A 71642-nucleotide genomic window follows, 5' to 3' on the forward strand; every position below is an offset into this window, starting at 1 on the left:
TATCCTGATTAATTATATTAAATATAATAAAAGATCTTACGGGATAATAATTATTATATTGAATATAATCAGTCACAATATGATGTCTAATTACTTATGTGATCCTTATTTTAATTTTATATATAATTTTAATTAATTAAGGATGTTGTGACTAATTCCTAATTAATTAAGATTATATCGATCACTAGACATTTTCAACATATAAAACTGACTCATAAGCATAAATTAATATAACCAAATATGCATACATAATATATATAAGCATTTTACCCACTCCAAATATTGAAATGTTATATGCTCATGATTTTCAACATAAAATATATCAAGAAGTTTCAAAAAGAAACTAAAATCAAATCATATTCATGGTATAAAAATGAAAACTCTTTCGTATCAAGGCAGAGGTCAATTGGCTTTGATATCAACTGTTAGAAATTTTGATACCAAAATGTGTTTATAAACCATTATAATAGAAACATAAGAAAATACTATTGCGAAAATGAAGTTGCGTACCTCCAACCATTTTTGTCAAGAATTTCAGCAATGATTTCTTCTTAAATTTTGGTACTTCTCGGCTCAAAACTCTCGCTTTATGGTGTAAGAAATTCTTTAGACTCGAAAGAGATGTTAAGCCCAAGGACCAAAACTCTCGTTTATATAGATATTCTTCCATCAAGAATATTTATTATCATAAATTCTTAGCATTCAAGAATTAATTCAAATTTATAATATTTGAATCATAATAAAAAAAATTTAATGATATTAAATAAAATATTTAATAATAATGATTCATTTAGAATGAAAAATCGAAATATTTAAACCATAATATATGAAAAAAAATTGATTATAATAAATGATAAACTTAATGAGAACGATTATATTATTATTAAATAAAATATTTAATAATAACGATTATACTTAAGACATTGTCACACGTGCAGTGGCTTCGATGAGACACCAATAACTGAATGCATCAGCGAGAGACGAATACTGGAATCTAAAAAGTTTCGAACGACCAGACTTGCCTGACATGCGAACGATATCGGATCGAGTACGGTGGAAGCGGAGGTAGCCGAATCACCCAGAGCCACATTTGGCTTCCGGAAGTCGCAAGAGGGAACACAGATCGAGGTTTCTCGGTCTCCTATGCGGTATGTTGGATGTCGGTTTCAATGGCGGCAGCTTGCGGAAGGAGCGGAAGGCGGCTGCGGCAGCGGGGATCATTGAGATTTGCAGATCATGACTATGGGCATCTTCGGAGGCGAGAAGACGAGAGAGGGGAGAGAGGGTTTCGGCGTGCGCCAATGCAGTTCGTCTTGTAACGGCCGCGTGCGGGCCGGTGTATGAAAAATAGCATATACCCTGCCATTATAAATTATATATATATATATATATATATATATATATATATATATTATTATCCTCATATTATATAATTATATATAAAAAATATATTAGAACAATCGAAATACAAAATAGAAACCTGAATCAAAACTGGGGATGGTAAGTAAAAGCAAACCAAATCTCAAAGAGATGGTGTCCAAGATGAAACTTGATGGTCGAACTAAAGACCGGTGATCCCAACCAAATAGCTAAAGGGCATAAGAGCCATGCCCCGTGTGACGCTGTGGCTGTGGCTGTGGCCGTTTGGACCATGAAATAATATCTCTTGGTATAAACATTGTGATCATTTGGGTCGTTCGATGCTTGACACGTCCCGGATGATTGGAGGAAGAGCTCCGATGTTTTTGAGTATTTTTCTTAATATGTGGTAGCTATATTTTGAGGTTTTCGGGTCATAAATATCTCCTTCAAACATGGCTTGTGAAGCAGTAATTTTTGAGGTTTCAAAGTGTTGAAGCGTTTCAAATTTTGAGTGGTCCTTCCTTCTAAGTCAGTACAATGTGTGAGTCATTCATAAAAATTTGATTGATGTAAGATAAGATAACTCATAAATTTTTAAATAAATAAATTACAGAAACTTGAGTGATAAAATATAATAAAACTCAAAAATCTTTAAATAGATAAAAAAAAAAGTATACAAATATTATTGATTTAAATTTACATCCACTCCTTTTAGTGCTATCTTAAATAATTTTAGTGCTAGTTTGAAGTATTTCCATTAGCCCAAAACAAATATTTAATAATTGCACAAGATAAATAATCTCAAATAATCTCATTTTTATTATTTATTTATTAATCTAAATTTAATAATCTTAAATAATTTTATTTTCTTCGTCTTAGGTCTTAGGATGTAACTCCCAACAAGCCTTACCTCTATAATGGCATGATCAATATATTTTAGATATGAACTTCCTTTCATTGAATTTATTTTTAATATCTAAATAGTCTATCATTGAGATCTAATCTTCAAAATTAAGAGTGATGAGTAGATATAAATTTTACATAATTAGTCACACCATGGACCAGCGGATTTAGAGAGAGCAATCCCAAATTGGCCATGTCAAAAATTTCAGAGTTTATCATGTTCAACACTCATTTCAGATACAATCCCAAATGTCTCTTGTAGAGATGATCAGGCTCATCTGTCTTTGTATTTTCTCACAATTTTAGTGAGATAAGTCACACAAGAGCAATGGAAGAAACAAAAACAAATCCTCTTCCCTGTCTCATCCGAAACAAATGAAGCTAAAGCTACCTCTCTTTTTCTTTGTTTTACCATCTTACCTGAATATAAATGCTAATATAAATATATAGTTTGAAGAAAACTGAGAATACAGTCACCCGATTAAGCTAATGGAACATGTTATTAAGGACCTACATGAGTATATGAATCTGTAACTCAACCAAGGACTTTCCTCAAATACACTGTGACCAGATAAGAGCAATATTATGACCAAAAGATCCATAGGATAAATGTAAGAGTCATAAAAACCTACAGAGGATTTATATGAGAAATCTCTTATCTTTATAATGAATACATCTGCCAATATACCAAGATAAAGCTGTCAACCAAATGAACCTGATATAATAGTCTCTTGTGCAATTGGTAAGATCCTTCATGCAACCAGAATCTTGCATAGAGCAGCACATTATTCATACCATCATTTATTTGGTGCCGAATTCACAAGCATGTGAAATTTAGGCAATCCCCAAAACCTTTTTGATATCCTTCTGCAAAGGGATCCAAAATAAAATGTCAGATGGCATTATCTGCATTGTCAAGAACATTGAACATGATTTCACAACAACATTCCGGATGAGGTGTGGCAGCTTTGGGTTCATCTACCTCAATGCTAAGCGGGGATGTGGTTGGGGCATAGCGATCAATCACGTGCCCATCCTTGTCCACCAAGAACTTGGTGAAGTTCCACTTGATGCCATCCCCAAAAAGGCCACCTTTGCTGGACTTGAACTTGTACAAGGGTGCAGCGTTTGAACCATTCACATCAACCTAAAGCGGACAACTAACTTTAATATCCAGGCTGAAAAACCCAAACAGCGATGTTTACCATCTCGGGCATACAACTAAAAAATCCATGCTATATGTTCAAGCAGTCAAGCTACCTAACCATTATTTCTTAAATGCAATAAGAAAAAAGAAAACAACCATAGAAGAAAAAACTAGCTCAAGAATGGTCTAGCTAAGAAGCACCTCTCTCTAAAAAATTCTAAAAGGGATGAGCCTAGTAACTAAGAAATTGAAATCCATGCTACAACTAACCTTATCAAATATCGGGTATTCAGCTTTGAATCGAGTGCAAGCAAACTCAACAATCTCTTCATTGTTTCCTGGTTCTTGTCCCGCAAATTGATTGCATGGAAATGCCAGAATCTCAAAATCTGCATCATGAAAGCAAGGTAAAGAAATAAATTCAGGCAGAATGAAACTTGATTGTGTGAGAGCATGATCGTTGATACTCTTACTTCTAACAGTAGATACCATACCATGGATATGTTAATATTTGCCAACCCTAAATAGTTAGGACATTACAACGATGTTCTTGTTGAATGAATATGTTAATATTTGAAAGTTCCAAGCATATAACCAAATAATCTAGGCCCCTCAAATTTTCTTTCAGATGCTTTTCTCTCCTGTACAATTATGCGTGCAGTTACCTTGGTTCTGAATGCAAAATTTAACTAAAGCATCTTAGTATCAAGCAATGTCTATTTTTTGATGCAAAAGGTAACTTTAAGTGCCTCCCTTTTGATTTACGTGATGTAAGATTTAATAACTACTAAACGAGAAAAGCCTCATAGAACAAAACTTGAATGAGAAACAAAAGGTTGCCCAACCAAATCAACAAGACATCTCGATCTCATAGCTACAAAATGATGTAGATGTATTGTAGAGACCTTTCGTGGTCTCAAGGTTTACAAATTTTAAATGACATTCAGAAAGCTAAGTTTATAAAGAACTTCATAAGACGCAGAATTTTATGAAAGGCTAGGATCAGCTTGATTCTCAGTTAGTAGCATATAATAACCTTAATTTTCAGTCTCAATGCCTGTTCTATCATGTGTTAGCAGCAAATTGTTCAAGAACATGGATTATGGTACAACTAATCAGCCTAAAACAATTTCACACACTAAAATCCATGATCCATTAATAGACACTGATTAATGAAAGAAACGTTTCTTCATCATCAAACTAACAGTTTGTGTAACAACAAGAAAGGAAAACTAGTTCTCTATAAATATCAGTTCATTTGTTCTTCTCTTATGTTTGATATTTGACTCTTCCTTTTTTTTTATGAGATGAAACTTTATGGCAAAAGTAATACTTTGTGCAAGATCAATTAGTTTGTGATGGCGTTTCAGTTGATACCATAACAGTGTCCAAGTTGATGCATAATATATAACAAATATCCTACCTGATGAGGGCAATAATGACGACATGACGCGCTACGACGTCAGCCTTGACTGGACGACACTCTGCCCGAAGAAGGCAATAATGCCGACACGATGGGCGCTGACGTCACCCGCTCTCAGACGAAGACTTCATCGTTGTTTGACCAACGCGCTCGACCAAGGCAGAGGAGAACGACCACCGAGGCAAGCCCATACCCTGCGGCAGTTCGGTTCTCCACGTAGCATCAATGGCAATGTCAGACGCCATCAGAGGTACGATCCTGCCTCCCGTAGGCAAGCACATCAGGTAACACTAAATCGCCCTATAAATACCCCCGAGTTCTAAACGAAGGGGGAGGAGACTTCTTCACTAAAAAAACTCCTTCCACATCATCTAACTTGATCGTCGGAGGGGTCGGGCCGAGCTTCCGACCCGACCTGTGTGCAGGTACAAGGGCGAGGTTGCATCTTCCCAGTGCCGCGGAACAGCTTTACTCCCACGCAACGTCCCACCCGGACCATCGTAACCGGCCACCCCGGCTATCCCGAGGAGCGCCGCGCAAGATCCCCGCGCATTCGGACCCGAACCAAGCCGCATCGGCCCCGAAGCCACGGCATAAAGTTGTTTACACTAACATTTTTGGCGCTAGAAGGAGGGCCCCGAATGTCGAGCGATCAACAGATCCACTCTGGCGAACCCGCAACCATGGGGTCGTGTCCGGTCAGCACCCCGGAAGAACATCCCCTGCGTGATGAACCCCGAGACGAATGCCCCGCCACGACATCGGAGCGCTACTGGCGGCTGTTCAACGACCCGTGTTTGTCGCCACCCGACGCCCCCGTCGGCCCGTCGCCTGTATCGCCCGAAGCCTTCCACGACCTCGCTCATCAAGTCCGAGCACTGGCGGGCGTGGTGCAGACGATCATCCCGCTCGTCTCCCAGCCGACGCCCCCACATGTAACCCAGCCTCTCCAACAGCGGGAGCCCCCTACCCGGACTCATGCACCACCTCCCGAGCTCCCTACTTCGCCTCGAAACCGAACCGCCCGGCCCGGGAACCGAGAGGCGGAAGACACGTCGAGTCGCCCAGAGCCTGAGGCGCTATCCGCGGACTTGACGAACGCCCTGCGAGCCCAGCTGCGCCTCATTAGTCAACGCCTCGACGAAGTACAGCAAGAGGTTCGTAGGTCAAAAGGAGAGCTCGAAGCGGACGGATACCAAGGGTCCCCGTTCGCACCCGAAATACAAGATCAAGTGATTCCACCACACTTCCGGCTCCCTTCGCTGGACGCCTATGACGGCGCCACTAACCCCGCGGACCACGTAGCCGCGTTTCGCGCCCAAATGGCGCTATATGGGACTTCTGACGCCTTGATGTGCAGGGCGTTCCCAACGACCTTGAGGGGGTCGGCCCGCGCATGGTACAACGGCCTGAAGACCGGGACCATCACTTCCTTCGATCAGCTCGCTAGAGACTTTGAGCTCAACTTCCTGGCCTACTCCCGACCGAAGTCGTCCGTGGCGTTACTCCTCGGACTCAACCAAAGGGAGGACGAGCCCCTCTCCCATTTTGTGAACCGTTTTACGACGCAGATCCGAGGGCTCTCAGACGCTCACCCCTCTCTATTGATGCAGGCATTCATGATAGGCCTGCGGCCTTCCAGGTTCTTCTGGTCTCTAGTGGAGCGACCCCCCACGACGGTACCCGAGATGCTCCAGCGGGCGAGCCAGTTCGTCGCCGCAGAGACATGGATGGCCGGAAAGCGCGAAGAACACAAAAGGATCAAGCCGGAGCCGCCCCGGCAGTAGCAATCCACTGCGTCTCGGCGTAGGTTGGACAGATCCGACCTGCCGGCACCGAGGCCCCCTCTCCCCGCCTTGAACTCGTCCCGAACGGAAATATTTCTCCACATAAGGGAGAAGGGACTGCTTAAAGAGCCCTACCCGATGAGGAATCCGCGAGAGCTAACGGACCAATCGAAGTACTGCCGCTTTCACCGGCAGCATGGGCATGACACCGAACAGTGTCGGGAGTCGAAAAGGCAGATCGAGGAGCTCATTCGTAGAGGGCATCTCGGCTAGTACCTTCAGCCGGACAAGGAACTTTCGCCGCGCCCGGAGGGTCCCATCGAACGACACATCGACGTGATAGCTGGCGGCCCCGCATCTGGCGGGGATTCCATGACCAGAAGGAAAGCATACGCCCGAGCTGCCTCGGCCGAAGCTCCCAGGCACGGGCCCGAGCCGTCATCTCAACTTACTACCAAACTGTGAAGTTCCCGACCCATGCCGGGACCGGAGAGGTTACGGGAAGCCCCCGAGAATCCAAGCGCTGCTACCTGACCGCCGTCTCGTTACACAAGAGAGCAAGGGTCGAACCACCATTGGCGGACCCCCGGGATGTCACGGACAAACTTCTAAACAAGATGTTTGATGTAATGCTCATGTATGTCCGTGTCTTTTGGCATGTTCATGCCTTGTACAACATATAGAGGGGCGACCGAAGGCTTAATAGTCTCATTTTAGTTGGGTTGGTGGCCTCTTTAGGCTTATAAATAAAGGTTGTGTCATATGGACACGTGCGAGAGATTTTCGGTCTGTAATGGATCATTTTACCCTTTGTTGTGCCACTGTTCAGAGCTTGTAAAGTCTGTTTGTAATTTGCATTGTCTATGAAGTGTTTTTCAGAGATGTTTGCTTGTGGATCCCGATTGAGGCGTTCTCTTTAGCCCGTTCTCTCTTTTGTTGGTCCTAAGGGACAATGGGAGACTTCGGGGAGGCTGACCTTTGCGGACGGACACGCAAGGGTGCCACACGACTTAGGCAAAACCAGCTAAGTCCGTGACAGATGGTATCCGAGCGGGACAAACATTCATAGAAACACTTAGCATGCAAACGTGGGGGACCTAGCGGGGCTGCGTTGAGGGTAGTCAGCACACGCGCGACCGTTTGGGGGAAAACGGGCATGAAGATGTAGGGAAAAGGAGTCGCTCAGACGAGCGGGCATCCGAGATTGGCATTCAAAAGAATGGCCAACCCTTCGCGCAAGAGGCACCACGAGAACAGGCAAGGTGGAATGAGTTGCTCAACGACCAAAAGAGTTATGCAAAGCTCACAGAGGTGAGGGGAATTGCTAACTCGAAGAATTTAGTACTCATGCATGGGCTTGTATGCGGACAATGGAATGTTCGTGGCTATCCCAAGGCGCCGAAACTCGGCGCCATAGAGCATTGAAACTTTCTCTTCGGCATGTGAAGGATACGTCCGTAGGAGGCTGAAGTGTGCAACGAGTTCAGCATGTTGCTAGGCCTTGAGTGGTGCAGCGGGGGCTATATTGACGTGGAGTCGCAATCTAGCAAGTGCGTTTGCAGGAGGCAGAACAATGCACAGTTTGTTCAGCAGATCGGAGTAGTCCAAGGGGATGGTGGTCTCCGAAACGAAGAGAGATGTTGCTCCAATGGGACAACTATCCAGGAGGGATAAGTCCCGGCTCTCCAGAGGGAGAATCATGTGCGACGGACCGCACATGTTGAGGAGGAGTACCTCAACAAACAACAACTCCACGAAGCTTGATGGACTGAGCAAGCGGCGAGGAGTCGTCGCATGATCTCGCTTGAGAGAATGCATCGGTGGATGCATTGCGAGATCAAGTGGGGAAGCGACCCAAAGCAACTTAAATGAAGGCACACTTGGAGTCGATATGGAGATCAGACTCAAGGGAGGGCTAACCCGTGGAATGGTGGGCGCGAGGGCCACCATCAACTCAATGCAAAAACGAGGAGCGGAGCAACTTGAGGGTAACTTGGCGAAGTACTCAAGCCGCTCGAAGGGAGCCAGTATAGAAGTTGGAACATGGAGCAGAGGCACAGTGCTTTCCTTAGACAGAGGTCAAGGACATAAACTCTTGCAGAGGCAAGAGTAAGATCATGTTGTTCCATGGGTCCTTCATTCTGACGGAGCGGACTCATCTTGCATGGTGCCAAAGACGAAGGGAGCTTCGGGGCACGTGCACCTTATCTCGAAGGAGCATTTGATGGAGGAACTAAGGTGACTCAATTTGCGGAGGCGAAGTTGAGTTCAGAAGGCCTTAGCACGGGGCAAGAGGACGCAGAGACGGGTACTCTTGAAGAATATGCCATAGTGTTGTCATTCAAGTTGCTATGAAGGAAGCGTTGCGCAGCGGAGATTGTGCTGGTAGGGGCAGAGGCCCAGGATCCAAACAATGGTGCACAAATTACAGTGAAGTCGGTGGACTTCGGGAGCTACTAGGCGACGGACTGTCCTAGAGCGGTGCTTCATCTAGGTGTGACCCAAGAGTGGGTGGATGAAGGTCGATTGCCAAAGGAGCGAACAAAATCGAAGGTGGAAGAGACCCTGCGATGTGTTGGCAGAGGCCACACATGGAGGGTTCACAATTCGAGTTTATTCCACAAGGATCAGAATGCAATGGAGATGTCACCAGGAGGCGACATGGTGTAGCGGATCGTGGTGGAACAGTTCGTGGCAATGCGATACACACGACCTAGTCCTAGGAGGGACTAGATCATATGGAGGTATGATTGGGAGCTACTGGGAGCTCCACTTCGGTGAACAACACGACGGCAAGAAGGGCTATAGATTCAAGGAGTGAAGGCCATGGTACCGCAGAGGCGGGTCTTCCGTGCGTGCATCGAATTTTGCTTCCGTGGTCATCAGCATATGGGGGCTGTGTTCCACCAAGGGAAAAGTTCGAATGCAAGTACCAGTGAGTTCTATGGGAGGAACTTGATCATGCAGAGGTATGATCGAAGCAACTAGAGAGTTGGACTGCTCCAGAGCTCATATTCGCTTAAGGAAGCCCGGCAAGTCAGAGGACAAGGCCGAGTAAGCGAACGTTGCTACCAAGGAAGCTAAGGAGAACAGAATCGGTGCAAACCCTACAACGTGATGGCAGAGGCCATGCATGGGAGTTGCAGTCTGTCTTTCCATCGACCAAACGGACTGCTTGGAGAACACAGAGGTGTTGAAGCAGAGGGTCGAAAGGGGCGAGGAAGCGACGACGAGTCCAGAGGGACTTAGCTACCCAAAATCAAGCAATCAGTTAGAATGGAGGTGGACTCGGAGGAGTGCCACAGAGGCATATCTACTTATTGTGAAGAGAAGGGATACAGATGCAAGGCAACGGATAGTAGTGCCATGGGCATGGCAGCGCCATGGTACCGCAGAGGCGGGACTTCCGTGAAAGTCATTGATCCCTTGCTCTCATGGAGGGAGAGCGCTTGGTCGTGAAAGGGGCCGAGGAGGTGGAGCATGCAGAGACAATCTCCAAGTACCGAGACAAGGTTGAAGGGCAGAGGTTGAAGAACTTCGTAAGACCGGTGTCAATGTGCTTCTCATCAAGATAGCCGAAAGTGAAGGACTTCGGGTCATGCATGCATAACCAAGGAACGAAGCAGGCAGTACGCGGTGTTGTACCTTTGCTACTCAGTGGAGTAGGCGGCAGGGTTGATGGAGAAGACGGTACAATCCCAGAGACGACCAAACCTATGGGAGAATTACTCCAAGTCGGGGTGAAAACTTCCTGCATTCCAGAAGTTCAATGGCATTGAGAAGGTGAATGACAGTAACTAACTCAACGCAAGGAGTGCAAACACTTCAAGTGCTTCAGAAGTGTGAGCAAAGAGCAGGCGAAGGCTAGTAACCAGCTCGATGCATGAAGTACAACCTCGAGGAGGCGGGCGAAGTCAAGTAACCTTTGCCTTCTCAACTCTTAAGAGAATGGGCGAAACCGAGTACCCCAATTCTCTTATCTATCCAGCAAAGGAGCTCTGTATATGTTCAAAGACCCTTCAAAGATAATGGAAGACAATAGTTGTCAAATCCTCACCAACGGTGATCAGTGTTACTGAGAGTAGATTGTCCGCTTCATTTCCCAACGAAATGCCAATCGAAAGCGGAAGTGATGCGAACCTACTTGGATGTGACAACTAAGTGAAAGAAGAGTCAATGAGCAAATTTTGTGGAGGAAGGACCCAAAACTTTAGAAGTTTGCGAGACGATGCTCGTTAAAGCTCCAATAAGCATCCACCCAGTTCAAGCAGCATGTGGAATTTGAGAGACTGACGCAGTAAGGATGGTCTTTTCCTTCATCTGGGGGATCCGCAGGAATCAACAAGGATCAACACAACTCAACCAACCCCACACCAGAGTCAGAGTCATTGGTGAGTTGAAGCAGCATGGCGGATCAAAGGTTCGACTACTCAAAAACAGCAGCGGAGAGCAGCTGAGAGCCAAAGGCGCATTGTAGCTGGAGTAAAAGATTGAAGACTCAGCAAAGGCGAGGAGTTGCAGTGTCGACAAAGGCTTCAACGAGGACGTCGAAGGAATAAGTGGGGGAGAATGTCACGGACAAACTTCTAAACAAGATGTTTGATGTAATGCTCATGTATGTCCGTGTCTTTTGGCATGTTCATGCCTTGTACAACATGTAGAGGGGCAGCCGAAGGCTTAATAGTCCCATTTTAGTTAGGTTGGTGGCCTCTTTAGGCTTGTAAATAAAGGTTGTGTCATGTGAACACGTGCGAGAGATTTTCGGTCTGTAATGGACCATTTTACCCTTTGTTGTGGCACTATTCAGAGCTTGTAAAGTCTGTTTGTAATTTGCATTGTCTACGAAGTGTTTTTCAGATATGTTTGCTTGTGGATCCCGATTGAGGCGTTCTCTCTAGCCCGTTCTCTCTAGCCCGTTCTCTCTTTTGTTGGTCCTAAGGGACAATGGGAGATTTCGGGGAGGCTGACCTTTGCGGACGGACACGCAAGGGTGCCGCACGACTTAGGCAAAACCAGCTAAGTCCGTGACAAGGAGGCGAAGAAGCCAGCCCCCCATCCTGAGCCGAGGGGGTCCACCATCGACTTGCCACTGCTAGAGGGTCGACCAGACCAGACGATCAAGGTCGGATCGGAGCTACCCGAGCAAGAACGAAGGCAGCTCGTCGGCTTCCTACAAGGAAATGCCGACGTCTTTGCCTGGTCGCCATCTGACATGACTAGCGTCGACCCGGAGGTCGCGCAGCACCACCTCAATATCTCACCCGACGCTCGCCCAATAAAGCAAAAACCCAGACAGCAGGCTCCTGATCGGCAGCTCGCCATACGAGAAGAAGTGGGCCGACTTTTAGCGGCAGACTTCATAGAAGAAGTCAGATACCCACGATGGCTATCCAATGTAGTCCTCGTCAAGAAACCTAATGGAAGCTGGAGGATGTGCGTTGATTACACCAATCTCAACAATGCATGCCCAAAGGATTGCTACCCCCTCCCGAAGGTCGACCAGTTGGTCGACACTACGGCCGGACACGCCTGCCTCTCATTTATGGACGCCTTCTCGAGATACAACCAGATCAGAATGGCACCCGAAGACCAAGAGCATACGGCTTTTCTCACCGATCAAGGGGTTTACTTTTATAAGGTCATGCCCTTCGGATTGAAGAACGCCGGGGCTACATACCAGAGGACAGTGAACAAGATGTTCGCCCACCAGATCGGGCAGAACATGGAAGTTTACGTCGACGACATGATTGTGAAAAGCCAAGAGGCAGGAGCCCACCTAGCCGATCTGGCCGAGGCATTCGCCACGCTACGCAAGTACGGCATGCGGCTCAACCTCGTGAAGTGCGCCTTCGGTGTCACCTCGGGAAAGTTCCTCAGGTTCATCGTACACGAAAAAGGAATCGACGCCAACCCGGAGAAAGTCCAGGCGATCATCAATATGCAGTCACCTCGGATGATCAAAGACCTACAACGCCTTAACGGGAGGCTCGTCGCCATGTCCCGTTTCCTTGCCCGATCGGGTGATCGCTGCCTCCCCTTCTTCAGAGCACTGAAGAACCCGAAAAATTTCCAGTGGACGACGGAATGCGAGGAAGCCTTCAAACAAATGAAGCAACACTTAGCCAACCTCCCCCGACTTGCCTCAGTCTCTCCTGGGGAGAAGCTAGGCCTCTATCTGGCTGCCTCCCAGCATGCAGTCAGCTCCGTTCTGGTCAGAGAAAACTCCGGCGAACAGCTTCCGGTCTACTATGTCAGCCACGTCCTGAATAGGCCCGAGGAACGATACCCACCGATTGAGAAACTGGCGCTCGCGCTCGTACTGTCAGCCCGGAAGCTACGCCCCTACTTCCAGGCTCACTCGGTGGAGGTCATCACCGACCAACCACTTCGGCAGATCTTGTTTAAATTTGATGTAGGAGGACGTCTTCTCAAATGGGCGGTGGAGCTCGACGAGCATGACATACAATACGTGCCCAGGACCACTATCAAGGCCCAGTCCGTGGTCGACTTCATCGCAGAATTAACTCAGATCGGGGACAAGGGTCTCGAACAACCTCCCGAAGCCTGGGTCTTGCACGTCGACGGATCGGCCAACTCAAAAGGCGCCGGCGCGGGGCTGGTGCTACAAGCTCCCGACGGGCGGTCGTTCGAGCGTTCCCTCCGATCGGGTTCCAGGCCACTAACAATGAGGCGGAATACGAGGCGCTCCTAGCAGGACTCAGGTTGGCCCTCGAGATGCAGGTGGTCGCCATCCGCGTCCTCACCGACTCGCAGTTGGTAGCCGAGCAACTCAGCGGGGGATACGGCGCTCGGGACCCGATCATGGCGAAGTACCTGGCACAGGTAAAGAGCCTGACCGCTAAGTTCCCTCATTTTACATTATCTAATGTCCTGAGGGGAGAAAACGAGCGAGCCGACACGCTAGCTAAGCTAGCGTCAAAGCCAGCCCTTGAAGCCGAGCCCGAGGTCGAGGAGCTCCCTACCCGTGCCATCGAAATCGCAACGGCAGCCTCGGGCGACGCGCCTACCACCTGGGTACAAGAACTGCTACGCTTCAAACGGGACGGGACTCTTCCGCCCGACGAAGCTACGGCTCGACGCCTGCGTCGCACGCATGCATGGTATACCGAGGTGAGTGGACGACTCTACAAGCGGTCCTTCACATACCCCCTCCTACGGTGCTTGGAGCCCGACGAAGCTCAGACGGTTCTGGCTGAGGTCCATGAGGGAGTTTGCGGGGAACACATCGGCGGGCGAACCCTGGCACACAAAATACTTCGCCAAGGTTACTACTGGCCGACCATGTGCCGGGACGCAAAGGCCCACGTACAACGGTGTAGTTCGTGCCAAGAACACACCCGCACGCCTAGGCAGCCCGCGGTCCCGCTCACCCCCATCGACTGCGCATGGCCATTCGCGCAATGGGGTCTGGACCTGCTCGGACCTTTCCCCCCAGCCTCGGGACAACGAAAGTACATCTTCGTGGGTGTGGATTATTTCACAAAGTGGGTCGAGGTCGAACCACTGGCGACGATCACGGAGCGGCAAATAGAAAAGTTCGTATGGAGGAACCTGGTGACTCGGTTTGGCTTGCCCAAAACCATCATCACAGACAACGGGCCCCAGTTCGCAGGTAGAAGGTTCCGGGAGTTCTACGCGAACCACGGAATCCAGCTAAGGTTCAGCTCGGTGGCTTACCCTCAGACGAACGGGTTAGCAGAGGTAACCAATCGGTCCATTCTGGACGGGCTCAAAAGGAGAGTATTCGCAGCCCAATCGACTTGGACGGACGAACTCCCGAGCATTTTATGGTCGCTACGCACCACCCCAAGACCGGGACTGGAGAGTCCCCTTACAGCCTCACGTTTGGAACCGAAGCTGTCCTACCGCCCGAGGTAGCCATTGCCACCCTTCGGACAAGAAGTTATTACGAGAAAGTCTCGAACGAAGGACTTCGAGCCAGCCTTGACGTGCTCGAGGAGCGACGCGCCGACGCACACTTGAAGGCCCTCTCTTATAAAAGAGCCGTCGCAAGGGTCTACAACAGGAAGGTACGACCCCGACCAATTAAGTTAAGCGACCTAGTCCTACGCAAGACCGAGGTCAGCGACCCGACCCGAGCGAGGGGAAAGCTGGCCCCCAAATGGGAGGGACCTTATCGGGTCGTCGAGATAATCCGACCAGGTACATACCGGCTCGTGACAATGGACGGTTCTCCTCTACCGAGAACGTGGAACGTTCAGAACCTTAAGAAATTCTTCGTTTGAGAAAGGAGTTTCTTTGAAGGAGTTTCTTTCTTTGGCCTAATGGAAGAAAAAGTTTTTTCGTCCAAGGAAAAAGAAATTTTTCCTCTGGGAAAGGGGAAGTTTCCCGTCCAAGGGAAGGAGAAGCTTTTCGCTTGCGCAAAAAAAAAAAAAAAAAAAAAAAAAAAAAAAAAAAAAAAAAAAAAAAAAAAAAAAAAAAGCGCTAGCTGAGCAATACACAAGAGGGGAAAAAGTTTTCTTTTATTTCAAAAGGAAACCAACTTACAGGATTCGACCCCGACTTACAAAATCGACTAACACCTTAGAAAAGCAAAAATACAGGACCTTTCTTTATTAAGGGGGACGTCCAGGCGGTCGTCAAAGGGGACGTCCAAGCGGTCGTTAAAAGGGACGTCCTCGGGCATGTCTACCTCCAGATCCTCGGGGTGGGGAGTGAAGGGATCCTCCTCCACCTCGAGGCCGGGGTGACGAGCGCGGAAGCGGGACGTGGCGATTCGGTATCCGTATTCAAAGGACACCCGCCCCGTCCGCATCAGCCCGAGTTCGAACCCCTCGGACTTCTTGTACGCCTCAATGAGCTCCCTGTCCTTGACGGGTCGGAGACACGCCTCTTCCGCCAGCGTTTCCGAGGCCGCTCTCGTCTCCGCCTTCGCCTCATCCAGCTTTTTGCTAAGGGCGCTCGCTTTCGTCTTCAGCAGACGGAGCTCGGTCCGCTCCACCCTTAAGATCTGCTGGAGCTCCTCGCTCGATTTCTTGGAGGCCTCGAGCTCCGACCTAAGGCGAGCCGCCTCCGCCTCCAGGTCCGCCGCGAGCTTCTCGGCAGCCGCCACTGCCTCCGAACTGGCCCCGGCTCGGGCCTCCTCGACCTAACGGCGGAGCTCGGCATTACGACTGACGAGGCCCCCGATGACCCGGCCAGCGTCACGCACCCTATCCATCAGGGTCGTTGCATAGTGAAGGCCCTATAAGAAAAAGACGGGTCAGGAAGAACAGCATCGAGAAGCAAGCCCAAACGGGAAGAAGGAGAAGCGCTTACCCAGGTCAGGGACTGAGCGGACTTGTTGAGCAGAGCCTCCGAGGGCAGGGTGTACAAATCCCGAGCCATGTCGGGATGAAGCGCACCTCGAAGGAAGGTCGCAGAGGAATCTCCTCCGGGACAGGCCTCCCCAGCGGGCGACCAAGGGGTCATTGGCCTCCCCAATCGGGATCTCGGCCACCAGCCGCGCTAGGAATAGTTCCTTGTCCCCGACAAGCAGCCGGCATAAGTCACGTACGGAGAAAGGGCGCGGACCCTTCCCCGCCGTCCGCCGACTAGGCCCGGCCTCGACCCGACAGGGGCCCGCTTCAGCCCCCTTTGAGGGTGCTGCCTTTGCCTTCTTCCGAGGGCGCCCGACCTCGACCTCCAACGGAGCGTCCTTCGAGCCGGGCTACAGGTCGGCTGGCAGTGCTGGGGGAGGAGCTTGCAGCGCATTACCCCCCAGAAGCGATCGGAGGTTCACCATTTCTACAAGTAATAGGAAAGATATTAGTACCAGGAGTAAGCCGCGCAAACACCCGAACCAAACGTTACTAACGTACCTAGAGGCATCGGGCTGAGACCCGCCTCGACTAGCCACTGCTCGGTCATGTTCCGGAGGGCCTGGGAGCTGGAGAGAATCTCCCTGAGCCTCCCCAGGTCTTGGCACTCTGCTTCACTCAAGCCTGGGGTGGTGTTGTCGACCGCCCTCGCGGACCACCGAACCCCAAAACCCCAGTCCTTTGCGCAGCTAACGTAAAAAAATCTCCCCTTCCATCCTTTATTATTGGAAGGAGCCCCCCGACTCGAAAGCCCGTCCGGGCAGATAGGAAGTAACCCCCCGAACCTTTGGAGAGGCGATAGCAGGAGAGAAATAGGTTTAGGGTAGGGGTGATGTTGGCATGGTAGCATTCCCCCAGGAATACCACTAGGTAACGCCAGGAGTTCGGAGCCACCTGAGACGGCGAAATTCGCCAGAAAGAGATACAAGATACGATGAGGGGGTGGAGGGGAAAGCGCAGACCCGCCTCCAGGGCGTTTAAGGTCAGCGCGAAACCCTTCGGGACCGAGTCGTACGCCCGCTGTCCTGGTTCAGGGGCACTAAGGATGTGGTCCTCCGGGATGCTATAACGCTCCCGGAGTCCCCCCAACAGTGACCCACTCACGGTGGAGTCATTGTCGTACGGCCACATCAAGGCCTCCAAGGCCCGCGCCACTTCCCCGTCAGAGGATTCCACAGGAGACGTCGGAGGACGTCCCCCCTCAGCTACACAGGAAGGGGAAGAAGGAGAGGGAGAAGAGGACGACATTTCAACTGACCTTAACAGGGAGGAGCTACGAGGAAAGGGAGGACAACCTAGGAAGCGGGGAAGAAAACTGGAAAGGGGACGGCAAGGCCTGAAGGAGGCTCAGCGGCGAAATATAAAAGCGAAGCTGGGCGTTCGCTATTTAAAGAGGATATCCCGCCAGAACCAGCGCCCCTTCACCTCCCGAGAATGGGCGGCAGCCCACCCACGCACGCGCGTAACCGTCACGTCAGAAACGCCAAAAGACGGCCCGCCTTAATGAGGGCCTGACGTGGCAGCCCCGTTGAAGCGGCAACGCCCTGGTGCCTCGATCTCAATGCTCGAAAGCGTGCGGCAAAAGTAACCAGTCCCCTCAGAAAGGGAATCAAATACGGCAGCTTTTCGACTCCCGCTACTACTAAGTAGGCACGGAGGGAAAGAAACACAAGTGGCTTTTCGGGCCACCAGACCGTGCCGCGCTACTCGGCCGCATGACCCTCGCGACCACGCCTGCGCGGTCTGTCCGCCTGCGTCGTGCTACTCGGCCGCATGACCCTCGCGACCACGCCTGCGCGGCCAGCCCGCCTGCGTCGTGCTCCTTGGCCCTATGTTCCCCGAGACACGCCTGCGCGGTCAGCCCGCCTGCATCGTGCTCCTCGGCCCTATGCTCCCCGAGACACACCTGCGCGGTCAGCCCGCCTGCATCGTGCTCCTCGGCTCCCTGCTCCCCGAGACACACCTGCACGGTCAACCCGCTTTCGTCGTGCTCCTCGGCCCCCTACTCCCCGAGACACGCCTGCGCGGTCAGCCCGCCTGCGTCGTGCTCCTCGGCCCCCTGCTCCCCGAGACACACCTGCGCGGTCAGCCCGCCTGCGTCGTGCTCCTCGGCTCCTTGTCCCCCGAGACCACCTCCCTCGCCGCGGCTTGCCCGCCCAAGACGAGCTCGACCTCATGTCGCCTGAGACTACTGCAGCACCAAATGACAAAGCCATGCCTCGGACTCCCCCCTATCGCAGTGACCGACGCATAGCTTCTTCCGGGAGGGGAATATGATGAGGGCAATAATGGCGACATGACGCGCTACGACGTCAGCCTTGACTGGACGACACTCTGCCCGAAGAAGGCAATAATGCCGACACGATGGGCGCTGACGTCACCCGCTCTCAGACGAAGACTTCATCGTTGTTTGACCAACGCGCTCGACCGAGGCAAAGGAGAACGACCACCGAGGCACGCCCATACCCTGCGGCAGTTCGGTTCTCCACGCAGCATCAATGGTAATGTCAGACGCCATCAGAGGTACGATCCTGCCTCCCGCAGGCAGGCACATCAGGTAACACTAAATCGCCCTATAAATACCCCCGAGTTCTAAACGAAGGGGGAGGAGACTTCACTAAAAAAACTCCTTCCACATCATCTAACTTGATCGTCAGAGGGGTCGGGCCGAGCTTCCGACCCGACCTGTGTGCAGGTACAAGGGCGAGGTTGCATCTTCCCAGTGCCGCGGAACAGCTTTACTCCCACGCAACGTCCCGCCCGGACCATTGTAACCGGCCACCCCGGCTGTCCCGAGGAGCGCCGCGCAAGATCCCCGCGCATTCGAACCCGAACCAAGCCGCATCGGCCCCGAAACCACAGCATAAAGTTGTTTACACTAACACTACCCTTACAGCAACCTAATGAAAGCCAATGGTAAACCAAAAGTATATAGTAGATAACAGCTAATTGTCTTGATGGGGAAAATTTTGCCAGCCAAGGTAAGTAGCACATACCATTGTTCTTGTACTTCTCATACAGCTGACTCAGCTCAGTGTAGTTCGAATTAGTCAACCCACTACCACAAATATAAGTAACAGATTTATTTTAGATAATAAACAGAGGCAGCAAAAGTATGAAAACATTTTAACCCTCAATTACAAGAAACTAATCTGACCTTCTAAGATATATTTCAACTAATCTGTTACTTAAAGACAAAAAGCAATCTAAATAGAACTACAATACCATTGTGATGCAACGTTGACAATCAGCAATGCTTTCCCCTTGTAAGTGCCAAGATCCACATCATTTCCCCTGGCATCCTGCAATGGAAGTGATACAACACATTGTCTACCTCAGATTACATAACCACAAAAACCAAGAGACAAAAACTTCTTTCCACAAATAACAAGAGTTCCTAGAAGTTACAACTCGAAACATTAACATATCAGTAGATTCAACACCATGACACTCGTCCTATCTAGGCGCTAATGAGTAAAAACAGAATGAATTCCACAACTTGACACAAAGCAAAAGGATTCATTCAAGATTGATGCAAGAAAATACACTTCCTCTGGTTCACAAAATTATTCACAAAATTATTCACAATAAGAATAAAGATTCTCATAAGGTTTCCAAATTACGCGACCATCAAAAACTATCACAAGTTGCTTACCATAAAAAAAGATCACAAGTGTTTCAAGAATCGACCAATGACCCATCCCTGGAACCCTAACCCAATCGCACACAACAAATTCGTACAAGCACCAACATTCCCTGAGAAAACAAGACCGAAGCACCAAAAATCCATAACTACAGGAGTAGGACATTAAAATTACGCGTCATTGTCGACTCCAGTCGACAGATCAAAACAAAACGAACAAAATAAACAAGTAATTTGTTGTCAAAATCCCATTTTTCGAAAAGTCCTCCAAATAACACACTCGATCCAAAAAGTTTGATCTTTAAAAAGGAACCATCCCGAAAACACACAAGGAAAAAGGAAGCGGGCAAATGATGCTGAGAAGAAGAGAAATTTCCGTAGACAAACCTTGACGGTGAAGTCATGGATGGATGCGGTGGCCTTGGAGGAAGCCATATCAGACGCGAACCCTGAGATCTATCGAGGTCGCACAGGCTGCGATGGAGGAGAAATCAAGCAGAGGCGGAGGAATAGGGTCGGTAGATTGATGTAAATGAAGGAGAGCTCGTTGGGTTTTATTTATGCCAACGATGGCGAAGGAGCATCAAACAACAGCAGAACCCATGTGAGCTTCTACGCCTTCCACGTAAATAATGAACACGCCCACGTTGTGAGATGCCGCAGTCAATGACCGACTCCGCTCGTCGTCAATGACCGCCTTTGCTCGTTCACACGATGTGAGTAAAATTTAACGATCGAATTCCCGGAAAAAAGTTTTTTTTATTTTTATTTTAACTAGCGTCCTAATTTTTATTTTTTTAAATTAAAAATATTACTCCTTGTTGTCTTTGCTTAGCATCGTTAATCGTCATCGGACTCACTTTTGTCTCCGTGAGTACTCGTCGAAATCACCCGAGTGCTTGCCCTACCTCTCCTCTCCTTTATTCCCTCGAATATACTTATTTCTTCACAACTATAATTCTTTGTTTTTTTATTCATAATTTTTTTTTATGTTTTCATCGTTGATTGATTGTCTATGTCGTAAACAAGAACGAAGAAGACAAATCGAACAAGACGAAAGAGAGAAGAATTAGAACGACGAAAACTAGTTAAGGTGATGAAGGGTCTAATAAAAATAAGGTAAAATGATTTTTTCACGCAAAAATAAATGCTTTACAAGAATTTTTAGATGTAAGATTGTAAATTTATCAAAACTAAAGGTTTTTTTGAGAAATTATTTTAAAATAAATTTATGTTATATAAATATATTTGAAATACCATTTTTATATATTCATTTAGAATATGAACCATAGTTTAATGTGAAAGCTTCCTTCTTGGAACATTCTAGTGTGAAGTTGTGGTGGGTGACAATCCAATTCGCCATTTTGTTGCCAGCAAGAGCAAATTTGGAGTCTCTCATGAGAACCTGAGTAAAGTGGTAACACTGTCGATCAAAAGGCATATATACAAGACAAAAATAACTTGCAATTCTCAAACAAGATGAGGATCAGAACATGACTCCCATCTGTTGCAAGTAGTACAACCTGATGGATAATACAAGCTTACGGTGTCTCTCCCCTCGCCATCTCTACATAAACACCACCAAAGATCAAGGCAAAAGATAACCAGCTACAGCAACAGATACTCCTACGCATAAAGCACCAAGGAAGAACAGCTTCGAAGACCATGACAAGCAACCAACTCCACTGGAGAGGCCATCCGAATCGATGCTGCTCCTGCTCTAGAGCAAGCTGTCCGTCCTCGCCGGCAATCGACGGAAGAAGTTGACGGGCACAGATGGCAACTTGTGTCTGAACCTTGGATGCCTCATCAAGTAGAACCCCGCGGCAGCTGCCACCACTTGCAACGGCGTCACGTACAGCACCATCGCTGCACACAGGCAGAAGACCAGGAACATCGCCGTGGCCCGGGGATCCCTCCATGTTAGCAGCAAATGCAGTCTCTCACCCTGAGTCGCGATGTCGCCCACCACCGTCTGTATCCTCCCGGCCACACTCCTCAGCCGATCATACCTCATCCTCATGATCTCCGGGTTCCGAGAGGTTGGGTAGGTGTCGAACTCCTCGTCCAGCTCATCCGGATCCACTGCCTCCACGGAAGAGATCTTGGTGTTCATGTGCGGTGGGTAGCGGGGGCGGAACCGGTAATTCCAGACACCTATAAGAAACATGTAGAGGAAGATGGTCGGAAGTATCAGCTCAGGGAAGCAGACGAGCATGATGAACAGGATGTGCACCAAAATGGTGGTGACAGGGTTCTTCCACGAGCACACATCGCCGAACCATTTCGCCACCGCGAACAGGCCCGAGAAGACGGACATGAGCCGGAAGAAGTTCGCCTTGCTTCTGCGCATGCTCCACAGGTGAGAATGCGCATCTGACATGTACTCCACGACCTCCTTCCGCAGCGGTGGCTCCATTCGGCTCAGCCGAGCGGCCACGATCTGCACAGCTTGGTGGCGGAGCATCTCTTGCTGGATTATGGGTAACGGGCGGATGTAGTGCATCTTGGGCAGGAGCGGTTTCGAGTAGATGAACATGCTGTTGACCATCGACGTCACCGAGAACCGAATCGCAAGGTGGAGCTCGCCCATCTTCTTGACGCCCGAGTTGTGGAGCACCAGCAGCGGGTAGGTGTTGGTGTAGATGCGCCCGGTTTCCAGCGTGGAGAGACGGATTCTGACCTTCCCAATCTTCACGTCCTTGTTGCCGCCGGTGCTGGAATCTTTCTCGCTAAGCTGGCAATTGTCGAAGACGCCGACGGTGAGGACGGTGGCGTGGTCGTAAACGTCCCAGGTGTACTGCTCATTGAACCTCGGGCTCATGTTGTCGACGATAGTGCGAGTTCTCACCCACTTGTGGCCATACTTGGCGACGCAGTAGGAGTCGCAGGTGCCCTTCCCGTCCCTCGTCTTCATGGGGTGGAGACCGGTCGCGTTCAGGACGCCGAGCTCGAGCAGCCCGATCGGAGGCTTCCACAGCTGCTTCGCCGTGGGCCGCAGGTCGCTGCTGTAATGGGTGGACTCGTCGAGCACATGATATCCTCCGTCGAGGCAGATGCGGACGTGGATCTTGCTGGAGAACTTGTCCTCCTTCAGCTGGTCCACGTCCACCGCCACCGGCCTCTTCAGGTTCCACCACTTGGAGCGGATGATCCGGTCATCGGCGCGCTTTTCCACGGCGGCCAAAGGTACGTGAACGCGGCCGATCTCCTCGTCTTTGTTGTGCGCGACGCGATCTTCCACGGACAGGATCAGGTCCTCCTCGAAAGGCTCTGCCGCCACGAACATGAACTCTTCGTTCCACAGGAAGTTGGGCGTCCGGGACTGGATCGCCTTCGTCTTCATCAGCTGGCCTCCGATCCGAGCTTTGCAGAGCACGTCCGGGAACCTTTTCTTGTCGGAAACAAAGATGTCGTGGGCCTCAATGACGTTGACTCGGACGTACCATAGCCTCGGCGCATGGTACACCTTTGCGCGTATGTAGTTGCTCAAGGTGTGGGCGTCAACAGCGGGAACGGCGTCGGAGTGCGTGGCGTAGGCGAAGGACTCATCAGCTTGGGTTCCATACCACACAGCCAGCATCAGCTCGCCTTTAATCTTCTCCCCCTTCTTGTCCTCGAGCCGGTACCACTCGGGAGCTAGCGGGCTGTCGGGGGGGACTCGCGAAGGGACCTCGTTCAGATCGAAGCGCACGAGCCCCACGAAGTCATCCTTGACGAGGTCCTTGTCCTTGAGCACCACCTCCATGAACGAAGCTTGCACTCGTTCCCTGGCGAACGCGAACACTTGGTTCCACTCCGGGCTCTGGTTCTTCTCAAAATGCCTCGTGGTTCCCTTGTAATTGCCAAGTCTCACCTCCACGAACGGGTCGAGGCTCCCCGTGATGTCCTTGGCCGGCAGCTCACGCGCCTTCACCACCCGCACGAAGAGGTACTCCATCTTCTCCACCAGGTCGAAGGCGCCCGCCTTTTCCCCGGGTATCATCCGGCCGCCGATGATCCGTCCGCCGCCCAGGGAAGGGCTGGTTTCTTTGAGCTGGAAGTCCACCGGCTGCTGAGAGGACGACGACGAGAACATCTTCACGACTCGAGGCGGCTCGGATTTCATCTCGTCCGTCGCGTACCTCACCGACTGATCGACCGCTTGACCTGCTGCAGAGTAGTACGGCTGCGGCGGCTGCTGCTGCTGCTCTCTAGCGAGGTGGTGGAAGGTCCGAAGTGGCTCGGGTCTGCTCTCCTGGAACGGGTTCAGGCTCGAACCGGTGACCTCAGCCTGAGGTTGCTGCGCATGGCTTGAAGCAGGGCTGCCAAGGATTGGATCGAAAGCTGGCTGAGGAACGGAAGACCTTATGGAAGGGTCATCGGTGACGAACACCTTGAGGCCGAGTTCTCCTTTAACGCGTGAGAAGATCCCACGCTTCTCCAACGGATAGTGCAAGTCCACCGCGTCGGAGTAGGGGACGAAGGAGGTTCCTGCAAGCCGCACCTTCCCGATGAAGGACCCGGAGTTGGTCGCCCTGTTAAAGTGGTAGACGTGGGCTTCGAGGGGGCAGTCAGAGAGGGTGGACGGATCAGAGACGTTGAAGTAGAAGCTCTCATTCCAAACCGGGTTAACGTCCTTCTCCTTGATGGTGGTTCGGAATTTTTGGCCATCGAAACGGAGTTCGACATAAGGACTGACAGAGCCTTGACCATCCTTGCTGATGAGGTCATGAGCACTGAGGACTTCAACCCCCAGTTTAAGATTGCTCATGTTGATGACTCTGTAGTTGGTGGAGGGAGATGAGGGATCAGAACCGATCAACTACCGAGGCCAAAACCTGCGTGGTAAAGGCAAGCAATTTGTGAACTGCTCATGTACAAGTACAAGAATGGCTCTAATAACAAATGGTGAAGAGAAAGTCCATGTTGCATGTAAAAACCGTATAAAGAGATAAACCATATACAATGTCCACCCACAAGGCCAGTTCAGAAGAGAGGAGCACTGATAGAATTTAAACCGAAAGATCAAACAACGGAGTCACCTCAAATTGCAGAGTAATCCAAGGTTCAGTAGAAACCGGGATGAATTCATATTTTTTTCTTATTGAGCAAGCAATCAAGCCTTCTGGTAGTGCAAAGGTAACCAAACAGTCATGATTAGTGTTTTCAATCTCTCGTGGGTGCAAAAGCTACCTTTCTGCAGTTGTTCATTGCAGAAGCTCTGCCTTACCAGTGGTTGAACAAAGTATGCAGAGCCAAAATTCTCACAGATTTCTACTTAGGACAGTCGAGGTCTGAAGCTTGGTTGTTTGCTTTGGGTTTTCTTGATTTATATGCATTAAAGCATTCTAAGTAAACTGGATAAAAGCAGAGTTACATATCTTGGTTCTCACGGACATACTAGTATTCCAATAATTAAGAGACTTCGTAAAAGAATGCAGAGTAGCAAAGGAAAAACTGAAGCAAAACCAGGTTGTGTCAAGACAGTGCACAAGTTGATGCTGAAACCAAACTGTGGCAGATGCCTTGATCCATAGTGATAATGTTAAGCTGGGAATTGTGGGCATATCAATATCCTCAAAGGTGAAGATTGGCAACATAAAATAGACCAGTTATTTAAAATCAATACAATGGTTGTGTCTCGGTTACAAAAGGTACGGAGAGGAGGTCGATACTTGAGAATCCGAGGAGCTCATGAGTCTCCAATGTATGAGGCTTTTTGAACACAGAGATTATCTTAATTAATCTGTAAATAATAAAACTCGTACATACATTTAGCTACCATCAAGAAGTTTTAGAAATTTGACCAACAACAACCTTTCAGATATAAAACATGGTGTCATTTCCTAAGGATGGCATCAGAAGCTTTAACATGTTTCAAGATTCACATTTATGATATACCCACTACAAATGCTAAGCATGAGAAACGAAGAGAAGTGATAGAAGCAACTAAACCATGAATTTGTGATGTCAAAATCAAGCTTATAACAAAGTCACTCATTTGAAGTCCTTATCATAATGATTCTGCTACTAATGTATGATGAAAATTTTACAGTCCATCATCTTTAATTATGTGTAATTTAGCACTAGAACGTGTTTATTATGAAGTTGCAGTTTCCCTTGGGCAATAAAACTGTAGTACTAAAGTAACATAACTGTACGTCGATGTGTACCGAATGATTCTTCATTTAAACATAAAAAAAATGGAATTCCAAAGTACACATCAAATTGCAAAGGAAATTAGTTAAATGACTACCTCATTCAACTGGATTTATTCCGGTTTAAACAGTTTGCATAATGTGGTTAGTATAGATTCGATAACAAACATTACTCGGATACTCTGTGTCTCATATTCCTTCTATATAACTTGAAAGGTTATTTTGGATCCAACAAGGTTTGGGTGGTAACGGTGATCAGCAAATGAGCTGAAAATATGTCTTCCAAATACATTCCTATGATGTACAAGACCAATTAGAAAAGCAACAAGAATCTGAAAGACTGGAATTTTCCACCAGTTTCATATGATTCACTGGTACCATATGACAGACTCTGTTCCTCCCGAAGGAAGAAGCAAGCAAAAGAAGTAAGAAATGAGATAGCATCATAAACCCTGCTAACAGCAACAAATCGAGAACAGAAGTCCACAAAATGAATGAAAACCTCAGGACTAGAACCACACAGGTTATTGTAACTCAAATCATTCTTCTTATCCTCTCTAAAATTCTCAAACTGCGGTGCTGAAATCGCAGCCAATTTCTTGCAATTAGATGTCAGAGAAGAACAGAACATCCTTGAGATGTTGTCTACTTTTCAGTTAAGAAAGAAACCTAATTTATTCTTACCTAAAATCTTGACATAACTTCATGGAGATGGTGAAGTGCCGCCATCATCATGTAATTGCTCCATACTACAATGGAATTGTACGAGTCCTAATCTCCTCATGCTATATGGTCACTTATCAGGATGGAATGTACCCACATAATTGATATTTTAGGTTAGGTTTTCCTGGCTAAGTACTTTTAAAACAGAAAGTCTTTCTTCCTTACAGCTCAGCTTGATTCCAGCAATCACAAATGTCCAGAACTAAGAACACACAAATTATTTATTATTATTATTTTTTATTTCTTTTCAATCAGCATCTTACCAAACTGGTATCATCTAATTTATCCAACCTGGTTACTCTAGTCATCCTCTACCATATGTTGGTGCTGCAAGGGAACACAGGGGCACCGGAAAGATAAATCTTTGGTCCAGAACCTAAACCAACCAGAGGAAGAGAACTCGGAACAAAATTGGTGTTCGACAAGCACCGAGGAGGTCGAAATTGTTCACTATATCGGAATTAATAAGGTTAGAAAAGTAAGTCTTTGGTCACCGGTGTTTGCATCTTTCGACTGCCCATCTCAATCATTTCCTCTAAATTGACTATCTTTCAACTGCTCATCACGATTTGCACGCTCAATCATTTTCTGTGTCACCTTCCATCAGTATTGATTCATGGAAGTAGAATATGCGATCTCCAGAGACACAAATATGTAAGATATAAAAAGGTAAACCTAATCCAGAACGAAGTCCACCGCCATCTGGATTTACATATAACTCCTCCATTGGAATCCAGCACCGCTTTCCAACAGATGGGAAATTAAGCATGAGAAGTAAGCTTCTAATCCGTTTGGTTAATTCCATGAATGGCCTCTCTAAATAAACAAATTTCAAATCAGGAGAAAACAAAGAAACAAAAGAAAGCAAGCAGAGCAAGACCGGATTCAGAAGAAGAAAAAGCAGTCGAAAGGAAGAGAAGGGTTCACCAGCGGAGCCAAAACTGCTCCACGCCTCTCCTCCGAAAGCTTCGAGTTCTCGAGTCGACCGCAGCCCTCCGAGAGGAGATGAAGAGGGGGTTGGGTTGGCTTCTTGGAAGGAGATGGGGGTGCAGCCTGGAAATAGGATGACGGGGAATCGTTGCTTTCGCCATCGCAACGACAAACACATCCCTCTCGATCTTTCTTTCCTTCCTCCTTCTCTTTCATCCGCTGAGAGTCTTTGCGAACACTTGTGATGATTACATTCATACGTAATAAAAAAATTAATCACCTTTCATAAATGTTGTATTAATTAAATTACGCACAGAACACTCTTATACAAATAAAAATATATATATCAAATATATAGCTAACATTTGAGGTTGTTGACGAAAAATAACGAAATTTGCCGTCCACTCGATAACTAATAATAAACATGAGAAGAACTCGCAAAACGCACGTAAACTGGTGTGCATCGAACGGATACGTCACGAAGTTTCGTTGATGATAAACTCTGGTACTGCAAACCACAGAGAAGATTGATGATCCAAAGATTTGACCATTTCAATGTTTTTTTTTTAATATATTATTATCTTGTGCTATTTCATTTTTCCATAGGAAGTACGTGAGGTGGTCTAGGAAGACCTCAACCTTTCCTTTCCTGTCATTAATATTATCTTTTGTAGAGAAATTTGATATATAATCAATCAATCAATCATCAGACTAGTATTTTAAATAATATTTGAGGAATAAATAAATTAAATAAATATCGCACGTTTTAGAAATCAAAATCCAGCTTCATCGTTATCTTAAAAAAGTTAATTAATCAGCCAATCAGCAAATATATATATATGGCACAATCAATCAGCAAAAAATACGATAAATACATAACATCAAAAATACGATCACAAACGGGAGTGGTGGAATATTAACTCCGTTGGTTCGGGTAAGGCAATTTGGGAGAGCCAATGCGTTGACCAGCTGGGCGGCCACCCAAGTCGTCGTCCTTTCGCCGTTGGGGATCCTGTGGTGACACATTTTTTGGTTCCCTTTAGATACGTGACAAGACGGATGGGTCCAATTTAGTGGCGGATCGAGTTGGATGGATGTGTGCCGATTCCTTGGTCGGGTCCACGCTGCAACGAAAGCGTCGTCGCACCTACCGACCCTCACTCGTGTCTCACGGCACAACATTTATAGGTAACAAGTCTCTCTCTCTCTCTCTCTCTCTCTCTCTCTCTCTCTCTTCGATCCAGCGAGTAGATATTTCGTTTTGGATTTATGTCGTAATTAATTATTGCTTTTAAAATCATCACCATATGTCACGCTATGCTTTTGTTTGTGACATTTTTGACTCCCAAGGCGATGAATGATATGGACGTTTGATCTGAATGATGTGCGGAACTTAAAGAAGCTGCTTCTGATTAAATGCTTCATTTAAAGCACTACAGTACATACAATGTGGATTTATGTTTGACTCTCTTTGGGTTGCTTAACTGTTCATGTGTTTGACCAAAGGCTTTTGAGCATCACTGCGAAACCAACCATTTCTAAAAGAAATGGTTATGATTATTATTATTATTAATTTTCTTTTCTATTATCAAGATGAACTCATTACACAAATATTTTCATATTTAATGTTGTGTTTACATTAATTTTTGTTATACTTTATGTTAAACGTGTCGAATAATAGTGAAAATTGATGTAAATTAATACAAAATAAGAAATAATATTATTTTGAATCAATTTTGAGGGAAAAACATCTCACCTGCTTTTTCGTCATGCACTCTTTCAAATATTCTATCCAACATATCCATCACTGTCAATATAGTATTTTATATTTATATCACTCTGACGCCAATCCGAAAACTCGTGTTTTGACCATCTTGACACTTTGTAGAAAAACTAAGTGATCTTTCTACCAATTTTTTCTTTGTTACTCGACGTGCATGTTTCGAGATCAACAAATAAAATCGAGTGCACCAAATAAAAATATGTGTTTAGTCTACCATATCATATCATTTTAAAAAGGATAAGGGACAAAGATAAATTTTGATTACACCATCAAACCTATGTTTAGATGTTCAAATATGTTGGATAAAATTTCAACCGAATACCTCAACTCTCATAACCTAGTAGATAAAAACTGAGTTTTTCAAATTTAGCTATATTCGATCAACCTCTCAGTCGATCTCTTAGTATCTCATGCACATAAATATTTTTAATAGAAGATGCAAATACAATAGTTGTTTTAATCATTAATTTAGAAGGTTTGATACATAGGAAAACTTCAAGAACTGTTCTTAATACACCACAAAGATCCAAAATAAACACGCACACAGCGCACATTATTTCAGTGCTATATTACAATCACTGCAAGCTACTACACATAAACTGCTGCATCAGATCACCTGTTCTATCGGATTAAAGGTTTCGGGTTGGATTTCAGGCTGACTTCAATAATGCTATTCTTGCCTTGACTTCCTGCAGATGCTCATGGACTTCCTCAAAATGAGGACTGGTAGCACACTTTACATTGTCGATCCATTCCAATATCTTCGGGTGAGGCCCCAATATTCTCTTGCGATCTTTCTCATCCACAACCTGAAGCAAAAGGATGCACAAGATGATTAATAAAGAGGACTACTATTAAACATCTACAGAACTTAGTACGATGTATCAACATTTTGCTGACACCTCCAAAGATTATTGCTTCCTGTTATACCACTAACTTTATTACTTGTACTCCTGTCGAGCTCCAGAAAGCAGATTGCTCTCTTGATACCATTCATACATAGGTGTTAGATTATTTAATTAGCATGCTTCAACTTACAAAGACGAAATTGGTCCTCTTGGTTACCTTGCTGAGTCCAAAAAATGAGCGCTCATTCCGAGGGCACATTTCTCATGTAAACAGCTAAATTGCATGCTTTCCAACTTTGCTCATTCTTTGATGGCGACACATCAGATTTCAGTCCATAGCTCAACAATATCTTTACTGATCCTACTTAGTATGCTTTTCTGGTGGGTCATTCATTATCTTTATCTTGTCTAGCATAATATGCAGTGAAAAAAGCTTCATCAACTGAGACTCATCTTCCCTCTCTAAACTAATAAAGACTTTGTAGGTTGAGGACCACAAATTGCTGCTGCATCTTTGTCAGAGATATTCCTTCACTAATAATTTGGATTCTGGATCCTATAAAAACTTGAACATATGACCTACTTGTCTTCGGTAATAGAGTTTCATAAAAAAAAATTCCATCTATCAATCAAAAAAATATCTAAATAATAGCTCACGAATTGCACTGCAAAGACTGAAAGAAGAACTCACTGAAAATGAACGTAGTCAGGCTGAGTCATGTTTAAAGAAAACAGAAATAATCAGGTTAAGCCATATTTGAAGTGGTTTTTGCACTTTGAATTTCTATTCATTGCTCTGTTTCGTAGGCAGCACATTGATTACAGAGTTGATAATACCAAACTAATGAATTGCATGCAAACCCATCTTTTTTTTCTCCTTATTGATGCAATACTGAACTACAAGAACATAACTTAATAGATCTGGTATCATACTAATGTACAGTTTGCATCGAATAACATACCTCAAGTTGCATAATCTCACAGGCAAGACTGAGATCTGCAACAGATGGCTGGAGGTTTCCCAGTAAAAATTTTGCATCTCCTTTAAGCCATACAGACTCTAACTTTGAAAGGGACGCACTTAAAATTTTCTCATCTTCAATTGCTGCTTGTGGATTTAATGGAAGACTGCGTACAGGTCCCAGTGCACTGTTGATACAGTAGTTCACTGCAAAACATGATATAGATCATCAGGGCCATCAAATCTTATCAGACCATCCCATGAATGAAGGTGATGTGGTGTGATGAGGGAAAGGAAAGATGAAGATCCCAATGGCCTCTGCTTCTAATAATCCTTGTCCACTAAGACAAAAGTTAAAAATAAAAATAAAAAACAAAAAATTTAGGCGGCAATGCGCAAACAATGAAAAGGCAGCATTCTGAAGTCTTTGCAATTCTATATTGAACCAATAAGCTCAAACTAGGTCATATTCATCTCATGGCTCTAACTACTGCATTTCTCACGATGTGGATCATAAAATGGACTAGAACTTGTCTTATCGACAGTATCCACAATTCCACACAACTGTCACTAGTTTAATCTTCAGATGGTTGGTGGATCACACAGCTCACAATCACAACTGTCTGAAGACATGAATTTAAGTTCAGCAACTTCAAATTTCTATGAAGTTAGTGATATCATCCTTTGCTTAAATATTTTGTTATTGTTGACTTCTTGTGTATGATACAACGTGAATCCAAACTCTTTTTATGGATGCCTTCAGAAGAACTAGCATGATAAGAAAAATCATGTTCACTGTCTACATTCAGAACAAAAATTGGATGCTGGGGTTTCTCGTACATGCACCACGGCGTAGGTTGGAATGGTGCCAATCCAAAATGGACTGTATTTTTGCTCTTGAGATGATATCAGCAGGATACCTTCCACAAAAGATAGGAAACGTAAGGTAAAATGTATCTTGAGATGACTAGGATATCGAACACAAACAATAGTAGCACTGACAAAAGTCACCGGAAATCCCTGGTCTAATTTCCATCACAAAAAGGAATACAACTTTCACTTATAAAAAATCGAACAGAAGTCCACTTTTAATGAATCAAGAAGTCCACTGTAACATATCAATCATGGTTTTTCTACACAAATATAAAAAATAGAACTTCAAAGGTCACCTTTTCCCTGCTCCTTCTACCTCATTTATTAGTAACACGAGAGGACAGTAGCTTGAGAGGGCAATAAATATCATCCAGTTTGTAACATTTTTTTATCACCATAAATTATTTTATATGCACAATTTTGAGAGATAGATAGGTAAATTCTTTTTTCTATTCTGGATATTACTTTGCCTCAAACAGGAAGGAAAAGAGATAATTTTAAAGTAGCTAATGTACCAAGCTATACTTTGCAACTTAAAATGGTTTGTTACCATATGATTGTTCAACTCATTTTACTATGACGATCCCTGGTCTTTCATATCATTCAAAAGGGCTGATAGGTAGTTACAAAACCTTACCTATCATGATCTACACTTGAAGATTAATAGTATTAGTTGCTTCTCAATAAAATATGAGTAAAGCCTCAAGGAATACTATTTAGATGTCAGAGAAATGCAATAGATGTTTATCAACGTAATACAAGCTAAGCCTCCACTAACATTATCAGGTTGCAAGAGAAAATATTTTATGAAAAAACAAACCAAACACACATACACATATTGATAGACGAAGGAAATAATGCAAACGACATATTATAAATTACCAGCGGTCCGGAACTCCTGGAAATGCACTAGCAAGATAGCACAAAATGGCATGACTGGACAAACAAATAAAAGTCATTAGATTAAGGTTGACGAAAGGATGGATGGATGGTGGAGTAAAATCACAATTGAATACAGAATAAACTTCAACATAAACACCTCATCATTTATATTTGAATTTAGAGTATTTAAGAATATTCAACTTGAGAATATAAGAAAATCATATATGAGATATACATATAAACAGGCATGACTGCTACCACGGACTTCAGAATCATAAAATGGAAACAAATACATGAAAGTCAAACCATTGTCGCAGATAAATCTATATAAGACATCATAATGTTCATGTGAGGCTCTTTCTTTTGATTGTTATAGTTGTTTCATCCTGGTCTTTGGGATTTCAGATTTATTTCATGTTAAATTTTGCATATGATTCAGAGCCTGTTCAAGTCGGTTTAAAATTTAGAAACCCTTTCTCTAGTAGCAGTTTTTATTTTTATCCATCTTTTCCTTTCAAGGACACCTTAGTCATTCTAGTGTTTTCAATTGCCCATAAAATTTAATGTCTTCTTGAAGAACAATCATGTCTACCTAAGGGTCATTCCACCAGTGATATACAAAGTTCAGAGAGCACAAAAAAATTAAAGAACTACTGATACATGGTAAGGTGCCAGAAAAAGGAATTTTGAAACCATCTTGATGCATGACAACTTACCAGAGAAGCTACAACACCAGTGTGTTGTAGGATGGATGAGTAGATGGGATCCAATGGGATTCAAGTTTGTTAATAGATCAAGCAACAGGAGCAACACGTACTGCAAATCTTGGGTCTGGTTGATTATTTTATGCAGTTAAGGCTATGATAAACAAAATTTTGAAACATAGTGTTCTCCAAATGATTTGGCAAGACATTGCCTGAGGCTTAAGCTAGAAGAGTTCTCTCAAATGAAGCATAAGTTATATGATGGGCAGCTTACTATGAGGACAAACTGTTCAGACAAATGTGATACAATGACTCAGTTACCACCATCATAGGAGTTATGTTTTGATCGATCTTTTTCGCAAGGACAGGAGAAGTGCATAAAGAAATTATATTTAAGCATAGACTTAAAGAAACAATATCTACCTCTCAAAGAGCTTTAAATCTCCATGAACAATTGCTGGAACTTCTGCCATTGGGTTTATCTCTGGAAAAATATCTGAATTAGTACATCTAGAAAGGAAAACATTGGAGTATACTGAGAAAGCTACGCTTAGTTCGTAAATCAGCAGAGACTAGGAAAGCTTGCACATTCAGATTAAGGAGGAAAGAAACAAGTTATTCTCTGCATGATTTGTTAAGCTCAAGAGTTCACATGAGGTAGTCATTCCTGTGAAATAAAACATAAAGAGTTGATGATAGCAGAGCCTCCGAATTGTCCATTGTTCTCAGATGCTCGTTTAGTGTACTATTACTGTGAAAGATGACTTCCATTGTCTTTAACCTTGCTCGATTCACCTTCAGGACGACATGTTTGCAAAAAGAGGGAGGGTTCGAGATCTCAGTTACTAAGCTGTGACAACACAATAAGAAAGATTGATTCCATCGCCCTGCAACTCATGAGGAAAACGAGAACAAAGAGGGTGAGAGCTAACTAGTGGGGACCTTTGAAATCGGGCAAACGATGCTTGCCCGTCGTGAAATCAATCGTCACCTCCTCGAAGTCAATACCGTTGACCCTGACATCAACAAGAACCCAAATCCCTCACGATAGTCATGTAGATCAAAGCAGAAGAAACAAAAAAAAAAACCGAACATATAAACGAGAGACATCTAAGCGAAAGACGAAGACGAAAATGTTAGGGAATATTACTTGCAGAAGATTATAATCGCCCGCGACGGCTGCGACAGCCGATGACCGTACACCTTCAGCGTCATCTCTCTTCTCCTCTCCTCTTCTATCCTCAGTATGAGTGCATTGCAAGTATGAAATCCTCTTTATAAGAGAAAATAAAATGAGCAACGAAACTTTTTCGAATAATAAGAATCATTGAACCAACAGTTATTATTGAATCAATGTTCCCCAACTAACTGAATCAAACACCATCGAACTGTCAAAGGACTCTTTCGCGTTCTTGGACGGTCTCCGTTCTTCGTCTTCCTTGTCTTCTTACCGTGGAAATAGAGCTTGACAACCGATCTTTTGGTGCCAATTTTGGCACATAGCTGGGAGAACTTTGATTACTGTTATAATGATCCGAGCCTAACCCGTTGATAGTAATACACTCGTCAGATCCTTATAAGTCAATCTTAATCTTTATCCACTTTCAATATGAGTCAATCTTAATCTTTGTCCACTTTCAATATGGGACTAATCATGAATGTTACAATTGTCGTCCTCTTCTACAGTTCAATGAATCAAGATCTACAGAAAGTCGTGGATCCAATGTTGATTCACCATCGCCGAGTCGAAACATATTTGTCGCACTCTCATCTATTTTCTCCCGATGCGACAATTCGCATTCATGAACGCATCATAACATTGCAAACCCTCACACTTAAATATGACCTCATGTGGAAGCAAATCCAAAGAACTTTTAATGGCTAAATCGAATTGACGTTACATCGACATCGTTGCCTTAAATTAACTAATCAACAGAAAAGTTTGTTGCTGCAACATATTAACCTCTAAATCATAATGGGCGATTTTCAATAAAAATATTTATATCTCGAGAATTTTCCCATCGATTCTTTTATTTTTATTTTTTAAATAATATCTTTAATTAAAAGAAAACCCAACTTACTCTTCAAAAAAAAATTTATAGTATTTTTGGTTATCATAGTAAATAAAAATACTGTAAAACCGACTTAAGAACACCGTAAATAATCTAAATAGATTTTAAATCTTAATTAAATTAATTATAAGTTTAAAAACATGATCTTGCAATGATCTATGAGTAAGAGCAACTAAGGAGTCATAATATGAAATCACTTGTAATATTTTTTTAATGATTTTTAAAGAATTTATAATACATCAATAAAACACTATCATGAGTTAAATAAAAATACTGTAAAAATTGAAAACTAGGAAAGAAATAGATGAAAACTTTAGAGGTATTTTAATTTTTTTTAAATTAAGGGTATTGTTTGGGCAAAAAATAAAAGAAGGGTATCTTTTGAAAATACCAAAAGTATGGGTATTTTTAGAAAAGTCACCCAATAGTAAATAACACCAAATAGATTCAAATTTTCCAATCGCACAATGCAGTGTGTAAAAAGTTTGGAAACTGAATCCACAATTTTGCAAAATCTCAAAGGAACAACTTTAGCAAGACACCAATGTTCACTCTGGTAGGTACATAAAAAATATCCAACAAATTCTTGCTCTACATCTGAAGCTGGTGACCTTTTTTGTGGAAAGAAAGCAATACAATGACTCTACATCTATGTATTTGGATAATCAAAAGAAAACATGTAAAGGTCTATTGTTTTAAGTGATATGAAAAAGAAATTCTTCATATTATAGGTAATGACTTCTTAAATAAACCTCTCCAGAAAGGTCCGAAGAGGATGGCTCACATGGAATATAAATATATCACAGTACTGCAGAGCTTTCACAATCGTATAAGACAACTTCAATGATTGTTCTTAATCCTTCGGAAACATCTAAAATAAACACACACATAGCAACACTGTTTTAGTGCTCTGTCACTGCAATGTAAACTGCTGCATCAAATCACCAGTTTGATCAAGTTAAAGCTTCGGGTTGGGTTTCATGCTGAGATGAGTATCGTTAGGTTTTGCGTTGGCCAGCCTGCTGTGTAGCCTTGCCTTGACTTTGTACAGAATCCCATGGACTTCCTCAAAATGAGGATTGGTAGCAGATTTTACATTTTCGATCCATTGCAAAATCTTTGGGTGAGGCCCCAATATTCTGTCGCGATCTTTCTCATCCACGACCTGAAGCAAAGGGATGCACTATTAAATAGCTTCAAAAATTATTATGATGTATCAAAATTTGGATGACAGCTCCAAAGATTAGCATCTTGCATCCATGTGCTTCATGTTATCCCACTATATTGTATCCAGTCTAATTCATATTTGCTTATTTTTCTCTTTGCAAATTACAATTATTGAAAACCACAGATACTGTAGTAGTTTGTAAGATATGATAAGAAAATGCATGGATTTAAATAAAATTGTATATTCTTTTCCATAACTGTATGTAATAGTCATAAAACACAATGAGTATGCATCAAGTGACATACCTCCAATTGCATAATCTCACAGACAAGGCTGAGATCTGCAATGGATAGCTGGAAATTTCCCAATAAGAATTTTGCATTTCCTTTTAGCCAAAGCGACTCTATCTTTGAAAGAGATGCTCTAAGAATTATTTCAGCTTCATTTGCTGCTTGTGGGTTTAATGGAAGACCAAGTGCAGGTCCCAGGGCACGGTTAAGAACAAAGGTTGCTACAAATAATAAAAAGCAATCGGGCTGTCAAGTCTCATCAAACTAGAAAATCATAAATATAATGAACTATGATGTGATGGAAAAAAGAAAAGACAAAGAAGGCCCATTGGTTTATGGTGTTAGCAAGGTTCTTAATCTCGTACCGTACCAGTATACTGAGCTTTGCTTGATATGGTACGATACGGCATACCGAGCAGTATACCTAAAATAAGCATAAAACCCTTCGAAAATACCTAAAAAAAAAAAAGTTAGGATAGGGTTTTTAAGTTAGAAATAAATATTGTCTAGCCCCTTCCGTCATGTTCTGACCGAGGGGGATTTTTCTCCTACTAGAGCCTCTTCTTCTATTGCCTCGGTGATAAAACGTAAAGGACGTTGAGGATTTCCAGCCTCATCAAGTAAATGACCCTTTTGGTTCTCTACTGCTTCGACCCACTCTAACATTGGCTTTGAATCTTTTGTAGAAATGGAGGTCGATGGGATCAATCTTTGGTTCCTCTAGCTTCTTTGTCCAAGGCGATAACGGTCGAAATCGACGAGTACCAGTTGGTACAAGTCGATAATGATCGAAATCGATCGATACCAACCGATATAGGTTAGTAATGATTAAAATTTCGAACGTTACCGTCCGGTATAGCCCCATATCGCCTGATACGAGGCCAAATGCCTGATACCGCCCGGTAGCAGACGGTTTGTGTGCCGATCTGCTGGCGGACCAATACGTACGGTATTGCAAACCCTGGGTGTTAGGAATCCTTGTCTTCTATATGAAATAAAACTTATAAGGAAGAGAACAACCAATAAATGAAGGCAGCATTCTTAAAGTCTTTGCTATATTAAATGAAACCAACAAACTCAAACTGAGGGCTCATATTCCAACTCATTTCTCTTAAGAACTTCCCTCCAATATTTCTAGGGATATGTGCCATGAAATCAACTAAAACTCATCATTTTTTCCATTGTTATTCCCAACCGTCACTAGTTTAATCTTCAGATGGTTGGTGAATCAGATGTCACAACCACAACTGTGAATTCAAGTTTAGTGAACACATCCTTTGCCTTAAGTATTTCTTTATTTTTAATTTCTTGGATATATTTTAACATAAATTCAACCTCTTCTCATGGATGTCTTCAGGAAAACTAGCATTATAAGAATTAATATGTCCATGTTCTTCATTCAGAAAATAGAAACGAGAGGATGGAGCTTTTTCATACCTGCACCACGGCGTAGGTTGGTGTGGTGCCAATCCAATATGGACTGAATTTTGGCTCTAGTGAAGAGATCAGCAGGATACCTTCCATATAAAACACGAGTTACAAGGTAAAACTTATCTTGAGATGGCCATGATAAAGAACACAAACAAAAGTATAAGTGATATTTCTATCTGACATCGATGGTCTAATGTCATAACAAAAAGGAATAGTACATCTTTCACTAATAAAGAATCAAATAGATGTCTGCTTCCAATAAATCAAGTACTCCACTTAACGTATAACCATTGTTTTCCTACAGAATATAAAGATATAACTTCAAAAGTCACTTTTCCTTCTGTTCCTATTGTTTGTTTATTAATATTATCAGAGCAAGGTAGCTTGAGCGAGCAGTTAAATGTTAGCCAGTTGAACTTTTGCCAGCATTATATGAACAAATAGGAGAGATATGATAGATAAATTATTCTTTTACTACTGGATATTCCTTTGCCTCAAATGTGAAGGAAAAATCATTTTGGAGTATCCAATAGTAACCAAGTTATGCCATTGCAACTTAAAAATGTTTTGTACCATATGCTTATTTATCTTTCTTGACAATGATGATTTATGGTCATTTATAACATTTAAAAAGTAGAGATAAGTACTTATGAAAATTGACCTATCAGGACTTTCACATGAAGGTTGTAGTATATAAGTTGTTTCTGACAACATATGAGTTAAGCCTCAGAAAACTATTAGGTCATCAGACAGATGTATTAGTTGTCTATCAACAGCATAAAGCTAAGGTCCCAAGGAGACTATCAGGTTGTCGGAGAAAATATAGTATGAAAATAAACCCACACAATTGATGGACAGAGAAAAGGAATGTAAATGACACATTATAAATTACCAATGGTCCGGAATGCCTGGAAATGCACAGGAAAGATAGCTCAAAATGGCATGACTGGACCAAAAAATAAGTCAATTAGATACAGTTTGCCAGAAAGATGGATGCAGACAAATATTTGGTATGTTTAAATGTCAAAATTGAATAAATAAAATGAACTTTAACATAAAAAACTTTGTCAAGATTTAGAATTAAATTTAAAATACAATGAATATTCAATTTGAGTAAGAAAGGTACAGATGTTCATGCGGCATATATGATAATACAGGTAAATTAGCATGACAGTGATCTCAGACTTGGAAATTATACCATGAAACAAACATATGAAAGTAAAACGACTGCCATAGAAAATTCTTTATTCATAAGACATCATAATGTTCCTGTTGGGCCTTGTCTTTTAATTGTTAGTAGTTATTTTACCCTTAGCTTTAAGAATTTAGAGTCTATTCAAGTTGGCCTGAAACTTATATCTACTGTAGCATTTATTTGTTCAAGAACACCAGGGTTATTCTAGAGTTTCAAGTGCCTATAAAATTTAATATCATAATAGTAAACCATCATGTCTACATAAGGGCCATTCAAAATGTAATGAATCAAGTTCAGGATGTGCGATAAATTACAAGGTACCAGAAAAGAAATCTGATACCACTTTGATCTATGACAACTTACCAGAAAGGTGCTGCAACAACAAACAAATGTAGAATGATGGGATCCGATGGGATTCAAGTTTTGTTCATAAGTCAAGGAATAGGAGCATTTGGTTGATTAATTCAACCAGTTAAAGGTATAAAAAAAGTAACCCTTCATTGAAGCATTTTGGTATTGTTCCTGGATTAGAATACAATTAATGAACATAGAGTCATCTCATTATTTTTCCTTAAAAGATAAATGATGGTAGACTTACTGATCATTAAGACAGTTGACGAAAGAACCCAATGCAACAAAACTCATGTTGGGTCTTTGGAACAGCTTGTATTATTTGATAATAATCAGTTTAATCTATTTTTTCGAGAAGGTCTCTGATTTGAGTCCATATAGACCTAATCCTAACATATTTTGTTTCAGTTTAGGATACTTTTCATTTTCTCTTTAGTACCTATTTATAGACCAGCCACATGGTTGGTTCCCCATAAATGAAAGCAACATCAAATGCTCATGTAAGTGCAAAGGGAAAGAAAAACAGAAAAAAAAGAATAATTTCAACTTAACATGATTTTGAAACATGATGTTCTCAGCATGACATGGCAACCATTGCCTGTGAGTTGAACAAAAAGAGCTGATTGTAACAATGAAACATAACTTAATAAAAACAGTATAATGGGCAGTCTACTATAAGGACAAATTATTCAAGGATATGTGACACTGCCCTAAATGAAGACTCAGTTACCACCATGAAAGGAATCACATGTAATCAAGGACAGGAGAAGCATTAAAAGATAATATATTTAAGCAAAAACTTAAACAATCAACATCTACCTCTCAAAGAGCTTATATCTTCCATCAACAATAGCTGGAACTTGTCCCATTGGGTTTATTTCTGAATAAAGCATCTGAGTCAGTACATCCAGAAAAGAAAGAGGTGGAGTATACTGAAAAAGGTATGCTTAGTTCGTAAATCAGCAAAGATGAGACAAGCTTGCACATTTAGATTGAGCAGAAGGGCAGAAACAAGATATCCACAATATGATTTCTCATGTTCAAACATTGAGATAAAGTAGTTATTTCTGTCAAATAAAACATAAGGAGCATCATGGACAAATAAGTGTCTGTCTGGTGTCCCCACTGATGATGGTAGATATTCTAAGAATTGTTATCTAACAAAACCATAATCTCCATTGTTCTCAATTCTTCGTTTGGCATACTTTTGCTATAAAAGATAACCATAATTAACCTTGCTCAAGCCACTTTCTTCCTCCTACTGATCCGGAACATACATAGTATTGCCTAAACCCTAGATAAAAAATCTTTAGTTGATTATACATTCTGTTATCCTCTTTATAGGATACTAAAAAAATCAACAAAGCATCATTATTAGCGATCTCTTAAAATTATTTTATTTATTGCTTTTCAAGATTCTACTATCATATAACACAGATATCTTGCAATCACTACTAGTATTCAACAAACCCATACTTTTTCACAGCACTAATTTACAGCTAGATTGCGAAGATGCTATTTCGTAAAATCTCACTCCATAGTATTACTATTCAATATTGATTTGTCTGTGATTCAGATATGCTGGGCATAACTATGAATTGGAATCGCAAAAAGGGACCTTTGAATTCGGGCGAGCGATGCTGACGCTTCACGAGATCAATCCTCACCTCCTCGAAATCGATGCCGTTGACCCTGAAATCAAGAACCAAAATTTCCCACGATAAATCGTAGAGCCTAAGGGAGACGAATCTAATCCCAACATAGAAAGCGAGAGATTTGTCTTCCCAATCCAACATCTAATCGAAAAGATTAAAGCGAAAATGTAAAGAAATTGCGTTAGGAAATATTACTTGCAGAAGATTATAATCGCCCGTGATGGTTGCGACATTCGATCGGCGTACACCTTCAGCGTCATCGCCTCTCTCTCTCTCTCTCTCTCTCTCTCTCTCTCTCTCTAAGACGAGAAGCGTTGACTGCAAATGTGGCCTTCCCTTGAGTGTAACACAATATATATATATATATATATATATATATATATATCACTGAAAAGTTTAGAAATGGTTTATTCATTTTTACGAATTTTAAGATCTCCCATCTAATATTAAACTCCTTCATATATAAAAATTATTACTATTAACATCCATTTAAAGATTCAGATTAATAACTTCTAACCAACAGTAAAATTAATTTATGTCGCATCTTATATTTATAAAAATTAAATTATTATTTTATTATTCATATTTTTTAAAAATTATCTTTGAATTGAAATTTTTATGTTTACAATACTAAATATTTTTTAACTGAAAAAATAAAAGCATCTCAGTAGAGCATGAGTGATGAAAAAACAATTTTTGCAAAAACTTTATAAAGTTTTGAAAATAAATATATAAAGGTCTTTGATCTATTATAAAGTAGTAAGATAATCTGAAAATAAATATAAGATAAAAGCACATTATCAATCATGTTAATAAAAACTTTTAAAAAATATAAAAATAATTTTAATATTTATGAAATATATAAAAATATTAATATTTTAATATGAAATAATAATATATTAATTTATCATGAAACTCATCCAATAGAAAATTAATGATAATTCTTATACAGTAAATAAAATCATACATCAATAATATGCAACAAATTTCAGTGACATATATGACAGTATGATAAAAAAGATATATTATATCCGATGGTGTACTCTTTCAATATTGGATGAAGAGATATATTTTACGAGATAGATTCCTTGAACATCGATAGCAAAAACCTATATCGTACTCCCAACAAAAGATGAAGAAATCATTTAACCATTATATCTAATAACTACTAATTCCTGAAGGGAATCATCCTACCTGACTTCGAGGTGGATACATAGTCATTCATAATCATTCATTATGAGGGAATATATGACTTGTTAGACTATATTTATTAGTGACTCTGATGGACCCGTAACTCCTTTCACTTCCAATGTTAACTATTTAACGTGGTCACATATATTACATGATAACAATCATATCAATATCATTAATTTAATTAAAAAAATAATCATTATCAAAAGACACCTTATAAAATTTTAAAGTTCATTAAAACATAAATACATGATGCATCAATTTTTTCAATAGTTCCTAATTAACTTAGACCCTAATTCGAATAGATTAATTGACTTAAACTAAACTTAATTCAATTAAGACCTAACTACATTAGTTGGGCCATGTTGGATCACATGGGCTGAGTTGTGCTTAGTCATATAGGCTAAGTTATTATTTGCCACATGAGTTACGTCATGTTAGGATCATAAATACACTAAAAGGGAGGAGAGGGAGGTTCAAAATGGAGAAATGATTCGAAAATTCGTTTGATCAAACTAGTATCAAAAATGTGTTTAACTTAGAATATAAGTAAGTGTAGCAAGTAATTAAATCAGTAAGCAATAGCAATGAATAACATAAAAGGAAATGCATATCAAATTTATAGTGGTTCGATTGTCGCGACCTACGTCCACTCCCGATTCCTCCTCTATTTAAGCTATTAGTATTCACTAATGATCTTTTTTTCAACGGATGAAGATCAACTACTTTTGTTACAACTCTTTTCTCCTTTTTATAAGCTTAAAAGAGAATCTTTACAACTCTCTTTTACAAGTAATCCTCACATCTCTCTTAGAATGACTTAGAAACTTAAGAAGAAAGAAACTCAACACTATCAAAGGAGTTTACACATTTAGAATCACAAATTTTTAGTGTTCTTTTCTTACTATCTCAAGTTGCATAGTTCCATTGCTTATAGAAGAGCGTCAAAACCGAAGTTTCGATAACGAACTACTGTCCTCTGTCCCTCAATCCTATGAAAAGCATGTCCCTTAATTGCTTTAAGAATTTAGTGCAGAAGAAAGAAATATAGAGGCAACTGTTGCTTTAAGATTGTCATCTTGATTGGCAGCTGCTAAGTATAGAACTCCCTAACGCTATTATAATGGCCTGAGTCAAACAGGCAAAGTCAAGTGTCTCAGCAGAGTCAACTCAAAGATGGAAATTGGACGTTAGCACTTCGCTTGTTGCTTCCTTTCGCACCCCAAGATATCAGTAATCATTGAGAGCTTCGAAGCCAGCCAAATAAAGGACAATGAATTGAACTTGCTCGAACCTATCTCTGCTCTGGTAGACTTTCTTCACATAACTTCTTAACCCATAACTGGAACTAGGTGGGACTGGGACTCCACTCTTTCGGAACCGCACTCAACTGTATTGCCTGCTAAAGATTGAATGGAATTTTGAACTGAACTGTCAACTCAAAACTCCTCTTACATGCATTGTTGATTATCTCTCTCACCACCAACAAGGACGGATAGTAATATGACTTTCTTTTTCTATACGATAGACTCCTTGTCAATTTCTTTTTCCATTCTGACAATTCCATTCTTCTAAGATCACTATTTGCTGGAGGATCCGTATTCGTAAGAAGGTCGGTTTATACGAGTTGAGTTCGTCAGTGTATTTGTTCCTTAAAGCAAGAGTGAGCTGAGCAGTTAGGTGTTTGTTCCTTAAAGTAAGAGTTCAGGGAGGCGTGTTAGTTAGGAAAAGTATAGATTGAGTGGAGAGTTCACCGTTTGCACTATTTTCTATTCTTTAGAGTTTCTGTAAGTGGAACGCAACATTCTCCTCTCCTCTTTTGTGCACTCAATTCTTAATACAGAGGGAGTCTCTTAAAGGATGCAAAACTGTTTGTTTACGCTATTCTATAATATGTACAGCTCTCTTTAATTCAATAAGCAAAGGAATAAGTCAACAACCTTTAGGGAAGAAGTAAACTGAAACTCTCATTCACTTTGCGCAACAGCCTTTGAGCTAGAACACCAACATAGGGACTTCTACCTCTATCCACTTAGAGCTTCAAATCTCTTCCCTTACGTCGCTATATGAATCTTGTTTTTGAGTGCTTTAAGTTTTGTTCCACTCAGGTTTTCAGGATATTAATGGTATTATCATTAGTGCTGGGTAGTACCACCATCACCTATCTGGATGGTGCCATCGCTTGACAGCATAAAAGACTATGTTCTGATAATACTACCGCTAGTTTGGGCGATATCATCATCTGACACTAGTGGTGCCAACGTCAAGTTTTTGGAAAACATACACTATGTACTTTCTATCTCACAAGCGGTTCCATCGCTTGATCTGGCGGTGTCATCGCTTGACCCAACTTCAAGTCACTGAATTGACATTCTAATAGACCAAATTCAGTCCTAATTTAGGCTTAATGAGCCCTTAATTAAGTTGGCATGGTTACACCAAAAACCAACTCAATTAAAATCTAAACTACTTCGATCAAGATTCCTTCGAACATCGATAGTAAAAACATATCGTACTCCCAACAAAGTATGGAGGAACCATTTCACCATTATGTCTAACAACTACAACTACTGATTCATGAAGGAAATTATCCTACTTCACTTCAAGAGATATATATGACTTGTTATATTATATTTATTAGTGACTCGGGATAGACCCATAACTCTTTTTGTATGTTACACTTCCAATGTTAATCATTCAACTTGATCACATATATTATATGATAACAATTACATCAATATTATCAATTTAATAATAATAATAATCATTTTCAAAAGACACCTTCAGATAAAATTTTGAAGTTCATTAAATCATAAATATATAAGGCATCAATTTTTCAATAGTCCATAATTAACCAAGACCCTAATTGAAATAGGTTAATTGACTTAAACTAAACTTAATTCAATTAAAACCTAACCACATTGGTTGAGTCATGTTGAATCACATGAGTTGGGTTATGCTTAGTCACATAGGCTAAATCATTCTTAACCACATGGGTTACATTATACCTGACTACATAAGTTAGATTATGTTTGGCTATATGAGTTGAGTCGTACTTAATTACAAATATTGGGTAATTCTTGGGCACATGAGATAGATCATGCTTAATCACATTAACATAATTATATATGAACATATAGGCTAAGTCATGTTTGACCACATAAGTTAAGTTAAACCTAGTCACATGAATTGGTTTGGCCAATCAATTTAACTTAGATTAGACCCCAATTTGATCCCCTTATTAGATTATATTTTAATATTTTTAGAAGTACTTTAAAATATTATAAAATAATAATTAATCTCGAATCTATCCTTTTTCATAAATTAACTAATTTAGATTTATGTTTCTAAATTTAAAACTAATTAAATCATAAAAATTAGTACATAATTTTTAAATATAAATATGTTTAATTAAAATAAATTATTATTATTATTATTATTAAATTAACTAATCATTATAACATCATAATTCAATGATCATGATTTATTAATCATAAATTTTTAAAATTAAAATGTTATCATGCACCATGTAAATTATAATAATTCTAATATTTAAGATTTTAAAATATCAATAAAAACTAGTAACAAAAAAAAAAAAAAGAGGATTGTACCTCACTTTAGGAAATCCTTCACTAACTAGGCCTAGCAAGAAATGAGGGAAAAAGAGCCCCTTTTATATAGAAAAACCCCTTTTATATATGTAAGTAATAATTTAAATTTTATTTTTTAATTTATTTTTACTCATAAAAATAAAATTTAAATTATTTACGTTCTAAAAATCATGTCACTCATTAGGAAATAAATTAATCAATAATTTAGTTGATCGATGAAATTTTTAACTTGTGCACGTGATTAAAGAAATCAATTTTAATTATTTTCTTAATCATGATATATAAACAAGAAAGTTAATAATTTAAATAAAATAATAAATTATTTATGATAATTTAATTTATGTTAAGAGAGAAAAAAAATCACTAGTGATTACAATTTATATATTAAATAAGTCCATAAAATATAAAATACTCATAATAATTATTAGGATTAGTTTTTATAGGAAAATTTGGATTCTTTCTTGGTCATCGAGTTATTTTGTCTTACCTTTCTTACATTAAATAATTATGAAACATCATCATTTTCAATATTTTAAGTTTATCTTTATAGTCTATGATCAATAACTTGTAACCAACAGTAAAATTAATTAATTAAATAAGTCCATAAAAATATAAAATACTCGTAATAACTCTTAGGATTAGTTTGCATGGGAAAATTTTGATCCTTGCTTTGATTGATCATCAAGTAATTTTGCCTTTACCTTCTTGCATTCAATAATTATGAAACATCGTGTCATATGTTTTATTATATCATTTTAAAGATTTTATGGTTATCTTTTTAGCGTATAAAAACCGATGATATAAAATGACAAAGTAGTACGAAATCTATAACCGTTTGATTATTGCGGGATAAAATTAGCAGATGACCGAGTCAAAAATGGAACAGCAAAATGAAGCAGCCTCTCGCCGTGGATGCGGCACCGAAGGAGAGGAGAGCTCCGTGGAATTCCCTCGAGCTGCAATCCCCCACCTTCATTCCCCTCCATTAAATCCTCTCCTTGCCCACATTTTTCTCCCCCTCGCATGTGCCATTTAAGTAGTCATCCCAAGGATCACTGCATCCTCCCCCCTCCCCTGTTTCTTCTTCCTCCTCTTTCCTTGCCGGTTTTCATCCTCCTTGGGCTTGCTCATCCCTCGTTGCAGAGAAAGCATGGTGAGCATGCATCTCCCTTCTCTATGTTTCGATGGCTTTGATCACCTACCTACCTACCTACCTAGCATCATATTTTAGGCTCCGCATGGAACCAATGATGATGAACTAGGATGCTCATAGCCATCCATACGCAAATCAACTCAATTCTTCTTTTTTCTGATATGAACAAATCAGATTTGTTGTTGTTGTTGTTGTTGTTGTTGTGAATAATTAGCATTATCATCGATTGTTGCTGATAAATAATTGATGATTCGTGTCGTGAGTTTGCACAGGCGAACTCCGCATCCGGAATGGCGGTGAATGATGAGTGCAAGCTCAAGTTCCTGGAGCTGAAGGCCAAGAGGAACTTCCGGTTCATCGTGTTCAAGATCGATGAGAAGATACAGCAGGTCATGGTGGAGAAGCTGGGTCGGCCCGATGAGAGCTACGATGATTTCACTGCATGCTTTCCGCCCAACGAGTGCCGCTATGCCGTCTTCGATTTTGATTTCGTCACCGATGAGAACTGCCAAAAGAGCAAGATCTTCTTCATTGCATGGTAAGGAACTGCACCGTGTGAATTCCCGAAAGCGACACGATCATCACTCCTCCAGAAGGAGGAATTGGTTCCACAACATTTCTTGTAGAACATCGAAAAGCTCATGAAATTATAATTTTTTTCAAAAGAAGAAAACTAATCATCCTCCGTGAGTCATGATCGATCATTTTCTTTGAACAGTTTCTGTTTTCGACTGACATGAATATTGTTTGCATGAGTTATCTTAGTGATCAAAATGTTAGATCGAGAGAATTGCTTTGCTCTTATGATACAAGAAACAAGATCTTCTCTTTTCTTTAGATATATAGATAGATAGATAGATAGATAGATAGATGTAATATTCATAATGAGAACAATAATTCATCATATGAAGGTTCAGTGAACAGTTTCAATTCGATGTGCATGATTCGTAATATGGCTCAGTATCTATCAGAGTGATGATCTTAGATGAGAGGTAGACGCAGAAAATGTGAAAACTATGAATCATGAGGCAATAATGTGGATGATCAGTTTGATAGATAATAATCGTGTCACCTCATCAATAGAGAAATATGATTCTTCTTCTACCTTCATCCAACTAATTAATTGCTGCTATCAAGATCAGCTCTGAGAAATAGGCAGTTGTCTGGTCTTCCCAAAGATGATCATAAGAAGAAGGTTGCTGAGCTTTAAGCTGCACCTCATCATAAGGTTGATGATGACATGGACCAGTTTGTTGTTGTGCAGGTCCCCTGATTCATCAAAGGTGAGGAGCAAGATGCTGTATGCGAGTTCCAAGGACAGATTCAAGAGGGAGCTCGATGGCATACAAGTGGAGCTGCAGGCGACGGACCCTAGCGAGATGAGCATCGATATTGTGAAGGGGAGAGCTATGTAACCGAGTTCCTGTGGCTTTTCCTCCACTCTGGACCCCAAACCCAAACCCAAATCCCAAGAATTAGCTTTTTTATGGATGACGCTAAATTTTGCAAACCACATCGATGAATGTTACGTTTCGTGTTTCGTTTATTCACTGAATTTTCCAAGGATCATGGATCCATGTTGATTGTGTGTGTCTCAGGGCATTCGTTTATATGTAATGTATAATAGTACAACAAGGAAGTTACACGGATCGAATGAATGAATGAATGAATGAATTGTTAGGCTCTCCACTGGAATGCATTCACACATCCTTGATTTCATAACCCCATCGCCACCATATTCCTAAACGAAGTGGTGGTTGGAGCTTAATAATACTCACAAACTCATATCCAGAACAAGGATCTAGTTCTGTTTTTTGTCGTATGACATTGTGTTGCTGAGTGACTTGAATGGTTTTGATGCATGACCAGAAGAATCCTCTTTAAGAACCAGGGAGGATGCAGTTCTTAGACCCAAGCAGAGGTGATCTTTTAAGTTGGAGATGATAGACAATAAATAGGCAAATGGATTCTTCATCCAAGGTATTAGTATCACGAAATCATTCAGAAGATCTCGGTTGGAGATCAGAAATATCACAATTCCAAATCTACGCTAATTATTCGCGCAAATTTAAATGTGATGAGAATGCTTACTTGTTTCCCACCACAGAATGAAGTTTCGCGACGGTTTCCACCTCCAGAGGAGAAAAGGTACCATGCTTCAGCCCTGACCTCGGGTAATTGAGCCACCTCTTTTAGTCTGCAGCTCTTTCCATTTCGTCGCAAGCCTGAGAGTAGCACATACAAACTCGAGAGATGAATCTGCAAATGCAATTTGATTCTCCAGAATTCCCATCCGTCACTCAAAAGTAGTGCAACTTTGTAACATGATGAAAAGCTCAAGTTAGGAATCAAACTTGAGCTCCTCCTCTTCTTCTTCCCCTTTACCACGGAATCGCAGAGACTCACCAGCTTTGGCGGGAAGTGAGCTCCAGCTACCATGGCCATGCCTATCGATGTTTCATCCTCTTCTGGCGACCACAAGCCCTTCCTATGCGTCGCCCTTGGCTTCTCACATTTCCTGCACCCCATAGCTATGCTCGTCTTGGATCGAGGACCTCTGGCCTCTGTCATGCAAACAGGCGAACCATGTATGAGATTTAAAGCGAACAACGATTTGCCCATCGAACAAACAATAAGAATTCCAACAAGTTGACAAAGACTTGGTCGCAGCTCTCTCGTTGTCGCTCATCGTCTGGCGTTCGGATTGCTCTCTTGTCGGGGACATGCGAATCCGAGTATTGGGGTTGTGGCCGCAGAAAAGCGGTGTTAGCCTTTTGGACTATTAGGGTAGAGAGAGCAGATGTAATCGAGGGAAAGTGGTACAAGCGTGCTTCTCAAGAATGCACACAAAAAAGTGATCTCCGGCGTCAACTCCGCCCTCATTCGTCGTTGAAGATATAGAATGATCACCATCAGTGTCGGCTGTACTTGGTTATGGGTTTCCTTCTCTCACGTGGTTGGAAGACATGCATATTTGCTGCTACTTCGGATCGACTTTGCAAGCAGTGGGATGTTCTTCCTCGATATCAACTCTCCGCTGGCCATCGTTGAAATCGTTATTGTCTGTCTTGTACCTACTACTTTTGGATGCTTCCCCTCCTCTTCTTCATTTCATCCTCCAAGCAGCACAATGTTGTTTTTTGTTCTTTCCAAGTGAATGTTGCTGCTGTTCTTCTTTTTTTACCCATGACTGCATCACAAGCACTGCAATCTGATGCTTGACATGAGAGTGGTGCCTAAGAGGGAGTAAACGCCCGAAAGGAAGTAGGCATCGAGTGGACCTACAGCGAAAAGGAGACCATTAACGTATTTTGGTACTACTTTTCTAGACTTATATGTTTGCTGCCATCTTGCAGGAGACACTTCGACATGGGGTCGAGGATTGCAGTAAGCTACCAATTTGACAGCATCAAAGCATGCAAGGAGATACTGAATACAATGGCCAAGTGTGCATCGTACAACGAACAGCAAAAGGTAATTATTAGTTCAACATTTATGTCAAATCTTATTTTAAGCACTACAACAATTATAGGAACCCAAATAGCATTCGGCAAACATTTTACGCAAAGAAACTTCTTGATCTTGATGATTAGCAGTCATCTTGTGATGCCTGTGAATGTGATCCCGCAATAACAGATTCCAGTTTCTGCTAGTACATAATAAGAAAAGGTAATATAAGCATCAAAGGTTCGGGTATCAAATAATGTAATTAAATATGTTGCGATCTAAAGAAAGGGTAAAAAACAAACTAAGCTGAAAAAAAAGGAACTTCTTACTTTCACAGATCGCTTGACTTCTTCAATTTTATGTAGCAACAAGTCACCAGGCACTACGCCTCCGGCCTCGAAAAGAGGGCGTCTTGGTGAAGCCTTGACCTGTGAATTTTTTAATTCCATAGTATTTTCGGGATTCTATAATGAAATAAACATATATTACTTCATGCATGGGAATGGATTGTGGAAATCATATGTACTACCAGTATACCACCAGACTTTGCCATTAGAAGAGAAAAAAAGGGTGTGGTTGGTACTAACAGGTGAAGGATCCTCTAGTCATGAAATCAAAGAGGCCAAAATTTCGTTTGGTCATGAATTGACTCGCAACAATCATGCAACACTGGACATATGATTTTTCTCGAGAGAATGTGCAATTAACTTGAATGTCAAACATCATATCTTGATTTCCGTTATCACAAGATCTCTAATCCACATTACTTGTATACCTGTTCTATCTGATCTAAATTAAAAAAAAAAAAAAACTTTGCATTGCATAAAAAGCACAAAATGTTCACTCCTAACAGTGCCAATGTAATAATAACCAGACAGGAAATTCCAACATTATAGGACAAATCCAGATCTTTAACTATGATAAAGAAATAATATCATGACCAAGGTGGCAATGGATCCCAAAATCCAAATTGGACATGCAATTTTGGGTATGGATCCTCAACTTTAAACAAATAAATTATCAGGTTGAGACTTGAACACTAGGCATCTCCATCCTGATAACCCCCTATCTAATATTGAATGAAAATTGAAGGAAAAATAACTATAGTTATTTATGCACCGAAAGGTTAGTCATGCTCTACATCATATTGTTTGCTCTTATAAGCTTTAGTGCAGAGACAGCTAATAATCCACTTTGGCATTAGACCATCTTTTATAAAAGAACATCTAAAATTGATTAGACACAGATGGAGAAAAACATGATAGTGACACCAAGGTCAACCTTCAATGTCACACTATATTCAGTTAAAAAAAAGGTATATAAGGAGAAAGAACCAAAAGCACAGTTGAAGAAGCATGACAGAAAACAATTTGAATTACTAAAGGTGGTGACGAGCTATGATCTGAAAACTAACCCTCATGCTGGGAGATTGCCATCTACTTGGAGGTGGAATATCAGCCAATGATCTCAAACTAGTCGGTGTGGACATTCCTTCCCCAGGCAGTATGGCAGACTTCCTATTACCAACTTTTCGAATACTCTTTGTAGATTCTATAATAATAACCTACACAATTGCAATTATATATTGGAAAAGCTGAGCCCATAAGAATATCCAAGAATGCATCATATTACTATTAATGAACTGGCAAAATCTATAGTCATGAGACTCAGAAGTTAGAACATTGCAAAAGGCCCAAAGAGTGTAACTACTAAATGAACTGGAAAAATCAATAGTCAATCACTGTTCCAGAAAACTTAATCCAGAAATGCACTACAAAGATGCATTTACAAACATATTGTGAACTGAACAGATGGTTTATACCTGGATAGACTAGAAGCGTCATATATAGTTGTCTATCTGTTGATGTTAAACTAAGTTTCAGAACAAAACAAGTCTTATTTGCTTAGACCAACCTCAATATACTTCTATCCTAGGTCACTTCCATAAGCCAGCAAAAGTAGCATCTACAGAAACATCATGAACCACAGGCATGAGAGAGCACAATTTTACATCGTTGGGTGAAATCTGTTCAGCTATGACTCCTCAACAAAAAAGAATGATAACACTTTATATTACTATCAGACTGCCATAACTTGGTCTAGCAAAGTACCTCCCTCCCAATAATATAATAGCAACACGAGATGCAGTGAGAGCAATCAAGAAGCATGTAAAACCTGAAAATAGGATTTTTTTTCCTGTACCGTATATTTAAAACCATGGTCTACAGTACCGAACTGTAACGCCCGGTATGGGCGGTACGTACCGGTCCGACAGGTTGCCGGTACGCGGACCGCCTGTTACAGGTATAATTGCACTGTAGCATTGTAGCAGTGCTACAGTACTCGGCACACCTGAGTATACCGCTCGGAACACCTGAGTGTACCGCTCGGAACACCTGGGTGTACCGCTCGGTATACCGTACCGTACCGGTACCGAGCCCAGGTCGAAACACCAGTACGGTACGGTATTGCGAACCTTGTTTAAAACATCAAAGTTTTCTATGCAACACATATAATCAAAGGTAGCTGCTCTCTGCGAGCTGTCACAACATGCAATTACTTAGGTTGGCTATCTAGAAAACCATGGCTCAACAAATAATGCTGCCTAATAATTGAAATGCTCACATTCCAATGAATTACAAATCAGTTATCTTCAAATTTCCATCTATGATGTGTGGTCTTTGGACCAGTTATTATGCATTATCACTTGCATAACACCACTGTGAACAATATAAGAAGGCAATGTCAAAAAATGATGAATGTTTGACAACCATCATGAGCAATCAGAGCACCAATCAATCCTTTAAAACCTTGCTCTCTGGGACCAGATCTCAGCCCACACAATATTTTTAGGATAACTCCTGCAACTCGGTCTTAAAAGTTCCCTCAAAAATGCAGGATCCAACATGGCCAATAATGGTCTGCATGGTGAAGACTAAACTTTCACAAACAGAAAGAAACTGCCAGGCTCATAAATGCTCTGAACAACACATCAATTCTATCACTGAAATTTAACGCAAAAACATGCAGGTAAAGGTGTTCTGCAAGATATGGCCTTTCTATAAACAGAAACTATTAGTTTATAGTCTATGGTTATAGTCTATGGTTGTTATGGAAGGCTAGGAATGATAGTTGTATCTAGAGGTGAAATGCAACCCCAACTCAATTATTTATAGGACTATTGCATGGGTGGCGGATAAAAACATCCCCAAATACCTAAAGGAAATTTAAATGATAGAACTCAATCCTAATGAATGAAACAGAACTCTGGGCTGGATAAAATTGAACACTGATGGAGCATTTGATGTGTCTGGACAGGTTGGAGGAGCTGGTTTCTTATTGAGAAATAGTGAAGGTGATTGCCTACTTGCTGGGGACAGATTTATTGCTGAAGGAGGACCATATTTGAATGAACTACTGGCAATCAAGGATCGTGTTAAGGTTGCAATAGCTGAGAGAACACAAAGAATACAGATTGAAACAGATGCTGAATTGCATAGCTAAAATCCTGAAAATGAAAGAGCAGCCCACTTGGTTTTTGACTAACTTAGTTAATAATATTTTTTTTTTGAACTGACACATTTTCAGTGAATCATGTTTTTAGAGAGGCTAATTATTGTGCTCATTGACTGGCTTCTCATTCTAAATTTTGTAAGGACATTTTATGGATCTTTCCATTACCTTGTCAGCTTATGGCTATTTTGAGCTCAGATGAACTGAGTACTAGGTGTATCAGACTTTTCTCGAAAAAAAATGGGTGTTCTGCAAGAAGCAATCAACACCATGCCGATGTATATAAAAAAGCACCACACTGAGTTGACCATGAGATTGCAATATGCTATCCATATGATGCCCTCCTGGAGATACCAAATGGTAAGTTCCATGGTGAAAATAAATCCACAACAGAAATTATTTAAAGTTGTAATCTAATCACATTTTATAAGTATATGATAATTGTGGTTCACAACTAATAAAACAGGCATCCATATGATCCTCAATGTCATCAAAATGGTCTATTTTTGCCACTTCAAAACATGTTATCCGTATACGCCCATATATATCTATGTTTGATATACTCCTTGTCGTAATTTAATCATGTAATAAAACCATTACTTTCCCATCTAACAATTATATTATTCTCCAATCGTACTCATAAAATAATTGGAGTCAGATTATGGATATTTCTTGTTAGATTAACAAACATCCTAGACATGGCCAATTACCCATTATCAGGAAATGTTGGCGAAGCTGTTTAGTCTAACAAATACCTTTCTTAGGAGTCCTGGGTTGGAGACACCTTGGAACTGTAGTTCATCCACTGGTGCAGCTTTTCCATAAGCTACACTTTCAATCCTAAAAGTATGTATTCCGTAATTAGATTGCAAACAGCCTATAAGCATTACAAAAAGAAATCATCAGCTAATGACTTTCAGAAGCTATCACATAATTTTAGATGCATACTGAGGTCTAAAAAATTGACAATTGATGAAATTCAACACAGAAGAACATGAAGGATGATAAATGAGAAAGACAAGAAACATCCTCAAATTTTTCATGGCCTGATAACTGGAAGATAAATTAAATAGCCAAAATGTGAAATATCATCTTAACAGCTGTATTAAGAAGTTAAAAGCTTTAGGAGAAACTTCATATTCATTTCAAAAATGAAAACATCACAGAAAAATAAAATGGGAACTCAGAGATCTTTTATAGAATCACAATTTAGAAAGAATTACAAAACTCAGCATGCCAAATTGTTCCCTCTCAGAAATTACAAGTTCATTTCAGAATTCTGCATATTGGATCCATGCCACCTTCGTTAGAAGTTGTTTGGACAACTTTCTCATGGCATTCCAGTTAAAAGTTCATGCATGCTACTTCAAAATGCAAGGTGAACTGACTTTGATGGCAATCAGAAAGCTCAGTGATGCATCAATTTTCATTAATAGGTTATGACGTAACAACAATAACTAAAAAATAAACACGGATCATGGAAAGCAGATCCAACAGCCAAGGCATTAAAAATTTGAAGAAAAAATATGAAAGGAATAATGAGAAGAAAGGCAAACCACAAAAGAACCTGATCGCAACAATCAACTAGAATATGGAAGATCTCGTTCATGATTTATGAGATGTCACAGATTAAAATCACAAAATTCAAAATAAAAACAGAGTTCGAGCTGCATTGAGTATTAGATTGCAAGAATGATGACAATCCTAATTCCTAAGACAATTGACAGGTCAAGTGGGGCTGCACAAAATTTGAGCGAGTAGGAAACAAACAACCATAATCAATAATATAGGTATAGACCTAGATTAACTCAATAGTCAATTCATAGAAATATCCTCTGGAAGGATAATATAAATATATTATATTAGCCACAATTAGATGAGAAGAGAAGTCATCGGTTGAAATTTAACAGCTCCTGTTGTTAGAGACGTTAAGATCTCACAAAGCTCTGAATTGTGTTATCATATGCTGATTCAAATTTAGAATGGCCTAATGACATGCTTGTAAAGTCTGAAATCCTTTCATATATTTCATGCATATAATTTGTAGCACATTGATTATGGACAAAAGTGCGAAGCTTCCTTGAAAGCAAACTTAAACATAAATATGACACAAACATCAACAAACAACATACTCCATGAAGAAACTGGACAATAAGATAATTGACCTGGTCAAAAGATGTACCTTGCTCAATTATGATGTCAATAACTAGATGAAGGGGGATGCGCTTCTCGATTTTAGTCAAGCCTAAAAATGGTAAAAAAGATGGCCTAGTAGCCTGAAAATCGTTGAATGTTATGTCATGGATTCAGAACAAAATGAATATGAAGAAGTGGTTAGGAACATTTTTAGTACCTTGTAAACTATCATGTCGGATGTGACGTAAAGTCTGCGTGAAGAAATATCTTTCTGAAGCACATATCTTCTAACTGGCAGATATAGGAGCATGATAATACCAACTCCCCAGGCCAAAACAAGCAACAGTGAAATTAGAACCCATATAATTGTATCATACTGCACATGGTTTTTAGCAAGCTCCTCAAATGAGGCTGCAAACAACACCTTTCCAGAAAGCTCTTCCTCATCACCAACCTCGGACACAGGATCTTCCAATAAAAGCTCATCAGATTCACTTGTTTCATGTAAACCAATAGCATGACCGGACAACATCCCTATGAGTTTTTTGAAATGAGTCACCAAGGGGAAGTTCATATGATGCTTACTGGTTTGACATTTGTTCTCTCGGTAATGTCAGCAACAAAGAAATAAGGTGTCTAATCATAATAAAGATCCATGACCAAATTGTGTCAGTAATTGAGAGCAAACATTTCAATATTTGCATTCACGGATGAGATGGTAAAAATGAACAGGAGTCATCACAAACAAGAATCAAACAAGACTCAAAAAGATTCCTTGAACCATGGGAGGGAAAGGGACCATTTCCTACTAGTTACAAGTCTCCTGTATATGCCATCATATGGGAGTTTCAAAAAGGAAAAATATTTGCCTACACTAGTTCTTAATATTGCAGATCCCTTCCTCAAACTTATATTAACTAAAAAGAAACCAGTGTAGATGTTCCTTATGTAATGGAAACACTCAGCAAATATGAATTATCGGGCAGGGGAAAACTAAAAACTGCATGATTTCCTCATAAAGAAACATAAATGATAAGGCCTCCAGATATACTTGGGCATAGCTCTTCTTTGTCTCTTTTGCTAAGCTCCATCTAGTTCCTTTTTATTACTTTTCCCTTACAAATTAATCATGACAATTGTCAAACAATAAAATAATCCCAAATTAAAAACAATGGACTCAACAGCATAAGTCATCTCTAACTCACAAACTTCTTAATACGTGTAAGAAAGTTTGGCGATATGGTAAACGCCTCTCCATGGAATCTTCTACAAGTACGCCTCAAAATAAACGATTTACATGAGTATACGATATACTTCGATTTACATGAGTATATCGATTTAAATAAACGATATACTTCAGCATAGCTCTTCTTCGTCTCTTTTGCTAAGCTCCATCTAATTCCTTTTTATTACCTTTTGCTTACAAATTAATCATGACAATTGTCAAACAATAAAACAATCCCAAATTAAAAACAATGGACTCAGCAGCATAAGTCATCTCTAACTCACAAACTTCTTAATACGTGTAAGAAAGTTTGGCGATATGGTAAACGCCTCTCCATGGAATCTCGTACAAGTACAACACATAATAAACGATTTACATGAGTATATAGTCATCGTTTAGAACATTTACTCCAGAATTTGCGATTCCTGAGATTATAAGACATTCCCTAACACGTGTGGAAATCATTCCTCAGGAAAGCAATAAAGAAGTGCATAATGACTGGTTAATCATCCCAATCACAACAATGCACCTTAAAGAACTTCATGATCGCTAACGCTATTAGTCTCCACGAATTAAAATCAAGAAATACGCATAGCTTCTCACACGGCATAAAATAACCTATCTTTGTTGACCTTTCGAGGCCAAGAAAATCCCATCTTCCCGCGTACGACGCCGACAAGCCCTTTTCGATGCTCTCGACGGCAACTTAACATATTATCGAATTACAAAGCAACCGATTAACTATTTAGGGACCAAAAATGATGTTGTAAACGGGAACTGTACGAAACAAAACAAGGAAAAGTCCATGCGATTACGCAAGTCATCGGCCAAAACAAGAGCGCAATAGAGAAAGGAATGACGAAGAAAGAATCACCTGCGATCGGTCGCAAATTCGTCTAAGATGCTGTCACGGAGGCGAGATTTAGGGACGGGGACTGCGAAAGGGAACGGCCGGACCTCGAAGCTTTCCCTCTCTTCGCGGGTGCGTGGCTTGGAAATTGGCCGTAGAAGCCGGCCGGGCTAGCGTGAGCGATTTGGGCCGAGTTCGAGTGTAACTGTGATTAATTTGAGCCCATTTTCGTGAGTAATTTGGGCCGAGTTGAAGTGAAACTGTAGATTTAAACGTAATTTTGGCAAAATTGATTTGAACCTATTTCGGAAGACAACAAAGAAGAGGTGCTGCTGATACAAGCTCTGCTTTACTTTGAAGAGCATGGGGGAAGCAGTAAAGATGGGATTTGATGCTATGATCATCTATTTAAGTCCTTACTTGGTTGACATGTTTGAGAGAAAAAAATAATAATAGTAATTAAAGAATAATACATAAAAAATATTTTGTGATGCTCAGAAATTTAAATATAATCTACTATAACTTGACTCGATAAATTACTGAGCAATGAATTTAATAAATTAATTTTTTATTTAAATGGTTCAGATAATTTATTAAACGATTAGGTTCGAGCTTCCTTTGCAATTAATATTTAACTAAAATGTATCTATTTGTGATGATAAATTATTAATATCATGTGAGATTTATTATGAAATAGATAAGCCTAATTTTAGTTTGACTCATCCGATTATTTGGGATTAAAAAGTTTATGCTATTAGGCAGAACACATTTTGGATAGAGAGAGCAACATTAGAATGTGATACTTGTCTGATCATGATGTTTGATATTTTATTATAATATTTCATATATATATATATATATATATACAAAACTCTTATTGACCCTTCCTATGCTATATCTACAACTCCCTCCTTTCCCCGTTGCGCCTCCACCTCCTCCCTCCTCCCTCCTCCATAAACTTATCATGCTCTCTTTGCCCCCATGTAAAGACTGTCGTTGACTCCACTAAGCCGAGGTGTTTCCTCGATGCACTCCCCTCTCATGTTGCTCGCTTCATGTTTTCATGGCTTGCACCATTCAGTTCTATGACTAGACTGAGCGACGTGTGTAGGTCTTCCTCAAGGATGATGTCAACTTGGCAACTCGCTCCAAGTCATAGATGCAGATTCCAACAGATCTGGAGCATAGGTACGTCGTCATGCTGTTGTGTCTTGGCATCGCAGCATTGCTCACAGCCTCTCCTCTCTCCTATTATTTCCATGATCAGAAGAGAGAACTTGTGGTAGTAGAGAGGTACGTAGACCTAACTATGGCTTCCAGAAAATTTGTGTCCTCGCATTACATGATGATGCAAAAGTGAAGGAGGGGACATCTTCTACATATGGTTACAAGGTTTGCATTGGTGACCAACCCACCTGCAATTACTTAACCCCCAACCCCCCCAGCATGACTGACTACACCAGTTCGAACATTCCAACCATGGTATTGGTTATTAGAGAGCAACTACGTTAATCTAATGGGGAAGCCTAAGAAATTTTCATTATATCTTTTGGAGGTAAAATCATTTAATATAGAGGTCACAAAATGGACTTTTTTTGGGACTTAAAGTTACGGTGGATTTACTAATTGCTTAGAACTCAGGTAAATATTTTCTATTATTTGGTAAAGTTTAAATGTTATTTAAATATAAAAATTGGATGAGCATATGTTTTCTGTTGGACTGATTGAATATCATGATATGTTACCATTTATTTGTTTTCTTGCAATTACCTAACCTTAATATCTTTTATCATATTGATTGTGTCATGTCATGTTATTTATTTAAACTTTTTTTTTTTTCATCCATACATATTGCATATATGAATTTATTTATCATTCTTGAAAGGTCCATTTTTTTATATAATTATTTGACATGCAATATATTTATATTTTTAAGTTGGTTTCCAGTGATTCATTATACCCTATTGCAAGAATTTGTATATCTTCAGATAAAGTGAAGGGATGATGTTTAAATCCATAAGTAGGAAGACAATAATGAGATAATATGAGTGATACTCAATAATAGTTTTGTAGGACAAATTAAAGAGAAAGTATATTATTAGATAATTATCAATATTAATGTTCTATCGAACTGCAAGAAATACCCATTTAGATGATAAAATTTAGGAACTAAAATTGAATCACATAGGATCAATTTTGGTTCAAACTATCATTTTTTTTACTTTTTAATTAAAAATAATTTACAACATGATAAAATTCATTATTTTATTTTGAAGATTTGAAAAATGGATGTATGATGAATCTAATGATATAAAAAAGAGTAAAATTATAAAATTATCTATCACTTCTAGTGTTAATCGTTCCTTTAGTTAATAGGTAAAAAAAAGGTAATCGTTATATTCACGAATGATATCTTATTTTTGTTTCTCTATCTTCGTCCGCTTAGGATCCGAGATTCGAAATTAGGGAGGTAGACCTTAAGAGAAGGATTAGAGAGCACTAGAGAGCTTAAGAGAGTGTGATGGATGCCTAATCAAATGTGTGAAAAATTTTGCTTTTGTTTTTTGAATCTTGAAACATAGGTTCAAATCAAAATATCATTGGTTCAAACGGAGACGTCGATTTAGATTCCCAAAACCAAGGCCAATTTTGATTTGATTTAGAATCGATAAATCTTTATCGTCATGGTTTGAGTTCAATTTGATTTGGAATCGAATCGCCATTAGACCGTCTAATGTAAACGGTGAGGTTGATTTCCTTAGACTTAATACATGCTTGAATATTAGTTATTTTATTTTCTAAAAAAAAGAAATAAGTTTATGGTATATGATATACGTACAATAAAAAAAAAAAAACATTAACATTTCAATACAAACATATTTTTAGTTTTATGCATATTAATTTAGTGTATTTATTTCTTTTATCTATGTGTTGTTGTTAGTTGTGTTAATATATTTAAAGCTTAATGCATGTATCTTAAATTGTTGCTTACTCTTTAGTCCTATGAAGGAGACCTGTCCACTTTTTAGTGCATCCCCTCCCCACAAGGCTGTATAGGTAACTCAACTACATGTGTTGTTGATTCAGGATTGGAGTTGTTTCATGTGCCTCCTCAAAAGAGAATTTTACATTATAAGACACTTAAAAGCATTGATGTAAAAAAAAAAAAAAAGTGTTTAACTTCAAATGATGTGAAATAGTTACATAATTCTTCTTGATAGAATAATCTTTTCATCATTTTTGTATAATGTTCTTCATATTTAAATATAATATTTATCATTATTCTAATTATAATATGTATAACTTTTCATTTGAAATTAGACTTGTGTGTGTGTGTATATATACATATATATATATATATATATATATATATATATATATATATATAAAATTAAAATTAAATTAAAATTAAATTTATTTAGCACATGTTTATCGGTGGATCGTCATATCTAACGATTTGGAGGCATGAAATATTTATTATTAGAAAACTCAATTGATGAGCACTTATACTTATTTTTATTAAAGAAACTAAAATAGGAATTAAAGTGAAACAAAACATCATACCAAACCAAAAAAATCCAACTCGGTAGGAGGATTTACAAGAATTTGTCATCCCCTGCGAACTTAGCAAAATGGTTTGCAATCTGATTCCCTTCACGAAAAAAAACCTTGAATGTTTCCTGGATAGATGAACAATGATTCTCCTCCAAGGCGAAGTGCTCCTTCCAGAGACTAACCAAAATTGAAGAACCTTTCTGAATCCCAAGTTGCATAGCACAAGTTATTCCTTTCTTGATCTTCGAGATCTCGTAGAACATGCACGAATGATGAGCACTTGCACATCTTGATCGAGCTAGAATGAGTTTTTTGGGCAGCAAAACTATAGACCTTACTGTAATTACATCGAACCAGAACAAAAATTATTAGAGGAGAAATACATAAAGATTATAAATATTAATTACTGGAAAACTCAATAGATTATTATGAATATCTATGATACGATGACAAGAAATTGTTTCGATGATCTCAATGGCTTCGGCAAACTGAAGTGAATGTTCTCTAATAATATGATGAGACGACAATTCCAGGCTTTTTCCCTCTTCCATCGATGCTGCTTCTTTTTTTTCTTTCTTTTTTATCTCTGGTTAATTTAATTATATACTTTTATTTCGCATGTTGTATCAGTTTGATTTAATTTATTCTTTAAAAAGAAATGTAATGGTTTTTTTTTTTCAAATAAACTTTGTAAATAATATTATTCCAAAACCAGAAGATAGTTCCAAAAGTATGTGATGTTTGATGTACGTGAAATATCATACAAAAGAAAAAAAAAAGTCATTATATATGTTTATGATGATTATCTAACATAAATAAAGTGGCCAATTAATCTGATGGTTCTTTCGTAACTTTATTCTGAAGTTGGTTTTCCCAAAATGATTAACGAAAAATTACTTTCCGATGATCGTACTCCTGTCGTCGACTGGAGATCCGAAGACGGTCATGCGGTTCGATTATATGTTGGAACGCTCAAATCAACAAATGTAGATGCCAATAAAATGGGAAGTAGATGTGACAGAGCAAAGGCATTAATTAATAGTCTCTTTATACGACAGTGATCGGAAGCTGAATGCCGGAGTCATTGGGCCCCATATCGCCTCCTTGATCAACTGTTAATTTATGGACCAACAACTGCAGATGCACCCATCATCGGAAGACAAGACAGCAGATAACCCACTTTGGATATCGAATACGAGAGACCCGACAGATGTTAATCAATAAAAAAAATTTAATAATTTTTCTTAGGAATTAAACCATCAATAAATCTCTCTCAACGTTTCTATGATATTCGGATCTAGAGGACAGTGCCTTTGTACATCATACAGAGATTTTTTTCGAGATAGTATCGAAATATATATATATATATCGTAAATCCGATTTAATGTTATTTGATTTTAATGGTGACATGAAAGTTTCTTCATATAATTTATAACATATTACATATTTTATCGAGTTATCTGAGTTAGACTAAATTCTTATTGGTGATAAATCATTATTGGTCTTTAATATAATCATCATGCAAGTCTACTTCATCTTATTTCCCTTCCATGGACATATTTATTTGATGGAGTTGTCGAGATCATTTCTAGCATACCGGAAAAGAGTAGGATAATGATATACATCAAGAAATAAATTCTTTTATAAACATACCTTCATAACTAAGTGATGCCAAATAAATAGTCAATAGCTCAAGGCTATCTACTTCATTAAACCCAAGTTTACAATTGAAGATCTCTTGCAAAGATGTGTTAGATTACGTAATCTTATTTAATTAGGTAAGATATATTATAGATATGATTAGATTCTGATTATAATTATTAGCCAATAAAAAGGAAGTTCATATTATAGTAGAATTTTTTAGGGGATGCCCTTGATGGGAGGAACTCTCCTAATAACTTATCATAGACTCTCTACTCTCATCTATAAATATACAAGACATCTATGGGCTAAATAGATGCAGATCAAATATATTACATATATTATTTTTATTTATGATGCTTGAATGATCCATATTTCATCGAACTATATTCCTATCTATTTTGTTTTATCGCCTGCTTGCTGGCAATGTTAGATTTGTTATAAACGTGATTTTCAGTGATCGTGAAGCAACAATGGTCGTCGTCGACCTTGTTGCGTACGACCAACAAATCTGTTGGCGATAGCGGTTGCGGCTGCGTCGAGTAGTGTATGCACCACAGTAGCCGTCGCAGCAAGCGGTAGTTGTGCACGGGCATAGGTTGCACCTAGGCGGCGGTCGTGCATGGGTAGGAGCCGCGGTGGCCACGCACCGATGGCGGTCGCGGCGGTCATGCACGGGTAGGAACCGCAACCAACCAAGCGATTATCGCACGCGGGTAGAGGCAGCACCATGACGTGGTAGCCGCGCACGCCTAGGCGACGGCGACGCAAGCAGAGTAGGGTTTCCTTTTGACATATTTACAGTTTTACCCTCGAGGCTAGGGTTTTATCAAATTATAGTTTTGCCCTTTACAAATTTTGTAATTCCAATTTATGTCTTGTCATCATATTTACTGTTTTACTTTTATGAAATTGAGAATTATAATTTATATCCTCAATTATAAAATTGATAAATATGATTTATTATAATTATGATTGAATTTGATCATGATTATATTTTTGGTTATTTGATTGGATTTAATTTTTGATTAAAAAAGTATAAATTATGGTTTACTTTTATAGTTTTCTCATATGAATTATTGATTATATTTTTATATATGGTAAATAAAATCTAATTATTATTTTTAGATATTCATTTGGTTATTCACATGTATATATTTGAAATTATGAAATAATATTCATCTTTCGAAGGCATGATTTATATGTTATCATGGTTATCATATGAGTTTTTTTTTTCTGATTAATATTCAATAATTATAATGATTGTTATTCTAGAACTGCTTAATAAATATTTTATCATTTATATGATATTTTAAACTATATTTTATAATTTTGTATTGGTCTTACAGCCACCAACCTAGACCAATAATATATAAAATATATTATGAAATTAATCTTAAATGATATTAAATAAAATAATATTCACAATGGCATCATGAATCAGGATAAAAAATTTTGGTAAATATTATTTGTAATTTATCTTCCTAAGTTTTATCTGACTAGTAGCTACCAAAGTAGCTTGGTATGATAGGCTTATGAGATATGAATTATAATAAATCTCTTATCATTCATGCGATATTTTAGATTATATTTTATCTTTTTGTATTGGTCTTGTAGCCACCAAAGTGACCTGGACCAATAATTTATAAAATACATTATGGAATTGATCCTAAATGATATTAAATAAAATAATATTCACGATGACACATATAATTATGAGATTTAGATAATCCCAAAGGAGAATCTATTTCAAATAGTTATGTAATAGAGTAGGATGATATTGTTTTAGATATCCTTGCAGTTTAGGATTATATACCCAAAGCTAACAATACTATTCCATTCTTCGGTCCTCTATAAATGATCTTGAGTGAACACTAGATATGTCAATATTTAACCCAAAGGTGAAATATATATGATATCAATAGTTCATCGTATTTTGGAAACTCAAAGCATTAAAGTTATATTATTATAGTAGTATTTTCTTTATTGTATTTTTATAAATACCCTCTACTTTTTAAAATAAATTACTTGAGCATATGCAAGTTGTATTGAGTGAGTGAGACCTTGATTAATTGAACATAACATAAACTTAATTACTGAAAGTTTTATAGAATAAATAATTAAGATGACTAATCAAGAAAAGTATGAAAGACTCAATTTTATGATACTTAGACTTCAGTATAGTTTACAACTAGCGCATGAGAATATTGAAGGATCAATTTAAATTTTCTGATAAGTCATTAGTTGACACTTTAAAATGATAGTATTTGAGGAATTCAAGATTATATCCTTAATATAAATGATAAAGCTGTAAGTTCAAGACTCATAATATTTTGAGTACTACTCAGGGAGTAGATAACACTAAAATAAGAATGAAGCGTAAGTCACATGAGTTTATAATTACTATATAAACTCATAAAAGAATAACTTCACAATAAAGTATTACTTCTATAGGGAAAAAAGTTACATGAAGAAAAAAAAAAAGAATGAAAGGAGATAAAACCAAAAGAGAATGAGATATTCATCATTATAAGGAATCATCTTAAAGTGAAAACGATATTAATTTATATTTATCACATATATCTAAATGTGATTTATTTGATAGATCTTGAGGATCGATGCTGTGTTCTTATAATTATGGGAATTTGGGTTCTTTACCTAGAATTGTTAAAATATTATTTCCCTTTTTGGTGGTTGTAAACTTATTGTGATTCAATAAAAATTAACCTTTGAATTCTGTATAATAGTCGATACAGAATTAATATGAATCTATGCTTAAATAAGTTTACAATGGTCCTATAATTAAATATTAAAATAAAATATAATTTTATAAACTCCTTGAGATTATGTTTATATCTGTCGGGTCAATCTATGCTTTCGTCTCATTAAAGAGATATATTTTATCACCATATAAATAACCTATATATATATATATATATATATAATTTATATAAATTCTATAACCGTTTACACTCATGAATTGTGTATAAATGAAGTTGATAGACAATTACATAGAAAAGTCAAGATCATCATATTTGACAAGGGTGATGAATTTTATGACATTTATGATTAACCCAATTATAATTCTAATTCTTTTAATAGATTCTTGAAAAAATAAGTAATATTATTTACCAGATATGTTATAGTAGAATATTATTGTTGAAAGATATAATTGTACCTTTATAGATATGGTTAGGAGCATAATAGATTATTCTTTTATACCCAAATCAATATGAGAAAAAGCTCCAAAGACAACTATGCATTTCTTGAATGATCTTCCTAGTAAGTAAATTACATGACTTGTTATGAAATGGTAGGAAACATAACTTAAGATATTTACATATTTGAAAGTTTAAAGAGGTGCATATCTTATTGCTCTAATTATAGTACAAGGACAATTAAATATGGTAATGTAAGATTCCTATAAAATAGGGAATCAGTGAGAGTGAAAATCTCGAAATTCAATTTTGATATAGAGGAGATACATGCTGATACTTCTTTATTATTCAAGAGATTATTGTTACTCAAATCATTATATAATTTCATAAAGGTAAACAATAAAAATAATAATACTAAACTCCTATATTATATCGCTATTAATGGTCTTGTAGAATAACCACAATTGATAGCCTTGTGAATATCTCAAAAAGAAAGGAATCATGTCATTTACGATTATTATATGGTATATTTACAAGAATTATATTATGATATAAGAATAAAAATGAATCCTTTATTGTTTTCATAAGTCATGAAAAGTAATGATTCTGAAAAGTAATATAATATAATAAAAGAATAGTTAAAATTAATAACAAGAATGATGTTTGATAAATTTATCTAATTATCTAATAATTATAAAAGAGTCTATTATATAAATGTGACTCAAACAATGTCAAACGATATAATGGTCAAACTTGTGGTTAAAAGTTTTACTCATAAAGAATATATCTACCAGAACAAAATATTTAGTTTTTAATGAACTCATTAAGAATCATCATGATATTAGTGACTCATTATAAGTTTGAGTTATATCATATTAATATGAAAATAATTTTTATTTTAAGGATCTAGCTTTATATCGGTTACTCTAAATGATTTACAAACAAAATGAAAGAAATATAAAATTTGGTATACAAATTCATGAATCCACTTTAAACAAGCTTCAAGATAATGATATATAAAGGGTTTTTGATATCATTATTTCATTTTTAGATTGAAGAAAAATACTATTGATCAATATTTATATCAGTAGGAGCAAGTTTATTATATTGGTCTTATATATGTATATTATTTTATCTTACAATAGTGATCTTGATTTATTATATTAAATCAAGAAATTTATCACTAAGAGTTTTAAGATGGTTGATATGAATGAAACATCTTATATTATTAAAATTGAGCAATTTAAGGATAGACCTCAATGATTGTGAAAATTATCTTAGAAAGAATATATCAATTGAGTCTTAAAAAGATTTAATATACAACTTTATTTAGTAAATCATAAAAACCAAATTTTAGTCAATAGTAAATGCTTTAAAATGACTTAAAAAGAATCAGATAAAGAAAATATTCTTTGTATATACACAGTTAAAAGTCTATGCTCAAGCCTTTGTTGGAACAGATATCAGTTTTATAATTAAACTTCTAGGTATATATTGGAGTTACCCAGAAGTAAAAACACTAAAGGACTGCAAAGAAAGTAATAAGATATCTGGAAGGGACAAATGATTATATGCTCATATGTATGAAATAACTTCCAGATGTTGATTGTATAAATTACCTCAATAATAGGAAGTCCACCTTACGATTAATATCTATATCAATTAGAGGAGTAATTTATTATTATTAATAATAGAAGTTGATTTTGTGGCATGCTTTGAGACCACTGATCAAACTTTTTGACTGTAAAATTTTAACTTAAGACATGGTGTAGTTAGACTCAATTGTCAAGTCGTTAAAAATATTTTGTGATATTGTAGAAGTTTTCTTCTCTAAGAATGACAAGTATTATTGTATCTCTATACACTATGGTATAAAGTACTTGATGGTTAGAGAAGAGGAGTCCAGAAACATCCAATGTTAATTAATTGCTTGAGTTCTACTATATTGATTGGTGATCCATTCACTTAGGACTTATAGCCTAAAGTATTTTGAAAGAAAATATTCTTATGATTAGGTTTGTAAGCAACTCATAAAGGATATAGTAATGCATGTTTGAGTGGATACTACAATTGATAATCTTACTTACGTATTTAAAGTTATTTGTTTTTGTTATCCTGTTCACAATTATGTATGTACACATAATAGATTATCTTTACAAGACAAACTATAGGTGTCATTTTGGATAGCATCAGGAAAGGCTAACAATGTTGTGGTATATAGAAGGAAGTGTGACACTAATGACATGCAACCGCTATGACTCATATTGTTAGTCAGACTTAATGTTGTATTATTATATTTATTAGATTTATTGGTTTATTTTTAAAAATTTATAAATTTTAGAATCCAATTGGGTCAAATCGTTTTTAAATAAATTTTATTTATTTATTTATTTTTTATTTTAAGTTTTTTTTGTGTATCTTATCGATTAATGAGCTAAGTGGGAGAATGTTAGATTATGTGTTTCTATTTAATTCGGTAAGATATATTATAGATATGATTGGATTTTGATTATGGTTATTGGCCAAGAATTCTTATAATAATTTATTCTAGACCCTCTGCTCTTGCCTATAAATAGACAAGACCTCAAAGGGCTAAATAGATGCAGATTAAGGCTTTTCTCTCAATCTCCCTAATCCATCGATCTAAATGGTCACATGAAAAGATAGGTTGAGAGGAGAAAGAATTTATAGTTCTCTTTGCATATTTACATCAATATTTGATCTAAAGACGGTGCTTTTACATATCACACAGAGATCTCTTTTTTAGATGGTATCAAAAGATACGTATAGTAAAATCAGATTTAATTTTATTTGATTTACATAAAAAATTATTTTTATATTTCATATACCATATTACAGATTTAATGTCAACAAGATTAAAAAAAAAAACTTATTCTTTTTTAATGGATGTCTTCACCTTTTTGCTCTTCCGCCACCGAACTGCAAAAGTTGCAAGTCTCCCATCTGCTACACATGGTTGTCTTTCTACTGCTACCGCTGGTTGCCGAGGTACTGGTCCACCGGTCTCAGCCATGCAACAACCGTCAACAGGAGGCGGAGAAACGGAGGAGCGAGCCCCTCAAGATCATCCATGGCTTTCTTCCCCGGGATATCCCCTTCTCAGGAGCTGGAGGACCACGAGTTCAGTTTAATTCATGGAGTTTCCAAGAGATTGGTGCCTCAAGGTCCAAATCCACTACATAACCGAGACAGATTTGTTGCAGTTATAGAACTGAAAGGTACAGTGCAGTTTCAGCTTTATTTGATGATATAAGGAATATACTACAAGTATAGTTTCAGCTGTTGGCGTAAATTGCTGGCATCATGTCTGAGAGTTTAGACAACTCTTGTGACTTGGGAAACTGTATGCCGATGTCCTCAAATTTCAAAGTAAAAGAGTCTGAACTCTGTTGCTCATTTATTAACTCATTTAACGATAAAGAGTATAAATTACAGCAAAAAAGTTTTTCTTTTATCTTGATGGATGGATCAATATAACCATGATTATTGCTATAGAATGATCAATAATTTTCAACCTCAGGTAATCATGTTGGGGTGTCTGAATCCATTCACGTCATACCCAAACTCCAAGACATGTACATCAATCAGTATGAAACTTGTGCAGGAAAATTGAAGATCTTGTAGACTAAATTAACTAACCGTAAAGGTATAAGTGGAATGCACCACTTTTACGATGGGCAATACACTGCCAACATTTTCACAGTAATCTAAAGATGATAAGCAATTGGACCGCAAAACTGAGAACAGATGGTGAAGAGAGTTTTACCTCATCATGTCATATCAGCCCGAACACAGATTAGACAGTGGGTGGCAAATTGTCTGACATATTCAAAACTTAAATATATGGACACAAACACAGTGAAGACCGACACATCCTGGGTGTGAGATGTGCAGTACCTGACAAGGCAAAGCATTAAGAACCTTTTACTTCATGTCTATTATTAACATCAAGTGCTAAGTGCATGACCACAGGACGACACATCATCTGGTCGGAATCAGTTTCATCTTGCTGGAAGATAACATGGTTGAACTACAAGGAATTATATATGCTTCAGAATGGAACTCAGAAGAGGGTCAGTAGTTTTGATTCTTTATTAGGTCTTTAACTCAAAACTAGATACAATCCTATCCGAATCCTCGATTGATTATTCAAGACTCTTTTCGGATCCCATAATGAGATGTTCCTCACCATTTTGATCCTTCAGAGCGACGATTGACTCTCTAAATCTTCAACTAAATATGATTTTTAACACCTTAAAATAAATAATTACCTTCTTTTTCAACTATGAGACGATCAAATTGGTGAATCAATGACCTGTCTCCAGGGTGTCACATGTCGGTCTGCCGGTTGCTGCTCTGCTCAGAGAAACAAAGGCTCGTCAGCAACTCACACGAGACTCTTCTTTCGGCAGCTGAGCATTCGGTGGTCTAGCACTTGTCCTCCTCCTTGATTCCTGATGCTAAAGCTTATTTATGTGTCTGTTCACTTATTAAGACATATTACCCAACACTGAATGCGTCAGTACTCC

The 71642-nt window shown here is 39.6% G+C and overlaps 6 protein-coding genes across 9 annotated transcripts; 1 reads left to right on the plus strand and 5 right to left on the minus strand.

Moving 5' to 3' along the window:
• Nucleotides 1-2848: 2848 nt before the first annotated feature.
• LOC135612522 (probable phospholipid hydroperoxide glutathione peroxidase 6, mitochondrial) lies at nucleotides 2849-20281 on the minus strand. Its single transcript, XM_065108912.1, has 6 exons — nucleotides 19994-20281; nucleotides 19189-19265; nucleotides 18960-19021; nucleotides 3683-3801; nucleotides 3248-3412; nucleotides 2849-3132 (listed from the first exon to the last, which is right to left on the minus strand). Exons 1-6 carry the CDS (start codon nucleotides 20039-20041, stop codon nucleotides 3100-3102), a joined length of 504 nt encoding a protein of 167 aa, XP_064964984.1. The 5' UTR covers nucleotides 20042-20281; the 3' UTR covers nucleotides 2849-3099.
• Nucleotides 20282-21050: 769 nt separating this feature from the next.
• Nucleotides 21051-27584, minus strand: LOC103973268 (FT-interacting protein 3). 2 transcript variants are annotated; one of them, XM_009387780.3, is made up of 2 exons: nucleotides 27397-27584; nucleotides 21051-24426 (listed from the first exon to the last, which is right to left on the minus strand). In XM_009387780.3, the coding sequence occupies exon 2, from the start codon at nucleotides 24357-24359 to the stop codon at nucleotides 21327-21329; it is 3033 nt and encodes a 1010-aa protein (XP_009386055.2). In that variant the 5' UTR covers nucleotides 24360-24426; nucleotides 27397-27584; the 3' UTR covers nucleotides 21051-21326. The 2 variants fall into 2 exon arrangements, with proteins under 2 accessions (XP_009386055.2, XP_009386056.2); XM_009387781.3 differs by lacking the exon at nucleotides 27397-27584 and adding an exon at nucleotides 26431-27358.
• A 2037-nt stretch (nucleotides 27585-29621) lies between these two features.
• On the minus strand, nucleotides 29622-34838 carry LOC135612523 (glutathione S-transferase T1-like). The gene is made up of 8 exons (XM_065108914.1): nucleotides 34820-34838; nucleotides 34601-34723; nucleotides 34393-34466; nucleotides 33874-33934; nucleotides 32747-32800; nucleotides 31832-31911; nucleotides 30993-31198; nucleotides 29622-29991 (listed from the first exon to the last, which is right to left on the minus strand). The coding sequence occupies exons 2-8, from the start codon at nucleotides 34663-34665 to the stop codon at nucleotides 29833-29835; spliced, it is 699 nt and encodes a 232-aa protein (XP_064964986.1). The 5' UTR covers nucleotides 34666-34723; nucleotides 34820-34838; the 3' UTR covers nucleotides 29622-29832.
• Nucleotides 34839-36227: 1389 nt separating this feature from the next.
• LOC135612524 (glutathione S-transferase T1-like) lies at nucleotides 36228-41946 on the minus strand. Its single transcript, XM_065108915.1, has 7 exons — nucleotides 41808-41946; nucleotides 41576-41649; nucleotides 40777-40837; nucleotides 39304-39357; nucleotides 38418-38497; nucleotides 36996-37201; nucleotides 36228-36687 (listed from the first exon to the last, which is right to left on the minus strand). Exons 1-7 carry the CDS (start codon nucleotides 41870-41872, stop codon nucleotides 36481-36483), a joined length of 747 nt encoding a protein of 248 aa, XP_064964987.1. The 5' UTR covers nucleotides 41873-41946; the 3' UTR covers nucleotides 36228-36480.
• A 5493-nt stretch (nucleotides 41947-47439) lies between these two features.
• Nucleotides 47440-49078, plus strand: LOC135611713 (actin-depolymerizing factor). Its single transcript, XM_065107362.1, has 3 exons — nucleotides 47440-47567; nucleotides 47840-48105; nucleotides 48832-49078. The coding sequence occupies exons 1-3, from the start codon at nucleotides 47565-47567 to the stop codon at nucleotides 48980-48982; spliced, it is 420 nt and encodes a 139-aa protein (XP_064963434.1). The 5' UTR covers nucleotides 47440-47564; the 3' UTR covers nucleotides 48983-49078.
• Nucleotides 49079-50966: 1888 nt separating this feature from the next.
• On the minus strand, nucleotides 50967-58891 carry LOC103973272 (uncharacterized). 3 transcript variants are annotated; one of them, XM_009387787.3, is made up of 7 exons: nucleotides 58763-58891; nucleotides 56881-57197; nucleotides 56710-56803; nucleotides 55283-55404; nucleotides 52429-52578; nucleotides 51344-51478; nucleotides 50967-51213 (listed from the first exon to the last, which is right to left on the minus strand). In XM_009387787.3, the coding sequence occupies exons 2-7, from the start codon at nucleotides 57193-57195 to the stop codon at nucleotides 51157-51159; spliced, it is 873 nt and encodes a 290-aa protein (XP_009386062.2). In that variant the 5' UTR covers nucleotides 57196-57197; nucleotides 58763-58891; the 3' UTR covers nucleotides 50967-51156. The 3 variants fall into 3 exon arrangements, with proteins under 3 accessions (XP_009386062.2, XP_009386060.2, XP_009386061.2); XM_009387785.3 differs by having other exon boundaries at nucleotides 56881-57299; nucleotides 58763-58877; XM_009387786.3 differs by having other exon boundaries at nucleotides 51344-51442; nucleotides 56881-57299; nucleotides 58763-58876.
• Between the last annotated feature and the right edge of the window lie 12751 nt (nucleotides 58892-71642).

The sequence above is a fragment of the Musa acuminata genome, chromosome BXJ2-5 (assembly GCF_036884655.1).
Source record: "Musa acuminata AAA Group cultivar baxijiao chromosome BXJ2-5, Cavendish_Baxijiao_AAA, whole genome shotgun sequence".
NCBI classification, from domain to species: Eukaryota; Viridiplantae; Streptophyta; class Magnoliopsida; order Zingiberales; family Musaceae; genus Musa; species Musa acuminata.

Bases quoted from the DNA above. Each gene is read 5' to 3' on its own strand.
- LOC135612522 (XM_065108912.1), bottom strand. From the start codon at position 20,041: ATGGCTTCCTCCAAGGCCACCGCATCCATCCATGACTTCACCGTCAAG. The intron at 19,022-19,188 runs GTATTGTAGTTC...TATTTGTGGTAG, and splicing joins GTCAACGTTGCATCACAATG to TGGGTTGACTAATTCGAACT. The intron at 3,413-3,682 runs GTTAGTTGTAGC...TGTCCGCTTTAG, and splicing joins AATACCCGATATTTGATAAG to GTTGATGTGAATGGTTCAAA.
- LOC103973268 (XM_009387780.3), bottom strand. From the start codon at position 24,359: ATGAGCAATCTTAAACTGGGGGTTGAAGTCCTCAGTGCTCATGACCTC.
- LOC135612523 (XM_065108914.1), bottom strand. From the start codon at position 34,665: ATGACGCTGAAGGTGTACGGTCATCGGCTGTCGCAGCCGTCGCGGGCG. The intron at 31,912-32,746 runs GTAATTTATAAT...CTTTTGTGGAAG, and splicing joins CCAGGAGTTCCGGACCGCTG to GTATCCTGCTGATATCATCT. The intron at 31,199-31,831 runs GTACGAGAAACC...CATGTTTTGCAG, and splicing joins CAACCTACGCCGTGGTGCAT to TGAACTACTGTATCAACAGT.
- LOC135612524 (XM_065108915.1), bottom strand. From the start codon at position 41,872: ATGACGCTGAAGGTGTACGCCGATCGAATGTCGCAACCATCACGGGCG. The intron at 38,498-39,303 runs GTAATTTATAAT...TTTATATGGAAG, and splicing joins CCAGGCATTCCGGACCATTG to GTATCCTGCTGATCTCTTCA. The intron at 36,688-36,995 runs GTATGTCACTTG...CCTTTGCTTCAG, and splicing joins GTGAGATTATGCAATTGGAG to GTCGTGGATGAGAAAGATCG.
- LOC135611713 (XM_065107362.1), top strand. The intron at 48,106-48,831 runs GTAAGGAACTGC...GTTGTTGTGCAG, and splicing joins AAGATCTTCTTCATTGCATG to GTCCCCTGATTCATCAAAGG.
- LOC103973272 (XM_009387785.3), bottom strand. From the start codon at position 57,237: ATGAACTTCCCCTTGGTGACTCATTTCAAAAAACTCATAGGGATGTTG. The intron at 56,804-56,880 runs GTACTAAAAATG...AACGATTTTCAG, and splicing joins CCGACATGATAGTTTACAAG to GCTACTAGGCCATCTTTTTT. The intron at 55,405-56,709 runs GTACATCTTTTG...TAATGCTTATAG, and splicing joins TGACATCATAATTGAGCAAG to GCTGTTTGCAATCTAATTAC.